This window comes from Ceratotherium simum, chromosome 7 (assembly GCF_057802395.1).
Source record: "Ceratotherium simum simum isolate JZ-2026a chromosome 7, ASM5780239v1, whole genome shotgun sequence".
Classification (NCBI taxonomy): domain Eukaryota; kingdom Metazoa; phylum Chordata; class Mammalia; order Perissodactyla; family Rhinocerotidae; genus Ceratotherium; species Ceratotherium simum.
Window position 1 is genome coordinate 75,204,431 of NC_141906.1, and position 72,089 is coordinate 75,276,519.

General features: G+C 36.5%; 3 protein-coding genes and 1 pseudogene across 3 annotated transcripts; all 4 read right to left on the reverse strand.

Moving 5' to 3' along the window:
* LOC101392903 (olfactory receptor 8B3-like) overlaps positions 1-335 on the reverse strand; it is a 1,144-nt pseudogene extending 809 nt beyond the window's left edge.
* Positions 336-20,753: 20,418 nt separating this feature from the next.
* Positions 20,754-21,716, reverse strand: LOC101387579 (olfactory receptor 8B3-like). The gene has a single exon (XM_004438397.2). It carries the CDS (start codon positions 21,681-21,683, stop codon positions 20,754-20,756), a length of 930 nt encoding a protein of 309 aa, XP_004438454.2. The 5' UTR covers positions 21,684-21,716.
* Positions 21,717-51,294: 29,578 nt separating this feature from the next.
* LOC101387833 (olfactory receptor 8B3-like) lies at positions 51,295-52,335 on the reverse strand. The gene has a single exon (XM_004438398.2). It carries the CDS (start codon positions 52,318-52,320, stop codon positions 51,388-51,390), a length of 933 nt encoding a protein of 310 aa, XP_004438455.1. The 5' UTR covers positions 52,321-52,335; the 3' UTR covers positions 51,295-51,387.
* Positions 52,336-66,073: 13,738 nt separating this feature from the next.
* LOC101388100 (olfactory receptor 8B3-like) lies at positions 66,074-67,030 on the reverse strand. The gene has a single exon (XM_004438399.2). It carries the CDS (start codon positions 67,004-67,006, stop codon positions 66,074-66,076), a length of 933 nt encoding a protein of 310 aa, XP_004438456.1. The 5' UTR covers positions 67,007-67,030.
* Positions 67,031-72,089: the final 5,059 nt, after the last annotated feature.

A 72,089-nucleotide genomic window follows, 5' to 3' on the forward strand; every position in this document is an offset into this window, starting at 1 on the left:
CAAGCCAAGGTTGCCCACTATGGTGACAACGCAGATCGTTAGAAACAGGTAAAAGGGGGTTTCTGGAGCTCTGGACGGTCTGTTAATCCAGCAAGAATAAATTCAGCCACTTGGAGTCATTTCTAGCCAATATTCTCAAATTTGGAAATCTATGAGAACAGACGAAAATCCCATTAATGGAGAACCCAGCTGTGTTCTTACAACTTCTCATTTATGAGAAGGGAACTCAGACTGGCAGAAATCAAATAAGTTCTCCTTTGCTTCATAGGATCTGAACGTACAGCCCCACACCCCTCAAAATTACAGTCGCGCATCAGCTCACGATGGAGATACATTCCGAGAAATGCATCGTTATGTTACCAGCACCAGTCAGGTTGGTGCGGCAGGGGTCCTAGGTTCTTGGTCCAGAGAAACAAAACACTTTAAGAGCGAACACACAGCAGAAGTTTTAACAGAGGAGGATTTATTAGCAAAGCGAAAGGACACCCCCAAGGGGAGGGGCAGGCAGGCTGAGGGGGAGAAACTGCAGGAAAATTGTGGCTGTCAGAGGCTTTGGAAGGTGGGGTCCCAAGGGTGGGTGAGGGTCTTGGAACAGTGTGCCAATCGGGGCATTGTCTCCACCCCCATGTTGGGAGGGGGAGATTCTTTCCTTACATAGGCATCTCCGGAACAGTCATGGCGGCGATCCCCCACAAGGGAGGTCAAAATAGCAATGCAAATGAGGGTATAATGAGGCTTGGGGCTACTCTCAGGTTCCGGGGAGTGCTGCACATGGAAGAGTCGCTGTCCTGTAATTAGGACGCGGCGCCTGGTGGAGTGACCTTGCTGTAGGTTGGGGGGAGTGCCGCACATCCGAAGAGCAGCTGCTGGGCAATTAGGATGCTGCACCTGGTGGCCTAACCTTGCTCTCAGCTCATATCTAGCTTCCTGCCTATCTCAGTAAGGCGATGTCATCATTCTGTGAAAGTCATCAACTCTACCTAGACAAAACCAGATGGTATAGCCAACTACACACCTAGGCTATATAGTACTAAGCTTATGGGACCACCATCATACTCGCGGTCTGTCGTTGACTGAAACATTGATATGCAGCACATGACTATACATCACTCTGTCTTTTGTTTTATGAGCTGCAAGTGTCAAACAACTGCTCCTGTCTTTACTGGAAGACAGAGGGAGGGAGTGACTGAGGAACAAGTCTTTCTGCTGGTGAGCTTTGGTAGTGGGGATGTATCCCGCATCTCTCCCTCTCATTCATCTGATCCTTCACTTCTTGGTTCCTACTCATGTTTCCAAAATCCAAATAGATAACTCAGTTCCCCTCTGATGACCATCAAGAAAGAGAGGATTCCTCTAGGACAGAGACCATACAGATATTCTGCTTCCTAAAAGGAAGTCTCTCACAGTCTATAGGTTTTTCAGATAGTTTACTACAAGATTCCGTGACGTCAGTAATTGATTTCAGGTAATTGAGGAGACCCTTGGCAGCCTAAGATTTATAATTAACCATACACTCCAGTGTTCCTACACATTCTCCTGCTTTGTTCCATTCTAGCTGGACAGAAGGGTGAATGTGCTTTCCTTGGTTTTGTAGGAGGACCTAAAAGAGAAACATAATTATTTTGACTGCTGATTAAATTAGTTATTTTTGTGAAAATGTATCAAGCTATATACTTATTATGATGTAAACTTTTCTATATGTATAGTATATTTCAATAAAAAATTTTTAAGCAAAAACCAAATCTGTTTTTCTGATGTGGGCATGTTCTGGGTGTGTCACTTGGAACTGCTATAGTTCTCCTGCTACTGGACTGAGGATGAAGCCAATACAGGGTATGCTGAGAATAATGCAAGCAGTAGAATCAGAGCTTCTTGTTATTCAGTATAAATACTTTTCCTCATTTTTCAGCATCAGACAGAGTGAGAGAAAAATAGAAACTCGATTAACTCACTCTCCTTTCATTGAGACAACTCAATGCTGACACTTTTTGTGTGTTTCACCTGCACTGTCCTGGAAGAACTGGTGTTCGAGATATCAAAGATGAGCAGATATAGTCACAGAATCTTCTTCTTCTTTTATTGGCAGAAGAGTCACAGCATAGATCTCACAGTCTGAATGGTCCAGGAGTCATTCTGAAATGTAGATCAAACTAGTGGTTATAAATTTACTAAGAGAGTATGAAGGGAAACCACACACATTACACCCGAGCTACCATGTGTAGAGCACATGGCATTTGCTTAAGTCATAATTTTTTTGACCTGAGTGGAAATCTAAGTGTAGATCTCCCCTAGGACCTTCTTATCGTGATAAGCTCTGCAGGGAAGAAATTGGTGTCTGTGTTTACACTTTAATTGTGACAGTAAATCTTAATTTCCCATCAGGGATTGTACATTCCCCAGGGCATAGGAGAAAGGATCCTCTGCTGTCCCTTATAAAGATGCAAATAATTAATGTCATTGAAAATTTCACTAGTTATCATTCTAGGTAACATACTAGTTTTAGTAAGGATTTATAAACATTTCAGTAAAGTTTGCTTATTATGCCCTTTTCTTAGCATGTTAAGTACCTTTAAATTATTATTGTTGGTGTATATTTTATAAACAGATAACAAAAGGATACTTTTTAATTGGTTTCAGATTTTATCGTTTTAATAAAAAGGTTATTTGATATAATAGCAATATGTTATTACTTGAAAATTTACTTTGGGTTGTCCTGACTCAGTGTCTTTGCCTTTAACAGATTAAAATCAAATCTGTAAGAAAAATCACTGTAAATAGGCTTCCTTTTCAAGTAAATATGACTTTAGAATTCCTAGATATGTATTAACTTCTACTTGTGCTTGTGAGTAGGCATATAAGGTTTATTTTGAAATGAGTATAAATTCCCAAGAAATTGCAAAAATAATGCATTCAGTCCCTTGAACTCCACCCAGCTTCCTACCGTGGTGAAACCTTCAACAGCTGTAGTATAATAGCAGCACCAGGATACTGACATTGGTATAATAATGTTAACTAGACTTCATGACTAGAGATATTTTTTCAGCTTTCAGCAGTTTTACATGCATTGAGTGTTTGCATTGTGTGTGTTTGTGTGTGTGTGTGTGTGTGTGTGTGTTTAGATCTATTCAATTTGATCCCTTGTATAGATTCATGTAACCACCACCACAATTAGTATACAGGGCTGTTCCACCACCGTTTAGGAACTCATTTATATTACCTCTTTATAGTCACATCGTCGACTCCCACCTTCATCTCTAACTGCTGGCAACCACTAAGCTGTTCTACATCTCTATAGTTGAATCTTTTGGAGAACAATAAATGAAATCACACAATAAGTAATCTCTGATATTGGCCTTTTTCACTAAGCATGGTGCCCTTAAGGTGTATCCCATATGTTGCATATATCAATGGCCTGTTCCTTTGATCACTTAAGTGGGAGTTGAACTTTTATCCCGTGTGTCAGTAATGAGGTGGTACAAGTCAGCATTCCAACTTCACTGGGGTGATTTTCAGGGCTCAACATGGTAAATTTTGCATAACAATAATTTTTTTAAAAATCTAATAAGTTTAGAATCAAAACACCCAAGTTCTAGTCTTAGCTCTATGATTTAAAGTTTGTGATTTGGAACAAGCCATGAACATCTCTGAGCATTAGTTTCATCATCTATGAAATGGGAACTAGCACACACTCTCCCACGTACTTCACAGTTCTTCCCTGAGGAACACATAGAGGGACAGATGTGACACTACAGAGAAAACTGGAACACAACACACCTCCTAAGAGCAAATGTAAAATTCTGTGCATATCTCTATTTTTTAAGTGGAACTTTTCAACTTTATGTCAGACCTCTGTCCGACGTAAAGACACTTGAAACACCCCAGGTGATTTCACCAGCTCTCCCACTCACTGAGGAAGATGGGAGTCTCTGTCTCACAATTTAAATCTTCCCACACTGAGTGAGCTTCTACTCTCTATAGGTGCATATTTGTATGACAAACTCTGCATATAAACCAACTACTTTATCTGGTGCTCGGATGAATATACAGTGAAATGTCCCAATGCTCGAGGGCAAAACCAACGGTGTCAGACTTAGGGAAAAATACTGTGACTGTACCCAACACGGACATTTGCTGACATAGTCAATTTTCAGGAGTAATGTGACCATATGAGACCAATTTTAGAATCTATCTACATGTAAGATGTAACTTTATCATGTTGCATTTTAAAATCTACCATTATATCAGTCTCTTACATTGCCATATTTGTTCGTCGTATACATCACATTGCCACACATTGCCAGGGACTCAGCAGGTAAAAACAGTATTTTTTTTTAACACAAACAAATGTACGAATGAAGCAGTAACCATAATCTCTGGCCAGATTCAGCAAGTAGTTTTCTGCACAGCCCTGCCTCTCTGGAGCTGCAACCAGAAACCATCTACCTGAATTTGCTTGTAAAGATTAAAAGTGGGTTGAATACCAAGCAATCGATGTTAGGCAAGAATCCATAAAACATAAGACTTGAGGTCACTGTGTGTGTGTGTGTGTGTGTGTGCGCGCGCGCGTGTGTGTGTGTGTTTCTGTGTGTCTGTGTAGGGAAACAGTGTGAAAAGGAGAGGAGAATACAGTTCAATAAAGTCGGGGGTACAGAAATTAAAGGGATATAGAAGTCAAGACCCTTTCTACTTCTAGTTTTCATTAGCCCTTAACCACAGTGCACCCTGATCATGTTCATTCCAGATCGGATCCTGAGCAACAATGGCAGCTCGCTCAGAGAAAGTTTACATTAAACAAATTCAGGGTGTAAACAAGGAAATTTATTTCTGTGCTTTATCTAGGAGGACCATATTCTGTTAAGCCTAGAAACTTCAAGCTGTCACACTGACTTAGAAACAGCTCTGTCCTAGTACACAGACACAGATGATTCCAACACCCTACCTGATTCACTCTTAGCTGTGACACTGTTAATTGAATCGTAGTTTGCCTCATAAATTGTTGGTGTCATTCACATAACATAAAACCTACTAAGGATACGTATGCTGTGCTTGTGACATACCTTGACTTGATTCCCTATCTTTTGAAAAGAGTCCAAATAGATGATACAGAGTGCTTATTGCTAAAAAAAAAAGTCTTAATTTGTTTAACTATCAGCTAGGTTGCCGCTTTAAAATGTTATCATCCTTAATTATTACAAACTGTATTTAGACTACTTTTATTAGTTTGTTTCTAATTAGCTGAAGACAGAAATTATTTTTAAAGAAAGTTTATCTTTTCTGTAAATTAAAGAGATTTCATTTGAATTTTGAGGCTCATGAAATGAAAGACTAGTGACTAGGGTTAAGCCACTTTTTGGGCCACCTCAAATCATGATAAAATACATAACAGGGTGGACGCACCTCTGCAATGTATACAAAGATTTCCAAATAGCACAGATATTATTTACTTGTTAAGATACACTTTTCTTCCAATATGGAAAACAAGTTTCTCAAAGGAAGAGTAAGTAAAAGGAAAACATAAAAAAATACTCCAACACAGATCAACTATTTCCTATAAATTGGACTGGTAAAATTAAAATGAAGCATGTTGATATTGGGGTCAGGAGATGGAGTATGAGTGGTCAATTTGAACCATAAGACATGGATTTCTGATTGCCAATCAGCTAAAAACAAACAAACCAACAAACTAGTTACATCAAATTTTAACATACACAAATATTGAGTGGAGATTAGGAAAATGGTAAATAGTTAATACTATTAAAGGTATCTTGGAAAATATTTGTTACTTGATACATCAAATTGAGATTTTTTAGAGAAACGCTTTTTGCCTTCTTTTCCAAAAACAAAATTGATAATCCAACATCCTTTTCAGAAAAGATATTCTCACAATTTGGTTTATTCACCAAATATTTCTCTTAGTTGTCAATGCTCTATCAGCTGTAATATAAGGTTTTTGTACCTAAAAATCCATGTGGAAGCCAACAGAAACAGGAGTGATTTAGTTGTTCCCAGGGCCTCCAGCCCTGTTGTTTAACTTTGTAAATATCAAATAACTTATGCTTTCATTATCAAGAGAAATCCTATGATCTCCATAACTTTTCTAGGGCCTTCTAGAAAGGACATAGTCATATAGGTAAAGGCTTTCATTATCATTTACTTTCTAAATTCCTTCTTCCTAACTTGAGCTCCAATTACCCCTCACTGTTTTATCTCCTGTAGGTGCTACCTTCTCTCTACCTGGTTCTGCAACTGTGGCTGCAGGTTTTCCAACTTCATTCCCCAAAACCCTACTAATATATGCACATTGTGCGCAATAGTTTTTGCAAAGCTTTATGGATAGTAGGGTATATTTACAATACTCTACAGAACAGGATACAAACTCAGATTGAATGTGGTTTCTAACCCTAATGACCACTCCCTACACAGAGACCTCTTATTTATTGGCCATGTGTCTGTTGAATCCTGCTGAATAACATGTTTCTGGGCTCCTTTCTCTCCCATGCCCTATTCTCTGAATAATGAACATTTGCAAATGTTCCAAATTCATTTTTTTAATTTGCAGAAAAAGTAACCTCTCTATTTGCGTCAATCATCTCCTCAATATACTAGTCCCAAATGCTTCCTCTTATCCACTAAAGAACCATCAAACTATTTTCCTAAACAAAAAGGAAAATAAGTAATACCCAACCTGAAAGAAATTCAGTTTCATCCTGAAACAAAGCAGATTCAACTTTCAAATTAGCAATGTATTCTAATATTCCATGCTTACTGGAACAAAAAGAATAGAATAAAGTACACAAATTACGCAACCAAGAGTAGTTTACCTGAAAGAGAAGAAAACAGTTTAGACTTTTTCTCTAAGAAACTGTGTGACTTTCAGTAAATCATTAACTACTCTGAGTTTCACCTTCGCATGCACAAAATAAATATATTTTGACAATCAGTTATGTGCTGGTGTGACTGCACAAAGATAAAAAAGAAAACTCTTTGCCAAAAGAAGGTTGATACATAATGTTTACAGAGACAAAATAGATTATACTTGATGGTGTTTATGGAGTCTTCAATCTCTGACGTTTAAATAAGACATATTCCTGCCAATTACAGAATGGAAAGAAGGGAGTAGAAACAGAGTATCTGATTCATGCTTCTAATAGCTAGAGCACATAAGCACACTCTCTAATGATACAATGTCACTCTAGTGTGAATTAATTTGATTATCTGAAAACCATTCATATTTTTCTGCAGGAAAAATTAAGTTCAAAATGATAATGAGATCATCGAAGTCAAGATGGTAGCGTAGGCAGATTCTGAACTCACCTCCTCCCGCGGACACAGCCAATTTACAACTACTCGTGGAAAAATTACCCCTGAGACAGAACTGAAAGCTGGATAAGAGGAACTCTTGCAATAAAGGACAATCGTAACTGAGGTGGAAGAGACAGAAACTCCCTTCTGGAGAGAAAAAACGCCGCCTTCACAAGCCGCAGTGCCTCACGGCCGCCAAGGAGCAGCCCCAAGAGCCGAAGACCTCCTTGGAGGAGCAGGTCTCTGAGCCAGGGAGCGCACCCGGTGGGGGCATTTTGTGGACCCAGCACAATTGAGACGAGTGGCATAATATCTGACTTTCCCTGCTACTAAAATATTGGGGGGGTACCCCCAGAAAAGCTGGTTCACAAAGAAATTAAAACCGGCTCTTAAAAGGCCCACGCGCAAATTCACCCATTTCAGAAAGCAACCTAAAATCACCAGAAAGAAAGGTGCACAGTGCTTTGGTGAAAAGAGAATCACTTGATAGGCCCTGAGTGCATCTCTGTGAGAGGTGAGACCTCTCCAGGGACAGGGACATTGGCGGAGGCCATTGTTGTGGCCTGGTGTGGGCGTGCTGACACAGACTCCATTGGAGATCTCCCTGGGGCCTGCTAGCCCAGGTCTACCCCACCCACTAGAGCACAGATTTAATCCAGCTCAGCCAGGGCAGGCAGCCCACCCTAGAGACTGGCACCACCCAACAACAAGCCCTCAGGCAACTTGTGGGCCTGCATAGATTGGTGACTGGATTCTCTGCAGCCTGGCAACTGAACCCACTTCAGAGGGGCAGGGCATGCACAAGGAGCGGGTGGAGAGTGTGGGGTGGTGGTGGAGTGTGTGGGTCTCCTGCCGTGGAGAGACTGGGTCTACTTCAGGAGGTCGGGGCGCGCACACAGGGCAGGAATGTGTTGACTGTGTGTGTGGACCTGTGGGTGGCAGGGCTTGTCAGCTGCAGAAGACTTCTGCTTCTCAAAGACACACATATGGGGTTTTCCCCACCTTCCAAAGCCTGAAACAATTGAGTGCTCCTGTGCCTGAGGCCAGCCCCACCCAGCTGCAATCCTCAGAAAGCCTAACAACCTGCCACACTGGGGGCCTACTCACTTAAAGAAATACTGCAACACAAGTGTGGTATTAGAACTTGCAGCCAACTGTGCTGGGGCTCCCCACACCTGATAAAGAGACTGAAGGGCCCACAACAACTACAAGCAGCTGAGCATTACAATAGCTGGCCAGGAGCATAACTCAGCCTCCCTGGGCCCCTACAGGGAGAGCTACAGGCCACAACAGAAGGACACATGTAGCCCACATAGGGGTCACCACCGGAACATTGAGAACTGAGGGAAGCATTGGAAGCCTCCTAAGGCATCACTTACATAAGATCACCTATCCAAGAGCAGGAGACATAGCTGACCTACCTAATACGTAGACACAAGCACAGGGAAAGAGGCAAAACGAGGAGGCAAAGGAATACATTCCAAGTAAGGGAACAGGACAAAACCCCAGAAAAGGAACAAAATGAAAGAGAAATGAGCAAATTACCTGACAGAGAGTTCAAACAAAGAGTGTTAAGGATGCTCACTGATCTGGGGAGAAGAATAGATGAACTCAGTGAGAATGTCAACAAAGAAAAGGAAGATATAAAAAAGAACCAATCAGTAATGAAGAATACAATACTGGAAATGAAAAATTCACTAGAGGGACTCAAAAGCAGAGTACAGGATACAGAAAAACGGATCTGCAAGTTGTACGAAAGACTAGAAGAAATTACTCAAGCTGAACAGGTAAAAGAGAAAAGAATTAAAAAGAGTGAGGACAGTCTAAGGGACCTCTGGGACAACATCAAGCACACTAACATCCGTGTTATAGGTGTCCCAGAAGGAAAAGAGCGAGACAAAGGGGCAGAGAATCTATTTCAAGAAGTAATAGATGAAAACTTCCCTAACCTAAGGAAGGAAACAGACATCCAGGCACAGGAAGCACAGAGAGCACCAAACAAGATAAACCCAAAGAGGCCCACACCAAGACACATCATAATCAAAATGTCCAGAATTAAAGATAAAGAGAGAATCCTAAAAGCCACAAGAGAAAGACAAGTTACATACAAGGAAACCCCATAAGACTATCACCTGACTTCTCAGCAGAAACATTACAGGCTAGAAGAGAGTGGCATGGTATATTTAAAGTGCTAAAAGGAAAAAACTTGCCACAAAGAATACTCTACCCAGCAAGATTACCATTCAAAATGGAAGGAGAGATCAAAAATTTCCCAGACAAGCAAAAATTAAAGGAGTTCGTCACCATGAAACCAGGGCTACAAGAAATGTTAAAGGGACTGATTTAAGGGGGAAAAAAGAAGACCATAAATCGGAAAAATTATCTATTTCCCTGATAACAAGGTAATGGATACAAATGCACAAAAAAGAGGTTAGATATGATATCAAAAACATAGAATGAGGGAGGAAGGGAGTTAAAGAGTAGAGCTTTCCGACAGAGACCATCAATTCTGTATAGAAGGAGAAAGGAACAGAGAAAGACTACTAAAACATTGAGAAAAAACAAAAGTTAAAAAATGGCTGTAAGTACATACTTATCAATAGCTACTTTAAACGTCAATGGACTAAATGCTCCAATTAAAAGACATAGGGTGGCTAATTGGATAAAATAACAAGACCCATATATATGCTGCATACAAGAGACACACTTCAGATCTAAAGACACTCACAAACTGAAAGTGAAGGGATGGAAAAGATACTCCACGCAAATGGCAATGAAAAGAAAGCTGGGGTAGCAGTACTCATATCAGACAGAATAGACTTTAAAACAAAAACTGTAAAAAGAAGCAAAGAAGGGCATTACATAATGATCAAGGGAACAATCCAACAAGAGGATATAACACTTGTAAATATCTACGCACCCAATGTAGGTGCACCTAAATATATAAAGCAATTATTAACAGACATAAAAAGAGACATAGAGAGTAACACAATAATAGTAGGGAACTTTAACACTCCACTTACACCAACGGATAGATCATCCAAACAGAAGATCAATAAGGAAACATTGGCCTTAAACGACACACGAGAACAGATGGACCTAGTAGATATATACAGAGCATTCCATCCAAAAACCGAAGATGCACGTGGTTTTCAAATGCACGTGGAACATTATCCAGGATTGATCACATGTTAGGCCACAAAACAAGTCTCCATACATTTAGGAAGATTGAAAAAATACCAAGCATCTTTTCTGACCACAACGGTATGAAACTAGAAATCAACGATAGGAAGAAAATCAGAAAAGCCACAAATACATGGAGATTAAACAAAATGCTACTGAACAACGACTGGGTCCATGAAGAAATCAAAGAAGAAATCAAAAAATACCTGGAGACAAAGGAAAATGAAAATAGGACATGCCAGAATTTATGGGATACAGCAAAAGCGGTTCTAAGAGGGAAGTTTATAGCAATACAGGCCTATCTCAACAAACAAGAAAAATCTCAAATAAACAAACTAACAATGCACCTAAAGGAACTGGAAAAAGAAGAACAAATAAAGCCCAAAATCAGTAGAAGAAGGGAAATAATAAAAATCAGAGCAGAAATAAATGAAATAGAGACTAAAAAAACAATAGAAAAAATTAATAAAACCAAGAGCTGGTTCTTTGAAAAGATAAACAAAATTAACAAACCTTTGGCTAGACTCACCAAGAAAAAAAGAGAGAAGGCACAAATAAGTAAAATCAGAAATGAAAGAGGAGAAATTACAACAGACACCTCAGAAATACAAAAGATTATAAGAGAATACTATGAAAAGCTATATGCCAACCAATTCGACAATCTGGAAGAAATGGACAAATTCTTAGAATCATACAAACCTTCCAAAACTGGATCAAGAAGAAGTAGAGAATTTCAATAGACCAATCACCAGTAAGGAGATCGAAACAGTAAATCAAAAACCTCCCTAAAAATAAAAGTCCAGGACCAGACGGCATCTCTGGTGAATTCTACAAAACATTCAAAGAAGACTTAATACATATCCGTCTCAAACTCTTCCAAAACATTGAGGAAGTGGTAAGCTCCCTAACTCATTCTACGAAGCCGACATTACCCTGATACCAAAACCAGACAAGGACAACACAAAAAAAGAAAATTATAGACCAATATCACTGATGAACATCGATGCAAAAATCCTCAACAAGATACTAGCAAATCGCATACAACAATACATTAAAAAGATTATACACCATGATCAAGTGGGATTTATTCCAGGTATGCAGGGATGGTTTAACTTTCGCAAATCAATCAACGTGATACACCACATTAATAAAATGAAGAATAAAAATCACATGATCATCTCAATGGATGCAGAGAAAGCATTTGAGAAGATACAGCATCCATTTATGAGAAAAACTCTGAATAAAATGGGTATAGAAGGAAAGTACCTCAACATAATAAAGGCCGTATATGACAAACCCACAGCTAATACCATCCTCAATGGTGAAAAACTGAAAGCTATCCCTCTAAGAACAGGAACCAGACAAGGATGCCCACTGTCACCACTCCTATTTAACATAGTATTGGAAGTTCTAGCAGAACAATCAAGAAAACAAAAGAAATAAAAGGGCTCGAAACAGGCAAGGAAGAAGGGAAACTGTCACTATTTGCAGATGACATGATTTTATATATAGAAAACCCTAAAGAATCCACCAGAAAACTTTTAGAAGTAATAAAAAAATACAGTAAGGTTGCAGGATACAAAATCAACATACAAAAACCAGTTGCATTTCTATACACTAACAATGAAGTAGCAGAAAGAGAAATTAAGACTACGATCCCATTTACAGCTGCAACAAAAAGAATAAAATACCTAGGAATAAACTTAACTAAAGAGGTGAAAGATCTGTACACCAAAAACTATAAAACATTGCTGAAAGAAGTTGAAGAAGACACAAAGAAATGGAAAGATATTCCGTGCCCTTGGATTGGAAGAATTAACATAGTTAAGATGTCTACACTTCCTAAAGCAATCTATAGATTCAATGCAATCCCTATCAAAGTTCCAACAACATTTTTCACAGAAATCGAACAAATAATCCTAAAATTTATATGGAACAACAAAAGACCCAGAGTAGCTAAAGGAATCCTGAGAAAAAAGAAAAAGCTGGAGGTATCACACTCCCTGATTTCAAAATATACTACAAAGCTGTAGTAACCAAAACAGCATGGTACTGGCACAAAAACAGGCACACGGATCAATGGAATAGAATCAAAAGCCCAGAAATAAACCCACACATCTATGGGCAGGTAATCTTCGACAAAGGAGCCAGGAACATATAATGGAGAAAAGAAAGTCTCTTCAACAAATGGTGTTGGGACTACTGTACAGCCACATGCAAAAAAATGAAAGTAGACCCTTACCTTACAACATACACAAAAATTAACTCCAAATGGATTAAAGACTTGAATGTAAGACCTGAAACTATGAAACTTCTAGAAGAAAACATAGGCAGTATGCTCTTTAACATCAATCTCAGCAACATATTTTCAAGCACCATGTCTGACCAGGCAAGAGAAATGATAGAAAAAAATAAACAAATGGGACTACATCAAACTAAAAAGCTTCTGCACGGCAAAGGAAACCATCAACAAAACGAAAAGACAACCTAACAATTGGGAGAAGATATTTGCAAACCATACATCTGATAAGGGGTTAATCTCCAAAATATATAAAGAACTGACTCATCTCAACAATAAAAAAACTAACAACCCAATTAAAAAATGGGCAAAAGGCCTGAACATTTATTTCTCCAAAGACGATATACAGATGGACAACAGGCACACGAAAAGATGTTCAACATCATTAACTATCAAAGAGACATGCAGAGAAATGCAAATCAAAACTACAATAAGATATCACCTCATACCTGTCAGAATGGCTATAATTAACAAGACAGGAAACCACAAGTGTTGGAGAGGATGTGGAGAGAAGGGAACTCTCATTCACTGATGGTGGGAGTGCAAACTGGTGCAGCCGCTATGGAAAACAGTATGGAGATTCCTCAAAAAATTAAGGATAGGACTACCATATGATCCAGCTATTCCACTGCTGGGTATTTATCCAAAGAACTTGAAAACACCAATGCCTAAAGATACATGCACCTGTGTGTTCATTGCAGCATTATTCACAATAGCCAAGACTTGGAAGCGACCCAAGTGCCAATAAAGGGACGAATGGATAAGGAAGATGTGGTGTATATATACACAATGGAATACTACTCATCCATAAGAAAAGATGAAATACGGCCATTTGTAACAACAGGGATGGACCTTGAGAGTATCATGCAAAGTGAAATAAGTCAGAGGGAGAAGGTCAAATACAGGTTGATCTCACTCATTAAGTAGTAGATAATAACAATAAAAAACAGACACATAGAGACAGAGATTGGATTGGTGGTTACCAGAGGCGAAGGGGAGGAGGAAAGAGCGGGAAAGGGAGAATTCGGCATGTGTGTTGTGATAGATGGTAATTAGTATTTGGGTGGTGAACATGATGTAATCTATGCATAAATATAGGTATAATGATGTACACCTGAAATTTATACAATGTTATAAACCAATGTTACTGCAATAAACCAAAAATTTTTTTAAATGATGATAAAAAAACACAGGATATATTTCTTATTTAATGTTATTGGTAAACAGGAAAAAAGATGGAGAGGATATTGTGGAAATGGTGAGGAAAAAAAGAAGACCTATTCTACAAAGATTGGAAATAAATTATGAGAGAATACTCAAATTTCCTTTACCATGTTAAGCAAATTTTTAGTGGCAGTAAAATATTTTAATTAAACAATTAAAAAATATTTTGTAATTATTTTAGGGGCTGGGCCGGTGGCGCAGTGGTTAGGTGCGCATGCTCTGCTGTGGCAGACTGGGGTTCCCAGGTTCGGATCCCGGGCACACACTGATGCACCGCTTGGTAGGCCATGCTGTGGCGGCGTCCCATATAAAGTAGACGAGGATTGGCACGGATGTTAGCCCAGGGCCAGTCTTCTTCAAGAAAAAAGGGGAGCATTGGCATTGGATGTTAGCTCAGGGCTAGTCCTCCTCACAAAAAAATATACATATATATTTTAAATAATATTTACATTAATTTTTTTTTTAAAGGGGTGAGATCCCAGCTCTCTGCCAGGTCAGTCCCCTCCACCTTCCCCAAATCACCATCCCTTCTTGGTTTTTTGTTTGCTTTTGTTGTTGTTGTTTTTTTATTTTATTTTTTAATTTTTTTTGTGAGGAAGATCAGCCCTGAGCTAACATCCATGCTAATCCTCCTCTTCTTGCTGAGGAAGACCGGCTCTGAGCTAACATCTATTGCCAATCCTCCTCCTTTTTTTTTGCCCAAAGCCCCAGTAAGTAGTTGTATGTCATAGTTGCACATCCTTCTAGTTGCTGTATGTGGGACGCCGCCTCAGCATGGCCAGAGAAGCGGTGTGTCGGTGTGCGCCCGGATCCGGACCCGGGCCGCCAGTAGTGGAACGCCCGCACTTAACTGCTAAGCCACGGGGCCGGCCCTGCATTCAGTTATAAACAGGGCAGAAGCTTTCTCAGTCCATTCCCCAAGGATCAGTTTCTAGTTGTAATAGAGTACTAAGGAACTGTGATTACATGCAAGACTATAATCTTTCTTTAGTTCCTTAGGGACCCAAATTTATTCTCAAGTTTTCCCTTCACTGTAGGGATTGTACACCCCTCAAAAGAAAGCCAAAACTAAACTCTCATTTCCCATTCGGCAAAATGGCACAAGAGGAAGCCCTAGACCTTCATACCCTCATGAGCACACTCATTCACAAATGATTGATGTAAAGATTCCTTTTGTAAGAAATCCGGATACTTGTTAAGAGGGTCCTGTACCCAGATCTAGCATGAACCAGTCATATTGAAACTGTTAGAGAACCTCAAGATATCCTCTTCTCTTTATCCCTATCCTTGTACAGCACCTTGTCAGTGGGACAAAAATTCCCCCCTTCTTAGATTCTCTCTGGGGAGGGAAAGAGGTTTCCTATGCAGGCAATGACCCAACACTTTTGAGGGCTGTCTAGAAGACTGGCTTCTGCACAGCCTGTCTGAGAAAGCTGAGAGACACAGGACATAGCATACTTCAGCAGCCCAGGGTGAGAAAGAACCAAGACGGTGGTTTGGGCTGTTATCATAGTCATATCATCATATCGTCATGTTAGAGGGTTATCATAGTCCCTCTACCTGGCTCAGACAGAGTTAGCAATTGAAACTCCTATCTGCCAACTTCTCCCTAGTGAAGGAGAAACATGCAGCATGCATGAATGACCCAGTTTATATGGGAGTTGCCTGAGGAATTGGTTTCAGTCTTACTTGTTTTAGAGTACTGATGGGACCTGGCACACTCTCGACACCTAGGGGGCCACTAAGAGCAAAGAAAGTGGGTTGGATGAACACAAGGTTGAGAGTACTCCAGAGTCTCTAGCCAGACTTATTGGTGTGGGCCTGATCCAGCACAAGGACAGTCCATGAAGACAAGGACAGGTGGCTGCTTTGTCTTATGTGCAGACACCAATGCAGAGTCCATGAAAACGAAGACATGTCCAAATATTTTCCAAAAACGAACGAGATAAATCTCGACCCTAATGCAATGGAAATAAGTTATTTACCTGACAGAGACTTCAAAATAACTATCATATTGATGCTCACTGTAGTCAGAGAACAATACAAGATCCAGGGTGAAAATGTCAACAAAGAGACAGAAAACTTAAAAATACTAAACAGAGACCATGGCGCTAAAGAATACAACAACTGAACTAAAAAATGTACTGGAGGGGTTCAACAGCAAACCAGATCAAACAAAGTAAAGGATCATTGAATTTGAAAAAAGATTACTGAAAATTACTCAGTAGGAGAGGCAATACAAAAAAAGCAATGAAAAATCATGGAGAAAGCTTAAGGGACTTATTGGACACTCGCAAGTGGCTCAATACACACATTATGGAAACCATCGTAGTAAAAAGAGTAAGAAAAGACTAGAAAGCTTATCCAAAGAAAAAAGGCTGAAAAATTCCCAAATCATGGCAACTTTCCATTACTGTGACCTAGTTAGAGAAAGGTAAATCCCACAATAATTGCATTATGAATATATACACACAAAGACCAAGAATCAACTACTTATTCACTCTCCACTTTACTTAACTGAGCCAGCCTTCCATCTTAACACTAAAGTCTATCCTGATTTCCAGGAACAATGCTTATCCAGAAAGGTGAGATATATATGCTCTAACCCAATATTCTGGGACTCAACACAAAGTTGCTTATTGCAACTGGAATTACAATTGTGATACCTGGTTCTGATTCAATCATTATGTTTTATAATTCCTCTGATGATTGAAGCACAGTCTTTTCTATATGCCTAAATATTTCCATATTTCAAATTTCAAATTCTTTTCATCACAGATATCAAAAATAGTGCCTCAAAAAGTTCTTCAAAAATAGACTTGGTGAAGAAAGTAGAAAGGATGAAGAAAACCAAATTATATAATGTGGAATGAGAACTGTAGCCTCTTTACAATATTTAAACATAATAACATATAACCTACTACAAATCTATACAACAGGATCCGGCATTAACGTTACTCCTCCCAGAGACACTTGAGGAAATTCTTCACTGAGTGTGATAAAGGGATTGTTTCTGCCCTTGATGGGTTTGGTCTGAATTACTCCATAGATTACTCCACCTCTGCTGGTTTCTTCTGTGTGAACAATTTTGTACTAGAAAGACTGTACACTTGGGCTTTTATTCTCAAGTCTTTGCTTATGGATGAGTTTAATATTTAATTTAAGTGGAGGAATAAGCAATGGTTTGTATCTAAATTTATTGTGAAATTCAGCATAAATACATATAAAAGACTACAAAATATACTTCAGCCATTATATAAAATGAACAGCTTATAACAACCATGCAGATCTATAATAGAATATTACCAGCTCCCCAGAGCCTTCTATGTGTCCCTACTGGATTTATTCTTCCATTCTCCATCTTGACTCTGTTGCAATCACTGTCTGGCTTTTTTTTAGAGCTTCATCACTTAAGTAGGGCCTCATGGTCATCTGCATCCAGCCAGCAGAAGGATGAAGAGAATGTGGAAATGATTACTGTAGTCTACCCTTGTGTATTTCCATTTATTGTTTAGGCCAGTATAAAATAAGGACATATTAACTCATTCTAAATTAGATAATAGAGCTATCATATATGAAATGTGAAAGATACTTTCTTGACACTTTTCTTATTTTAGCGTTTACTTTTTTGTTCTGAGGAATTTTACTCACTAAAACAATTGCTCATGTATCACTGATATTTAAAAGTAGGGTAAATTTTGTTTAAAAATAATAACAATACCCTGATAGATTTAGAATCAAAACACCCAAGTACTAATCTTACCCTTATCACTTAAAATTTGTGATTTGGAACAAACCACGAACATGTCTGAGCATCCATTTCATCATCTATTAAATGAGAACTAAGATTCCCTCTCCTTGTTTCTCACATTACTTCCCTGGGGAATACATACAGTGACAGATGTGACATTGCAAAAAAAAGTAAACACGTAATAGCAATTATAACAGTCTTATAATACAATATAGATGTTATATTAATCTCTATATTAAAATAAAGTGGTTTAATTTAACTTTATGTCAGAGACAGACTTGAAACAGCCCAGGTGGTTCTCCCAGCCCTCCCACTCACTGAGGAGCATGAGAGTCTCTGTCTCAGAATGTAAAACTGCCCCACACTTGAGTGTGATTTTACTGTTTAAAGGGGCATATTGTGTACAACAAAGCCCTGCAGGTAAACCAACTACTTCATCCAATGCTCAGCTGATAATACAGTGAAATGTCCCAATGCTCGAGAGAAAAAATGAGTATGCTATACTTAGGGAAAAATCCTGCATCTGTCCCCAACATGGACATTAATTCAATAAAATAAATTTTAAGAAGTAATTTTAACTGCGTAAGACTTATTTTAGAATCTATCAATATGTAGTATGTAGCTCTATTCTGTTGCATTATGAAAATCTACATTTACATCTTTCTATTACCAAGACTTATTTATGTTTGTGAAATATGGCCCAATATGACAAAATGGCTAGGTACTATACATACAAAATGCTTGCGTGTGTGCAAGATGAGTGAACAGATTTAACACACACTTTTGTTCATCTCAAATTGTGATAAAACATATAACAGAATGAATGCACCTCTGCAATGTCTACCACGATTCTCAAATAGCACAGATATTATGTACTTACTGACATACACTTTTTTTCAATAAGGAAAACAATTTTATCAAAACAGACAGTAAGTAAAAGAAAAACAAAAGAAAAAACCAAGATCTCCAACCAAGATCAACTATTTTATATATATAACTTTTTAAGTGACAATGCATGTTGATATTGAGCTCAGGGGATATGATATGAGTGGTCTTTTAAAACCATAAGTCAAAAATTTAGCAATGCCAAACCTCTAAAAAATACAAAGTCCAGCAAACCAGTTATGTTAAATTTCACAATTACTAAATGATGAGGGGATTAGAAAACCAATAAAATAGTAGATATTATGAAAGTTATCTTAGAAATATTTAAATTATCACTTGATTAAGGATTAAGGAGTTTTAGAGTAGTTATCTTTTTATCTTTGTCAAAAGAAAAAATAATCCAACATCCAATTACAGAAAAGAAACAGTCACACTTAGGTCTGTTCATCAAATGTTCCTTTCAAGTCGTCGTTGTTCTCAGAGCTCCATTTTGAGGTGTTTCTATCTTAAAATCTAAAAGGCAGTTGCATACGGAAGACAACAAAAACAGGAGTGATTTAGTTGTTTCCAGGTCCTCCAACCCTATGGGTTTAACTTTTTTAATATCAAATAAGTTAAGCTTTTATCCTACCCAGAGAAACTCTGTGATTTCTGTAATATTTTAAAGGCCTTCTAGAATAGAGATGAGGGTCATAGTAAGGGCTTTCTTTTTCCCACCATTTTAATTTTTAAATTCCTTCACCCTAACTTGAGTTTTGATTATCATACATTATTTTGCCTCCTGAAATTGTTGTCCTCTCTCTTCCTGGTTCTCTCCAAATATGGCCACCAATTTTGGCCTTCATTCCCCAAAACACCATTAATGTATTGTCATTGTGCATTATAAGTTTTATCAAAGCATTACAGACACTGAAGGGTAACTACAGTATCTAAAGAACAGGATATAAATTCAGAATGAAATGCAGTTTTAAACCTCCCAGTCCTTTCTTTACAGGGGACTTCTTGTTTGCTGGTGATGAGTTTTTTGAGTCCTGGCCTAATGATCTGTTGCTGGGCTCCTTCCTCTCCCATGCCCTGTTCTCTGAATTACAAACACTTACAAACATTCTAAAGTCTTTTTTATTATTACTATTATATTTCAGAAAAATATCAGCTCCCTATTTGAGGTAAGAATCTCTTAACTATCTTAGCCCAACTGGACTTTTCTTTTACAAGAAAAAGAACAATCAAAATATTCTCCTAAATCAAAAAACTAAAACTACTACCTGAGAGACAATCATATAAAAATCCAACAAAGCATAGTCAACATTCAAAATAGGACAATTTTCTTATACTTTATGATTACTGAAATAAAAATAATATGATGAAGTAGATGAAAGTATACTTGAAAGAGTAGTAGACTGGAAATCAGGAGCCTAACAGTTTATTCAGGTTTTACACTAAGAAGCTATATGACTTTGATCATTAACTTCTCTGAGCTTTAGTACTGTGTCTATGCAATAAATATATATTGCCAATCTATTATGTGCCGGTTTCAAATTTACAAGAGTAAATATGAAATCTCTGACAAAAGAAGCTTAACGCATCATGTTTACAGCCAGAAAGTGGATGATATGTTATAGAATTTATGGAACCTTCCATATCTGTGAAACAATGGCATTTAAAGGAGACATATCCCTGGCCAGTGGAGGATGTAAAGACAGGAGCAGAAACAGAGCGTCTGACTCCTGATTCCAATAGCACATTATAAGTGGTGGATAGAAATCCCCCAATGGCACAATAGCACCCTAATGTTACTTTACTTGATCATTTGCAGAACCGTTTATCTTTTCCCAGGAGAGGAAAACAATCTCCGTAATGACATTGGAAAGCTAGAGGTAAATTTACTTTAATGTTATTCTAAAACAGGAAAAACAGTGAAGAGGAGAAGTTGTGAAATGGTGAGGAAGGAAGATCTATTATTAAAAATTTGGAAACAAATTAAGAGAAGACTCAAATAATTTCCTCCACCATGATAACAAAAATATATGATAAGAAGGCTCCCAACTAGAATATTGTAATAAACAGAATCTATGAATTTTATAACATGTACAGAGACACTGGTGCTGATCAAAGCTTTCTTCTATTCAGGGTTTTTCTCAGAGCAGTTTTGACATCTTTGTTCCTCAAACTGTAGATTAAAGGGTTCACTGTAGGAACCACATTGGTATAAATGACAGAGGAGATTTTTCCTTCATCCATAGACCCAGCTGAAGATGGTTTGAGATACATAAATGCACCTGATCCAAAGAAGAGAGAAACAGCAATTATGTGGGAACTGCATGTGCTGAAGGCTTTGGACCTGCCCCCCTTGGAGCTGATGTGGAGGATGCTGGAGAGGATGAAACCGTAAGAGACAAAGATGGTGAGACTGGGCACAACAGCATAGGTGCTCGACACAGCAAAATTTACCAGCTCATTGATGTAGGTGCTCGTGCAGGAGAGCTGAAGCAGAGGGAAGACGTCGCACAAATAATGGTTGATGGTGTTTGCACCACAAAAGGTCAGTCTCAGCATGCATCCCATGTGGGCCATGGCACCAGAAAATGCCATCAAGTATGAGCCAAGCATAAGGCTGGAACACACTTTAGGGGACATGGCAATGTTATACAAAAGTGGTTTACAGATGGCCACATAGCGATCATAGGCCATTGATGTCAGCACAAGGCATTCAGAAATAGCAAAAAAACAGAAAAAGTAAAGCTGAGTCATACACTCTATGTACGAGATGATATTCTTTGATATGAAGTTAATCAGCATTTTGGGTGTAATCACAGAAGAATAACAGAGGTCTATTAAAGACAAATTAAACAGAAAAAAGTACATGGGAGTGTGTAGGTGTGAACTGAGCCCAATTAGAGTTATCAAACCCATATTTCCTAACACAGTGACCATATACATTATTAGAAACAAGAAGAACAGGGGAAGTTGGAGACCTGGGTGGTCTGTTAATCCCAACAGAATGAATTCAGTCACAAAGGAGGCATTTCCAAGAGTCATTCTTCTCCAAGGGGATCTGTGAGCACAGGAAGAAAGGGTTACATAAGGAAAACCCATCTCTTCCCACAATATCTTGTCCTAGAAAAGGGGTTATAATGTTAGGAATATCTGATACTACCCTATTCAGGACCCATAAAGTCTGTCGTTACCATTATCACAATACTGAGTGACACTAATTTTGCCTTATTAGAGCCTTTATAGGCTAAATATAGCAAAGAGCATCATTAACCTAGGTAGGTCAGTGCTGCTATATGCAAATATGACTGCTGAAAAAATCGAGGAAGAAGGGAAAAAGATCTCAACATTTCTTCATTCACTTGAACCCTCTCCTCACCAGTAAAATTGGAGGCAGCAACCCCAAGAACCCAGTGCTGGCCTAATGCAGATTGGACTTGGTGGAGTGAGAACCAAGAAGATTGTGTTTAATCCAAAATGAAGGGACCAAAGTCTAGGAGAGATTAAGTTACTGCCCCATGTCACAGAGTAAAAGTCACCAATGTAGAGGAATGGGAATCACATCCAATGGGAGGGAATTTAGTGAATGAGAAACTGTACCCTCTGAGCCCCTTACTGTCTCTGAACATTCCCTGCCCTCTCCTGAAACAGATTCTCCCTCCAGTTTCACTTGAGTCACAGAGTTGCACAAAATGGGAAAGAAAGTGGCAGATCTTAGACTTCTGGAATTCCATCAAAATGAACATTCATATAAATGGAATTTAGAGACTCACCATCCTTAGGCCAGAAAAGCACAGTGCATCCTTGTCACTGTTATTTACCACTGTGGTCCAGGAAGGGCAATTTCAGGCTCTGAGGCTTTCCTTACTTTGATTCTAAGAGGATGTAGCAATAGACTTAATTTCATATATGCCCTGGAAGTCTTTCTGAACTGTAAATCATAATTTCTGAATATGACTTTGAGACCTCTCAAGCTCCAGAGAAAAATAAACAGTTTTTATTATTATCACATACGGCACTTGTAAAGATACAGATGAATGAATGTGAATGTAAAGATATAATGTAGTTGGTTATAAACAGGGTAGAAGCTTGCTCAGTCTCTTCACCAGGGAATAGAATCTGTGTAAAATGGAAATAAGTGGATTGTATTTGCACCTTAAACCATGATATGTCTTTAGTTCCTCAGGGACTCAATATTTTACTAAAGTTTTCCTGTCACTCTCGGGATTATACATCTCTCAAGACAGATCTAAAAATAAATTCCCGTCTCCCCGTCATCTTCATCTCTAAAGGAAAAGCTATTGAATTATTTCTTTTCCTCTTTCTTCTCGTACCCTAAATGGAAAATTTTCTGCAAGGGTTCTACCTCCAGGATTCTTTCTTTATCTGAAATTCTTCAAGAATTGCAATATATCACTTCACTTGTTCTCTCTCCTAGGCTATCTCAGAAATAATTTGAAATGTCTTATATCCCTTCTAAGGTTTAACTTTTTAATAGTTACTGGAAATTTCTACCTGACTATTCTTCTGGGACTTTATATTAACCTTTCAATAACTGAGGTCTTTATTTCTTCTCTTTGTAAAAAATAATGGGGGCTGTGGAGTTAGAGAATGTGTGTACGAATCTTACCTCCACTCTTACTAACTATAACACCTTGAGCAAATTACCTAATCTTTCTTCCTCTGGTTCATCTTTGTACAAGTAGGAATGGTAAAAATAACATCTATTTCATTGGGTTGTTATGAGATTGAATAAAAAAAATCCAAGTGAAATGGGTAGAACAGTGTCTAGCACATGGTAAACAGTCATTTAGTGTCAGCTGTCATTATTTATGTTCTCGTAAATTCTGACAGATCCTCCATCAGACATTTTTTACTTTAATTCCTGTGTCCCCCAATAAACTATAAGTTATATGAGAACAAAGATCAATTCTGTCTTCTTTACCTGCTAAGTACAGTACAGAGTGAATAGTAGGAACTCAATATTTCTGAAAATTGTATTGTTCTTTGGTTGAAAACCTTCAGAATATTTTCCACATTTCTCACATGCTAAGCAATAGAGTCTACAACCACAATAGCCGCCATCCCTTTGCCTCAGCCATCAAGTCTAGGCACTTTTTAGGTTTTAACTTAACTCTACTACTGAACTGTACTGACTCCCTTTTTTATAGCTTCTCCACATACTCCCTCTTATTTACCCATCTACACTGCTTTTAGGATAAGCTCAGAATGCATAGATTTGCAATTCACGATTTCAAATCTTTCAATGGTTCTCCGTTACCCATTGGACACTTGAAAGTTTGTAATAAAAGTCTAAGTATCAAAACTACAACTCAGCCTCAGTAAAAACTAAAGAAGAAATTGAGTCCAAGTTATTCTTCTTTTCTCACATCCTTACCAGGCAAAATTGACAAATGAAAATTATATATATTTAAGGTACATAACTTGATTTGTGGATATTCATAAACATTTTGAAATATTTGCCACAATCAAGCTAATAAAAATATCCATCACCTCACATAGTTACCACTTTCTTCTTTTTTTAATATAATAAGATCATTTAAGGTCTACCCTCCTAGCAAATTTCAAGTATGCAATACAGTATTGTTCATTATAGTCACATTGGCATACATTAGATCTCCAGAACTATTCATCTTGAATAAAGGAAGTTTTGTACCACCTGACCAATCTTTGCCCCCTCCCCCCAGTCTCTGGCAACCACCATTCTACTCTCTGCTCCTATGAGTTTGACTATTTTAGATTTCTCATATAACTTAGATCATACAGTGTTTGTCTTCCTGTGACTGGTTTATTTCACTTAGCATAATGTCCTCCATATTTACTCAAATAGCAGGATATACAGTTCATTTTTAAGTCTGACTAATATTCCATTTTGTATATATAACACATTTTCTTTTCCATTCATCATCAACAGACATTTCTTTGTTTTTGTATCTCGGTTGTTGGGAATAATGCCTCAGTGAACATGGGAGTGCAGAATCTCACTGAGAAATAGATTTTATTTCCTTTGGATATATACCTAGAAGTGAAATTGCTGGATCATAAGGTAGCTCTATTTTTAATTTTTTGAGGAATCTGTATACTTTTTTCCATAGTGGTTATACCAATTTTACATTCCCACTAACACTGTACAAGGGTTTCCTTTTCTCCACATACACACCAACACTTCTTACTTTTGTCTTTTTGATAATAGCCATTCTAACAGGTGTGAGGTGATATCTCATTGTGGTTTTCATTTGCGTTTCCCTGATGATTAGTGATGTCGAGTACCTTTTCATATACCTATTGGCCTCTTGTATGTTTTCTTTGGAGAAATGTCTATTCAGTTCCTTTGCTCATTTTATATATGAGTTATTAGTTTGGTGTTGTGGTTGCTGTTTATTTTGCTATTGAAGTTTAGAGGCTCCTTATATATTTTGGATATAACCTCTTATCAGATATACAGTTTGTAAATACTTTCTCCCATTCTGTAAGTGGACTTTTCATCTTGCTGATTGTTTCCTTTGCTACACAGAAGCTTTTTATGTTGATGCAATCCCATTTGTCTATTTTTGCTTTTCTTGCCTTTGATTTGATGTCACATCCAAGAAAATCATGGCCCAGAACAAAGTCAAGAAGCTTTCTTTAAGATTTTATTTTTAAAGTTTTAATTTCACAAAAAAATGGAGAGGAAGGTGCAGAGATTCCCATATACCCAATGCTCCCACAGGTGCATAGCCTCCCCAATGAACAACATGGAAACATTTTCCCTATGTTTTCTTCTCAGTATGTTACAGCTTCAGGTCTTATGTTTAAATTTTTAATCCATTTTGAGTTGATTTTTGTATGTGGTATGAGGTGAGAATCCAAATTCATTCTTCTGCATGTGGATATCCCACTTTTCCAACACCATTTATGGCAGAGACTATGCTTTCCCCATTGTCTGTTCTTGGCACCCATGTGGAATATCACTTGATCATAGATGAATGGGTCTATTTCTGGGCTCTCTGCTCTGTTCTGGTGGTTTATGTGTCTCTATTTATGCTAGTTCCATACTACTTTGACTGTTCTAGGTTTGTGATATGCTTTGAAAACAGAAAGTGTGAAGCCTCCAGCTTTCTTCTTATTGCTCAAGATTGCTTTGGCTATTCACAGCCTTATGTGGTTCCATGTGAATTTTAGCATAGTATTTTCTATTTATGTAAAAATGCCATTGTGATTTTGATAGCAATTGTGTTGAATCCACAGATCACTTTGGATAGAGTGGACGTTTTGACAATATTAATTTTCCAATCCATGAATATAAGATGCCTTTCATTTTACCTATGTCTTCTTTCATTTCCTTCACTTACGTTTCATAATTTTCAATGTTCAAGTCTTTCACCTCTTTGGTTGAGTTTACTCCTAAGTATTTTATTCTTTTTTTTACTATTGCAAATGAAATTTTTTTTAATTTCCTTTTTAGATATTTCATTGTCTGTGTATACACATGACATTTTTGTGCGTTGATTTTGTATCCTGCCATTCACTGAATTTGTTTATTCTAACAGTTTTTTGTTTTTTTGTCAGTTTCTTTTTGGCGAAGAAGTTTGACCCTGAGAGTTATAACATCCATTACATTCTTCTTTTTTTTGTTTGAGTAAGATCGGCCCCGAGCTAACATCTGTGCCCATCTTCCTCTGTTTTATATATGGGTCGCGGCCACAGCATGGCTTCACGAGTGATGTACATCTGTGCCCAGGATCCAAACCCGCGAACCCAGGCCACTGAGAAGAGGGGGCCAAACTTAACCACTACACCACTGGGCCGGCCCTGGTTCTAACAGTTTTTTGCGGAGTCTTTAGGGTTTTCAGATCATGTCAACTGCAAACACAGATAATTTTACTTCTTCCTATCCTATTTGGATAACCTATATATTTTTCTTTCCTAATTTCTCTGGCTAGGACTTCCAGTATTATGCTGAGTAGAACTGATGAAAATGAGCATCCTTGCCATGTTCCTGATCTTAGAAAAAAGCTTTCAGTTTTTCACCATTGGGTATGATGTTAGCTGTGAGCTTTTCCTACATGGACTTTATGATGTTGAGGTATATTCCTGCTATACTCAGTTTGTTGACTGTTTTTATCATGAAAATGTGTTGAAATTTATTAAATTGTTTTTCTGCATCTATTGCATGATCATATGATTTTATCTTTCTTTCTATTAATGTGATGTATCACATTTATTGATTGGCTTATGTTGAACCATCCTTGCATCCCAGGGATAAATCCCATTTGATCATGGTGTATGATACTTTTCATGTGCTGTTGGATTCAGTGTGCTAGCATTTTGTTGAGAATTTTTGCGTCTATATTCATCAGGATATTGGCCTGCAGTTTTCTATTTTTGTGGTGTCTGTGTCTGGTTTTTGTATCAGGATGATGCTGACCTCATAAAACGTGGTTAGACATGTTCCCTTCTTTTCTATTTTTTGGAAGAATTCAGGAAGAATTGCTATTAATTCTTCTTTGAATGTTTGGTAGTATTCACCCATAAAACCATCCAGTTCTGGGCTTTTCTTTGTTGGGAGATTTTGGATTATAGATTCAGTCTCTTTACTTGTTATTTGTCTTTTCAGGTTGCTATTTATTCTTGATTCAGTTTCAGTAGATTGTATGTTTATAGGAACTGATTTCATTTGTTCTAGTTTACCCGATTTGGTGTCATAGAATGTTTATAACAGTCTCATATGATCCTCTTTGTTTCTGAGTCATCTGTTGTTATACTCCCTCTTTCATTGCTTATTTTATTTATTAGAGTCTTCTCCCTTTTTTTTCTTAGTTAGTCTAGTTAAGCATTTGTCCATTTTTAAAAAAAACTGTTTTACTGCTTTTTCTATTCCCTATTTGCTTTTTTTTCTGCTCTAATCTTTATTATTTCCTTCCTTATGTTATCTTTCAGCATAGTTTGTTCTTTACTTCCTTAAGGTGTAAAGTTAGGTGTTTTATTTGAGATCTTTCTTTTTTATTAAGGTAGGCATTTATTACTATAAACTTCTGTCTTAGAACTGCTTTGCTGCATCTCTTAAGTTTTGGTATGTTGTATTTTCATTTTCATTTGTCTCAAGATACTTAAATTTCCTTTTGATTTCTTTTTTGACCCATTAATTCTTTAGGAGCATATTATTTACTTTCCACATATTTTTTAATTTTCCCATTTTCTTACTATTATTGATTTCTAGTGTCATTCTATTTAGGTCAGAAAATATAGTAGGAATGATTCTAATTTATTAAAATGGTTAGAACTTGTCTTATCCCCAAATTGTGATTATTCTGGAGAATGTTCCACATATACTTGAGAAGAATATATACTCATTTGCTGTTGAGTGGAAAGTTCTGCATATGTCTGTTATGTTCATTTTGTCTCTACTATTGATTAAGTCAGTAGTTCTTTGTTGGTTTTCTATCTGGATTTTCTCTCCATTGTTGAAAGTGGGGTATTTAAGTCTCCTGCTGTTATTGTATTGATGTCAATTTCTCCTTTCAGATTGGTCAATATGTGCTTTAAATATATAGGTGCTCTCATGTTGGGTGTGCATATGTTTATAATTGTTATATCTTCTGTTGAATTAACCCCTTTATCATTATACAATGACCCTTTTATCTCTTTTTCACAGTTTTTGTCTTAAATTTTTTTTTCTGATATAAGTATAGTGACCTCTGCTTTCTTCTTGTTATTCCATTTGCATGGAATATCTTTTTCCATCCCATGACGTTCAGCTCCTCTATGTCCTTAAATATAAAGTGAATCTCTATGGAGACGCGGTGGCATGGACTGTAAGCAGCTCCATCGGCCGGGGTCAGCATTGGTGAAGACTAGATGGTCGTCAGTGGTGAAGGCTGCTGGGGTCCTCCTACTTTTCCCGACTGGAGGAAGTCACAGCTGAGGGGATTCCTCTTGGTACCAGCTCTGGGGTAAGTGTATACGTGGTGGCAGCACCAGGACTTAGGGGATGGGGCACATGCAGTGATGGCATTCCAGGGCCTGGGGCACATGTGGTGTTGCCAGAGGGGGGGGGTCAGCATCTCACACCCTGGGGGGTCATAGGGGTGGGTCTAGATTCAGGGTTCCACAGTGGTGTGGACTCCCAGCAACCCATCACCTGCACTAGTGTCTGTGAATGCCAAGTGGGTTCTCAGTCGTAAAAGCTACAGTTGTTCACAGCAGCATGTGGGTTGCTGAGATCCTCAGTGGTGAAGGCTGCTGCGGTCCTGTTCTCATCTCCCATGTGGATCCCTCTTGACACCAATCTGTGCTGGCCTGAGGGATGGGTTGGGGCAGGTAAAATGCTTCCTATGGTTTCCTATGTAACTGTCTCAGTTTTTGTGCTCTGCAAGCTTAGGAAGCTTATAATTGCACACCAGAGTCTCTCAGAGCTATTTTCATACATGCATAGTTATTAAATCATTGTTTTAGTTGAGGGACAAGGGCTGAAACCTCCTAGTCCATCACCTTGTTGGTGTTACTCTGGACTCAGAGTTATAGTTGATGAGAAGGCATACAAAAAACTATTTCATCTGATTTGAGTATTTTGAACACATTAAGTATTATGCACTCTCTTAGCCTTCTCAGCAAAAATAAGAAAGAATGTTGGAAATGTTTACATTTCAGGGACCACAAGGGCATAATGAACAAAGAATACTAGCCAGGTGAACCAAAGATTATATATAAAGTTCAAATTTCAATCTGTACAAATTTACCCTATCATCATAATAAATTAGTTTCTTTCTTCAATTTTTACCTAAAAGGAGCAAGAATCTCCTTCAAAATATTCATGTGTTCAAATAATATACTTCTGTTCTTAATATCTGAGCAATGTAAACTTCAACCTGTATTATCAGGAAGTTTCTAGCTTCAAGTTGCAGAATGCTCAATTAAAAACACATTTAAAATAGACTATTTTCCTCACAAAACAAAAAGTCTGGAGATAGAGTGTCTTTAGCAACTAAACATTCTCAAGGACCCAGACTCTTCTATTCTACTCTCCTGAGATTGTTTACCTTAGTCCTCAGGCTTGTTACCTCATGGTCACAAAATCGCTGTTGTAGCTCCATGAATCACATCTAAACACAACTATATCCAAAGAAGAAAGCAAGACAACAAGGCAAAAGAACTCCTCTCACATATTTCTCTTCTTATATTGTTAAGTGACTCTTCTCCAGAAGCCAATAGATGACTTCCTTTTATGCATCTTCAATCATGTGTCTATGCCACATGGCTGACGAAGCTACAAGGGGAACTGGCAAAATGAGTATCTCCCATTTGCAGCCTCTCTTGGCAGCATTTTAAAAAAGTATCAGAAGTTAAGACAATATTATTAATTGTATAAATTGAGGTTAGAAATTCCCCTAGGAAACACCACAAGTGCTTGTGATATTAAAAAAAGACACTTGGCTCTCTTCAGGGGTGTCCTTGTACAAACCTACACGCCCTGTCTCAAAGAAAGATTGACTATAGACAATAATGCTTCAGATGCAAATTATGATGTGTAAGAGCTGACTTGTGTCAAAGCACAGAGGGAACACTGGGTCTTCAGGGGAAAGCCATCTTACAAATTTCAACCCCACTAAAAATAAGAATTTTCTTCTATATTGAAACTACTACAGTGTGAAAAATAAGTGTGTCTCAAATCGACCTATAAATTAAAGAATATAGTTATGTAGTCTAAGTAGGTCCCTATGAGACAATGGAAAGTTTCTCATTTGGAAATTAATGTTTTAGTAATAATTTACTGTAGTGTGGGCAAACGACAGTTGGTGTTTTTGATTGTAATCCAGGTGCCTGACATTAAGCTTCTGATTGCTGCGGAATCTACCACAAAGACAGCTGTCTACAATAAGCACACTGTCAGCTACATGACTAGATAAAGAGGCCACCCCACCCCTGGTGTTTCCTTCAGTTAGACATATCTGGTTGACTTAGATAACTGACTGTTTGACTACTTATTTTTCCCTTCCTGCACTTTAATTCCAACTCTTATGTTTTAAATTCATCAATAAAGAGTGAACCTGCAAAACCCTAGGCCCATGCTCTCTCTCTCTACCCAGAAGCTCACTGTGTGGCCCCAGGCATGCTGTGTACCCTCCAGACCTTGTAAGTAATAAACTTTGTCTTTTAAGTTTCCCGATGGTTATTGCTGAGTTGCATCTAGCAATCATAATAACAACCTTAAGTGCCAGTCCAGCCACAACATTGGTTCTGAAAGGAGAAATGTCCATGGGGACTCAGGTGAGTGCCCTCAGGCATTTTTAGCTGATACCATCACTATCAATAGGCTGAGACAGGCAAATAACATCTAGGTAAACAGCGCTCTCTGTTGGGGACTTTTGACTTAGACAAGATTCAAACTAGAGAATATCCCAATGTAGGCTCTCAAGAAAAATATTTAAAAATTAAAATTCTTAAAATATATTAGTCTAATTTTGGAAACTGCAAAACAAGTTATAAATTATCATGCAGTGGAAGAAAAATTTGTTAATTATTTTGCAGTCTTCTTTCACTTCTCCTTAACTTACCGTGAGAAGCATTTGAGTTCTTAGGAGGGGTGTGAAGAGCTAAGGGAAGCCGTGTTTCAAAGAACAGTTCAAGGAGAGAAAAAGCTTAAACGCTCTTTCTCTTTTCTGCCCCTTTTCACTTTTCTTTTTCTAGGTGATCACAAATAATGAAAATAGTAGCTTGAAATCATTCTAATACCACCCACCTTTGTTTTTAACTATTAACCAATGAAAATAAAACCTCTTAAAGAAGTAATGAAAGTGTAGTAAAGATCTCAGACAAATGACTTGCAAAAGAAAACAAAAGATTTAAAACGTAGAGACAAGTGGACTGCTTATAAATACACGGTATATGTATATATGTATATCTCACATAGATTTCAGTGAAATAAAATTGACTATATCACACATAATACTTTACAATCGTTTAGAACAAATCACTTCCTTTCCTTTTTTCCAATTTTTTATTATAGTAAAATACACAAACATAAAATTTACCATATTATCCATTTTTATATGTACAGTTCAGTGGTATTAAATACATTTATAATGTGCTACCATCTATCTCTAACTCATTTAATGTTGTAAAAGTGAAACTCTATACTCATTAAACAATAACTCTCCATCCTCTTACCCCCAAGAATAATAACCACCATTCTACTTTCTGTGTCTATGATTTTAACCACTCTAAGGACCTCATATAAATGGAAACACACAGCTTTTGTTTTTTTATAACTGGCTTATATCACTTAGCATAATGTCCTAAAGGTTCACCATGTTTTAGCATATGTCAGAATTTGCTTCCTTTTTAAACCTACTCAAAAGTCCATTGTACATATATACCACATTTTGCTTCTCCATTCATCCGTCAATGGACATTTGGGTTGTTTCCACGTTTCAACTATTGTGAATAATACTGCTGTAAACATGGTTGTACAACCATCTCTTGGATATCCGACTTTGAATTCTTTTGGATTTATACCCAGAAGTGGAATTGCAGGATCAAAATTCTATTTTTAGTATTTTGAGGAACTACCATACTGTTTTCCACAGCAGCTGTACCATTTTATATTTAGACCAAACAGTGCACAAGAGTTCCCATTTCTCCACATTCTTGCCAATAATTGTTATTTTTTGGGTTTTTTTGACAGTAGCCATCCTAATGGATGTGCAATGGTACCTTGTTGTAGTTTTAATTTCCATTTCTGTAATGATTGGTTGTGTTGAGCATCTTTTCATGTGCTTATTAGCCACTTGTATATCTACTTTGGAGAAATATCTATTCAAATCCATTGCCCATTTTTGAACTGGGTTGTTTGCTTATTGTTGTTGAGCTTAAGAAGTTTTTCACGTATTCTGGATATTAATCCTTTATTAGATGGCCGGCCCCGTGGTTTAGCAGTTAAGTGCCCCTGCTCCGCTACTGGCGGCCTGGTTTCGGATCCCGGGCGTGCACCGATGCACTGCTTCTCTGGCCATACTGAGGCCATGTCCCACATACAGCAACTAGAAGGATGTGCAACTATGACATACAACTATCTACTGGGGCTTTGGGGGAAAAAAAAAAAGGAGGATGATTGGCAATAGATGTTAGCTCAGAGCTGGTCTTCCTCAGCAAAAAGAGGAGGATTAGCATGGATGTTAGCTCCAGGCTGATCTTCCTCACAAAATAAATTAATTAATTAAATTAAATTAAACCCTTTATTAGATATATGATTTGCAAATATCTTCGCATATTCTTTGGTTTGCATTTTATTCTGATAATATTCTGATAGTGTCTTTTGATGCACAAAACATTTTCACTTCTCACAAATTCCAATTTATCTATTTATACTTTTGATGTCTGTGCATTTGGGGTCATATCAGAAAAAATTGCCAAATCCAATACTGTGAATCTTTGCCTGATGTTTTCTTCTAAGAGTTTTATAGTTTTAGGTCTTACATTTAGGTCTTTGATCCATTTTAAGGTAATTTTCTCTATATGGCATTAGGTAATAGTCGAACTTTATAGTCTTTTGCATGTGGATATCCAATTTTCCCAGCACCATTTTTGGAAAAGACTGTCTTTTTCCCATTGAATGATCTTGGCACCTCTGTCAAAAATCATTTGACCATATATTCAAGAGTTTCTATCTGGGATCTCTATTTTATTTTGTTAGTCTCTATGTCTGTCTTTATGCCAGTACCACATACTTTTTATTACAGTAGATTTGTAGCAAGTTTGAAATCAGAAAGAGTGAGACCTCCAAATTTGATCTTGCTTTTTAAGACTATTTTGGCTGTTCAAGATCCCTTAAGTTTCCGTATTAAGTTTAGGATGAGTTTTTCTATTTCTGAAAAAAAAAAAAAGTCATTGGAATTTGGATTCAGATTGTGTTGAACCTGTAGATGACTTTGGGTAGTATTGACATCTGAAAAATATTAAGTTTTCCAATCCATGAACATGAAATGCGTTTCCATTTATTTATGTCTTCTGTATTTTCTTTCAGCAATGCTTTTTAGTTTTTGTTTTATGAGTCTTTCACCTCCTTGTTTAAATTAATTCCTAAGGATTTGACTCTATTTACTGTTATTGTAAATGGAGTTGTCTTAATTTCCTTTTGGCACTGTTCATTGTTCGTGTATAGAAATGAAGCTTTTTTGTGTGTGTTGACTTTGTATTGTGCTACTTTACTGAGTTCGTTTGTTAGTTCTAATATTTTTTTGTGGAATCTTTAGAATTTTCTACATGTAAGATTATATGACTTGTGAATAGGAATAATTTTAGTTCTTTTCTGATTTAAATGCCTTTTATTTCTTTTTCTTGCCAGATGCTCTGGCTGGAAATTCCAGTGCTGTGTTGAATAAAAGTGTGAGTGAGCATGCTTGCCTTGTCCTTGATCTTAGAGGAAAAGCTTTCACTCTTTCACCATTGAGCATAACGTTTATGTGAGTTTTTCAAATGTCTTTTATTGTGTTAAAGTAGTTTCCTTCTATCCCTAGTTTGTTGAGAATTTTTATCATGAAAGGATGTTGAGTTTGATTCAATGGTTTTCCTGAATCAATTAACAAGATCATGTGTTTCTTTTTCCTTCATTTTATTAATGTAGTTTGTGGCATTAATTGATTTTCATATATTAAACCAACCCTGCATTCCAGGAATAAATCCCACTTAGTCACGGTGTATAAACCTTTAAATATACTGCGGAATTTGATTTTCTAGTATTTTGCAGAGGATATTTGCATCAATGTTCATCAGGGATATTGGTCTATACATTTATTTTTTGTAGCATCTCTGTCTGGCTTTGTAATGGGTAATGGTTGTCTTAAAGATTGAGTTAGGAAGTTTCTGTACCCTTCAATATTTTGGAAACTTTTGAGAAGGATTGGTGTTAGTTCTTCTTTAAATGTTTGATAGAATTCACCAGTGATGCCATCAGCTCTAGGGCTTTTCTTTGTTTGGAGACTTTTGACTACTGCTTCAATTGCCTTACTAGTTTTAGGGCTATTAAGATTTTCTATTTCTTCATGATTTAATCATGATTGGTTTTGCATTTCCAGGAATTTCTTCATTTTATCTAAGTTACTCAATGTAGCGGCATAAAATTGTTCATAGTACTCTCATATGATCCTCTTTATTCCTGCAGCATCCGTGGTAATGTCCTCACTTTTATTTATGACTTTATTAATTTGAATCTTCTATTTTTTTTCTTAGTCCATCTAGCTAAAGTTTGTCAATTTTGTTGATTCTTCCAAAGAACTAACTTTTAGAGTTATTGATGTTCTCCGTTGTTTTTCTAGTGTCTATTTCATTCACTCTTTTATCATTATATAGTGCCCATCTTTGCCTGTCATTATCTTTTTTATTTTGAAGTCTGCTTTGTCTGATAGAAGTATGGCTACACCTACTTTCTTCTGCTTGCCATTGCTTAGAGTATCATCTTCCATCCCTTCACTCTGAGCCTATATTTGTCTTTGGAGCTGAGATGTGTTTCCTGCAGGCGGTATATTGTTGGGTCTTGTTTTATAATCCATTCAGCTATTCTGTGTCTTTTTATTGGTGAGTTCAATCCATTTACATTTAGAGTGACTATCGATATATGAGGGCTTAGTGCTGCCATTTTATCTCTTGTTTTCTGGTTGTATTTCCGTTGTTTCTTCTTCCTTGTATTTCTGTCTGCCATTTCCAGTTATTGGTTTTCTGTGGTGGTTTTCTCAGTTTTCTCTTTATTTGTGATTTAAGACTCTGCTCTGATTTTTTGTTTAGTGTTTATCATGAGGTTTGTATAAAAAGTTCTTATAGATGAGATAGTCATTTTTATGATAGCCTCTTATCTCCATTAGCCTATGCAGGTTCCATCTCTTTCCTCTTCCTCTCTGTGTTTTTCTTGTCACAAATTGTTCTTATTTGTATTGCAAGTTGTGACCAAATTGAAGTGTTTATAGTTATTTTTGATGCTTTCTTTCCTTTTATCCTTTATGTCGTAATTAAGTGTTTGCTAAAATATTCTGATATACAGCTGTAATTTTCTGATTCTGTCTGTCTGTTTATCTCCTTACTCAAAGCTTTGTAAGCCTTTGCCTTTTTGTTTCAGGTAGGAGGGCTCCCTTCAACATTTCTTTTAGAGCAATTCTAGTGGTAATGAACTCCCTCAGCTTTTGTTTGTCTGGGAAAGCTTTCATTTCTCTGTCATACCTGAAGGATAAATTCACTAGATAGAGTATTCTTGGCTAATAGTTTTTGTCTTTCAATATTTTGAATATAGCCCTCCATTCTCTCCTAGCCTGTAAGGTTTCTGCCGAGAAATCCACTGAAAGCCTGATGGGGGTTCCTTTGTAGTTTATTTTCTTCTTCTTCCATAGTTTATCTTCTTTCAACTTTTGTTTTTCTGGGAATGTCTTGCTGCCCTTAGTATTTTTTTTTTTTTGTCATTGACTTTTGACAGTTTTAATATTATATGCCTTGGAGAAGGTCTTTTTGGACTGATATAATTAGGAGTTCTATTAGCTTCATGTACTTTCATGTCCAGTTCCTTCCGCAGGTGTGGGAAGTTCTCAGATATCATTAGTTTGAATAAGCTCTTTGATTCTTCCTCCCTCCTTTTTCCCTCTGGGATACCTATAATCCTTTTGTTACTTTTCCTAATTGAGTTGGATATTTTTTGAAGAAATTCTTCATTTTTTTAAAAGCTTGGTTCTCTCTCCTCCTTTACCTGAATCATTTCTATGTTTCTATCTTCGAGATCAGTAATTCTCTCCTCCATAAGATTTGCTCTATTTTTTATGCTTTCTACATTATTTTTTATCTCATTAATTATGTTCTTCGTATCCAGAATTTTTTTTGCCTTTTTTTAAGGGCTTCTATCTCTTTGGTGAAATATTCCTTCAGTTCACTAATTTTATTCGTGACCTCATGGAGCTGTCTTTCTGAGTTTTCTTGTAACTCGCTGAGTTTCCTTATGACCACTATTTTGAATTCTCTGTCAGTTAGATTATAAACTTCTGTGACTTCAGATTTGTTTTCCAGAGAGTTGTCATTTTCCTTCTGTTCTCCTGTGTTACTGTAGTTCTTCATGGTGTTTGATGAATTGATCTTTTGCTGGTGCATTTGTGATAGTAATCTCCTTCTCTCATTTGGGTATGGCTTTGGTTACTTTGTTTCTGGTTGCCTGGGACTTGTGTTCCTCAACTGTCTTTTCCCAGACTGGGATGCTGTTGTCTCATGCCCCATCTGTGTTTCCGTTCTCCAGGTGTCTGGGGATTCTGGTTGCACCACTGCCAAGGGTGCTGAATTCATGAGCGTCACTGTTGCTGGTGGGGGCCCAGGGAACTGGGGATTTGTAAGCAGCCCCCACTACTGGTGATGTTGGTGCTGGGGTTGCTGCCACTGGGAGCGGGGTGCTCCTGCCCTGTCTGCTTGCAGTTGCATGGGTTGGGCCACTGCCTCTGCCACCACTCCACTGACTGTCACAGGGCAGAGCCACCACCATGCTGCATTTCCTAGAATGTGTGTTTTAGCTATTAATAACACAGCATCATGTATTAACTGTACAATGTATATATCACATCTTAGAGTTCATTGTTTCCAAGTAATGTGTAATCCAATACTAGCCTTTTTTCTGAGTTTTTAATTGGGCATTCAATTGTTTTTTGAAACTAGAATGCTTCTGCCCCTCAGGCATTAGAGCACATGCACATGTGTGTGTCCACCACCAGCCATGGCCACAGGAGCATTTATGTGTGCATGGGTCCACTACCACGCACTGCTACCACTGCCTCTTGGGCATTCACATGTGCACAGGGCCACCTTCACCCCCCCCACCACCTACTGGGTGTTCATGTACACAAGGGCTGTTGCCATCCCACAGGCATGCAGGTAATTAGGGCTGGGCCCCCCTCATATTCACTCACAGTCCCACTGGCTGCTGTGTGGCGATCTGCATCCTGGATCATTGCCACTGGGGTGGAGGAGGAGGCTGCTCCCCTAGTTCCCCTGCTTCCTGGATGTCTAGTCCACGCACCTCCAGATGGACAGCTGCCTGGATCTCTTAGGCATCCTTTTGTGTTGTGTAGGGAATCATCTGTTGGTCAATGGATGTCTGTTTGGTTGTAATTTAGAGGGAAGAGGCAAACGGAACCTCAGACTCTGCCGTGATGCTGTTGTCACTCTCTTGTTAACATTTTTAATTTAAACTCTATTTTGTCTTATATTTGTATATCCATGCCTGCTCTATTTTGTTTATTTGTATGGGATATCTATTTCCAACTTTTCACTTTCAACAAATTTGTGTCCTTGGATCTACATTGTGTCCTTTGTAAACAGCATATACTTTGATCTTTTTTTTTTTTTATCCATTCTGCCAGTCTCCATTTTCATTTGGAGAGATTAATTCATTTACATTTAAAGTAATTACTGATAAGCAAGGATTTATTTCTATCATTTTTCTATTTGTTGTCCACATGTTTTATAACAATTTTGTCCTTCATTTTCAGCATTACTGTTGTCTTTTTGTTTAGTTGATTTTTTTGTAGTGAAAATTTTAAATTTATTTTTCATTTCCTTTTGGGTATTCTATAGATATTCTCTTTGTGGTTACCAATGGGATTATATTTAGCATCCTAATACTATAACATTCTAATTTGAATTTATATCAGTTTAACTTTAACAATATACAAAAAAGTGCTCTCCTACACTCCATCTACACACTTTTTAGTGGTTGATGTCACAAAATTACATCCTTATACATTACGTGCCTAAGACATAAACTAATAATTTATTTACATACATTAAATTATGTAGAAAACAAAATGTGGAGTTACAAACCAAAGTTACAATAATACTAGCTTTTAGATTTATAATTATTTTTTAATGTACTAGTCTCATAAATCATGTAGAAAACTAAAAGTGGAGTTACCAACCTTTGTTACAAAGACACTAGCTTTTAAAATTGCCTCTGCATTTATGTTTACTGAGAACTTTATTTTTCATACAGCTTAGAGTTACTGTCTAGTGTCGGTTAGACAAGTGAGGTTCCCTTTAGCATTTCTTGCAGGTTAGGTCTAATGGTAACAAACTCCTTTGACTTTTGTTTTCTTGGGAATGTCTTAATTTCTCCCTCACTTTTGAAGGATAGTTTTGTAAAATATAGATTCTTGGCTGACAGTTTGGGGGGTTCTATTTAGTGCTTTGAATATATCAGTCCACTGCTTTCTGACCTAGAAACTAACTGTTAAGAAATCTGCTGATAATTTTATTGATGATCCTTGTATGTGATGTGTCATTTCTCTCTTGCTATTTTCTAGGGTCTCTCTTTGTCTTTGCCTTCTAAAAGTTTAATTATAATGTGTTTAGGTGTGAATCTCTTTCAGCTCAACTTTCTTCAAATTCATTGGGCTTATTGGATATTTATATTCATGACTTTCATTAAATTTGAGACGTTTTCAGCCAGTATTTCTTTCTTTAGTCTTTCTGATCTTTTCTCTCTCTCATGTCCTTGGACTCTCAGAATATGTATGTCAGTCAGCTTGATGGTATGCCATGGATCTCTTAGACTTGCTTTACTTTTCTTTAATCTTTTTTGTTTCTATTTCTTGGACTTGATAATTTCCATTGTGCTATTTTCAAGTTCACTGTTTTTCTCTTTTGACTGCTAAAATCTACCTTTGAATTCTTCTAGTGAATTTTTTATTTCAATTCTGAACTTTTCATCTTCAGAATTTCCTTTTGGCTTCTTTTTAGGTTTTCTATTTCATTACTGATATTTACATTTTGTTCAAAATTTATTTTTTTCCTTTCTCCAACTATTCCTTATTTCTTTCAGCCTTTTTTTTTTAATTTTTTGTTTATTGCAGTAACATTGGTTTATAACATTGTATAAATTTCAGGTGTACATCATTATACTTATATTTCTGCATAGATTACATCATGTTCACCACCCAAATACTAATTACAACCTCTCACCACAGACATGTGCCAAATTATCCCTTTCACCTTCCTCCCCCGCCTTCCCCTCTGGTAGCCACCAATCCAATCTCTGTCTCTATGTGTTTGTTTGTTATTATCTACTACTTAATGAGGGAGATCATATGGTATTTGACCTTCTCCCTCTGACTTATTTCATTTTGCATAATACCCTCAATATCCACCCATGTTGTCACAAATGGTTGGATTTCATTGTTTCTTATGGCTGAGTAGTATTCTTTCAGCCTTTTTAAACAGTTGTTTTAAAGTCTTTGTCCAGTAGATCTGCCATCATGTCTTTTTCAGGGACAGTTTCTATTGATATTTCTTTATCCTTTGTATGGCCCCTGCTGTCCTGTATCATTGTACCTCTTTTGATTTTTTCTTGAAAACAGAACATATGAACCTAATAATATGGTAACTCTGGAAATCAGATTCTCCCCCTTCACCAGAGTTTACTAGGATTTTTGTTGCTGTTTGTTTGTTTTCTTTTCTTTTCTTTTATTGTTACAGGTTGTATCTGTACGAAGGACCATCCTGAGATGTAAACTTAAGGTCATCTCAGGTTTTTGTGAGCCTTCGCCATGCTCTGTACATGATAATGACATTCAAATTTCCTCTGTTTATACAATTGCTTTTGAAATTCCTAATTTTTAATATCTGGCTCCCAAAAGCAGAAAAATAAAAATTAAGGGGGAACAAAAGGGCATTGGCGTTTAAATGAACTGGAAGTTAACTCAGCAAGAGGAAGAGGGGCTTGCAATAATGGGCGGAGATGCAACAACAAATGCCACATGCTTTCTTATCTGCACCTCTAAGACCAAAAGCAGCATCATCAATCAGAGCACAGACTTTGGATATTTGGGGGACAGGGTCTTATTGCCCTTCCTGTCTCCCACAAGTGTATGCAGGCTTCTCCCAGAACACATGAATAACTGTCTGCCACAGAGCTGGAGAGTAGGAGATGGGTAGTTGCTACTTTGCTAAGAGCTGAAATTGATCAAAATTAGCTAGAATTTATTGGCCAACACTTCCCTGGCAATAGCAACCTTAAATAGACTCCAGAGTTTCAAAATAGTTACATGAGACAAATTCTGCAAGTGCAATTGTTGTCCAGGTGAGGAGAATGATTCCTGGTGCTTTGTCCTCTGCTGTTTTCCCAGATTCCTCATGTTTTTCTTTTTATCAGCACAGCCTTTTCTTTCACAGCCCTCCTCCAACTCATCACTGCTGGTAGATTCATGTCTAAACCTAGCACACACATTCCCATATTGTCCTATTTTTTTGGTCATACACGCAAAGGAATTTAAAGGGGCTATGTCCTTGATCTATAAATAAACATTTTTTGACCTCATGTCTTTGTCACTTAAAAACACTTCATTGAAGTCTCTCCAATGTTCTGTGTTATAGATATATCAAAAAATATCCATCCACTCCATACAGATGGAAATTTACTGTTTTTCCTGGTGTTTACCATCAAAAGCAATGCTAAAATAATACCCATTATGCATACATCTTTATATGATAATACTTTTAATTCAATGAGATTAATTCACAGAATGTTGTCATTCAGTTTAATGTATATGTTCAGATGAGTTTCCCAAAGGCTATTATAATTCATATTCCCATAATTATGTATGAAACAATGCTTCCTTCTCTAAGCAATTTTAAATTGCTTTCCCCTAAATATTTATCAGCTTGAGCATCTCTTCATAACTTTGCAAACTTTTGTAATTTGCTTTTCTGGTACTGGGCGTATTTATGTCTTTTCTTCATTTTCTGCAAGATTGTACCTCCCTTCTTGTCCAATTGTATAAACATAATGTATATTAATCCTGTATCTGTCACCTGCATTTAAATTATTTTTTTCTTAATCTTCTATCAGTCCAATGATTTGCTTAAGTGTCTATTACAAAAGAAAAGTTTAAAATTTTTATAAAGTCAACTACTTCTACATTTACATACATAATATATACATAATTACATCATATATCACAGCTATGATACTACAACCTTCATTTGAGAAAGAATTGTCTCATACTAGCATTACTAAAAGGTTCCTTCACTAGATTCTCTGCTTTATGCATTGGCTCATGTAGTCTATTTCCAACACAGAAGGCAAGATCATCTTTTTAAAACATAATTCATTGTGTTTTAATTTCCTGTACTTCATTTCACTCAGAGAAAAAGCCAAGTTTCACAATGGCCTACAAGAGCCAACATGATTTTGTCCCCTGTTATATCTCTGTCATCGTCTTCAACTTCCTCCCTCACTCCTTTCATTCAGTATATTAGCCCTTACTGTTTTTCACATATAGCAAAAATATCACCGTAAAGGTTTTGCCGTGGCCATTGCTCCTCCTTAAAAGCATATTTTCCCAGATATCTACTTAAAATGTCACCGTCTCAATGAATTAGGATCTGTGTCCAATTTATCTTTTCATCATCAATATTTAACGTATATCTTGACACACAATTTGTCCTCTCTTTTGGATAGTTTCTCCTTCTTAGATGTGATGGAGCATGGGTGGAGCTACTATGAGGCTGTTTCTTAAAATAAATTTAATGTGGTTAACTCTAAAATATTCTATTTGAACAGCTTGCTTCAGAGCTACTATTTAAATAAATATTGTGTTTTTATTTTAAAATGGCAGAAAATGTTTTTGTCATAAAGCTGATGGTTTAATGGAGGAACAAAACACATCTCCTGGTATCTGACACTCCAATATTATTTTATATGAGACTTTAATGCAGAAAAAGGAGAAAGAAAGATGACAAATATGGTTGAGTTTCATTAAATCTCCTGTTCAATTTCTTCTTTATTTTGATAAAGTTGCTTGTAATCTTGTGCAACTCAGGAAGTCAATTTTTAAAAATAAAGATTCTAGATGTGGATACATATCTGGCCTTATAGTTGTCTCTTAAAATATCACCAAGAGGACTATGTCAAATTTGCATGGAAGGGGACAGTGTGAAATTATGAAGTGGCCTAGATGTGGAAACTCAGCTGAATAGTAAAAATAGATATAGCTAAATTTAGTGATGTCTCAAAGCCTAATTTTTTGTCTTTTCACTTCATAGCTTCTAAGGATTTTACCAATGTTTGTATTTGAATAATTAATACATTCTGATTTTGGGGGGGCAACAACTGTTTTAAATCTGATAAATATCAACATTCAAGGCTTCCAAATAATTCTTATGTGCAAAGAAAATATAATCTGAAAGCACTAAATCATGAAGTCACCATATTTAAAATCTAATGAACTCACATCACACACCAAATTCTTGTGACTCATTATGACCACCTGACTTCTCCATGCTAGAAAACCCTAGTGACGCAGGGGAATATGATCTCCAGAGTTACCACATTATTAGATTCAAATGTCCAGTTTTCAACAAAAAATCAGAAGGCATACAAAGAAACAGGAAAGTATGGCCCATTTAAAGGAAAACAATTAATCAATAGAAACTGTCTCAGGAAAAGACATGATAGCATATCTACTAGATAAAGACTTTAAAACATCTGTCTTAGAGAGGCTGAAAGACTAAAGGAAGATTTGGAGAAAGTCTAGAAAACAGTATATGAACAAAATGGAAATGTCAATAAAGAGATGGAAAACTTTAAAAGAAACAAAAAGAAAAATCTAGAGCTGAAAATTGCAAAAAAAGTCACATGAGCATCTGGACAGATGCAGAAAAAGCATTTGACAAAATTCAACACCCATTTGTGATAAAAACTCTCAACAAATTGTGTACGGAAAGAACGTACCTCAACATAATAAAGCCCATACCTGACAAGTAGAAAGCTATCGTTATATTCTATGATGAAAAACTGAAAGCTTTGCCTCTAAGATCTTGTACAAAACATTCTTTCCACTTCTATTCAGCATAGTACTGGAAGCCCTAGCCAGACCAGTTAGGAAGGATAAAGATATAAATGGAATCCAAATGAGAAAGGAAGAATTAAAATTGCCTCTGTTTAGAGACAACATGATCTTATATATAGAAAATCCTAAAAAACCCACCCAGAACGTTAGAACTAATAAAAGAACTAAGTAAAGTAGCAGGATGAAAAATCAACACACAAAAATTAGTTCCATTTCTTTGCACTCACAGCAAACAATTAAAAAAAAAATAAGAAAACATTTGTAATAGCATCTTATTAGTAATAGCATCAAAAAATGTAAAATACATAGGAATAATTTTAACCAAAGAGGTGAAAGATCTGTACACTGAATACTATAAAACATTGATGAAAGAATAAAAGACAGAAATAAATGGATAGGAATAATTAAATTGTGAAAAATCTTCAAACTACTGAAAGTGATGTACAGATACTTTGCAATCACTTCAAAACTCCAATGACATTTTTCACAGAGATAGGAAATAAAATCCTAGAATTCATGCTGTACCACAAAAGATCTAAAATAGCCAAAGCTATTTGAGAAAGAAGAACAAAGCTGGAGGCATCACACTTCCTGATTTCAAACTATATCACAAAGCTAGAGTAATCAAAACAGTATGATACTGGTTTAACAACAGACACATAGCCCAATGGAACAGAATAAAGAGATTAAAAATAAACCCATGCATATACGGTTATCTAATCAACAAAGTCACTAATAATACAAAATAAGGAAAGAATAGACTCCTCAATAAATGATGTTAGGAAAACTGGATATTGACATACAAAAGAATGAAATTGGACTCATATATTATACCACTCAAAAAATCAACTCAAAATGTCTTGCTTTAGATAATATGGACATTTTAACTATGTTTATTCTTCCAATGCATGAGCATGGAATATCTTTCCATTTCTTTATGTTTTCTTCAATTTCTTTTGATAATATCTTATAACTCTCAGTGTACAGGTCTTTCACCTCCTTGATTAAACTTATGCCTAGGTGTTTTATTCTTTTTGTTGCAAATGTTAATGGGATTGTATTCTTGATTTCTCTTTCTGCTAGTTTTTTATTAGTGTGTAGAAATGCAACTGATTTTTGCATGTTGGTTTTGTACCCTGCAAATTGACTGTATTTATTAATTACTTCTGCTGGTTTTTTTGGTGGCTTCTGTATGGTTTTTTATATATAGAATCATGTCATCTGCAAATAGTGACAATATTACTTCCTTTCCAATTTGGATGCCTTTAGATTCAATGCAGTCCCAATGACATTATTCACAGAAATAGAACAAAGAATCCTAAAATTTATGTGGAAGAACAAAAGACCCTGAATAGCCAGAGCAATCCTGAGAAAATCAACAAAGCTGAAGGTATCGTATTCTCTTAATTCAAAATATACTACAAAGCTACAGTAATCCAAACAGCTTGGTACCGGCACAAAAACTGAAACACAGTTCAGTGGAACAGAATTGAGAGCCCATAAATAAAACTATAAATCTATGGGCCACTAATCTTTGACAAAGGAGCCAAGAATGTGCAACAGAGAAAGAAAAGACTCTTCAATAAATTGTGTTGGGGAAACTGGACAGCCATGTGTGAAATATGAAAGTAGACCATTATCTTACACCACACACAAAGATTAAGTCAACATGGATTAAAGATTTGAATGGAAGACCTGAAACCATGAAACTCCTAGAAGAAAACATAGGCAGTACGTTCTTTGACATTTGTCTTAGCAGCATCAGTTTGAACATATCTCCTCAGGCAAGAAAAACAAAAGAAAAAATAAACAAATGGGACTATATCAGACTAGAAAGCTTCTGCGTGGCAAAGGAGACCATCAACAAAATGGAAAGACAACTCACAAAATGGAAGAATATATTTGCAAATCATGTATCTGACAAAGAGTTAATTTCCAAAATATACAAAGAACTCATACAACTCAACAATGACAACTAAAAAAGCCAATCAAAAAATAGGCAGAGGATTTGAACAGACATTTTTACAAAGAAGAAATACAGATGGCCAATAAGCACCTGAAAAGATGTTCAACACCACTAATTATTAGGGAAATTCAAATCAAAACTACAATGAGAGATCATCTCACAATGACTGTTATTAAAAAGACAAGAAATAACAAGTGTTGGAGAGGATGTGGAGAAAAGGGAACCCTCATACACTGCTGGTGGAATGCAAACTGGTGCAGCCAATATCAAAAGCAGTATAAAGATTTCTCAAAAATTAAAAATAGAAATACCATATGATCCAGCTATTCCACTTGTAGGCATTTATCCAAATAACATGAAAACGTTAATTAGAAAAGATACAGGCATCCTTGTGTTCATCACAGGATTATTCACAATAGCCAGGACATGGAAGCTACCCAAGTGCCCATCAGTGGATGAATGGATAAAGAAGATGTGGTATATATACATATATGAAAGAATACTACTCAGCCATAAAAAGACAAAATTGTGCCATTTGTGACAACATGGATGGACCTTGAGGGTATTCTGCTAAGGAAAATAAGACAGATATAGGAAGACAAATACCATATGGTTTCACTCATATTGGAAGATAAACAAACAAACACATAGATAAGGAGAACAGATTGGTGTTTACCAGAGGGGAAGGGGGTGGGGGTAGGGCAAAAGTGGTAAAGGGGCACATATGTATGGTGGTGGATTGAAACCAGACTCTCAGTGGTGAACATGATGCAGTCTATACAGAAGGTGAAATATAATAATGTACACCTGAAATTTACACAATATTATAAACCAATGTGACCTCAATAAAATAATTAAGAAGTGATGGATTAAAGATTTCAGCATAAACCTGAAACTGCCAAGCATCTTGGCATTGATCTTGGCAATGATTTTTTGGAAACGGCACCAAAAGAATAAGTAACAAAAACAAAAATCAATAAGTGGGACTACATCAAACTAGTAAGTTTCTACACAATAAAGGAAACAATCAACAAAAGGAAAAGGCAACCTACAATATGAGAAAAAATATTTGCAAACCATATATCTGAAAATGGATTAATATTCATAACACATAAAGAACTCATACAACTCAATACTAAAAAAGCAACAACTCAATTAAAAAATGGACAGAGGAACAGAACAGACATTTTTCCAAAAAGATATACAGGTACATGAGAAAATGCTAAACATCACTAATCATCAGGAAAATGAGAATCAAAACCACAGAGAGATATCACCCCATACCTGTTAGAATGGCTATCATCACAATGACAAGAGATAGTAAGTGTTGGGGTGAGGATATAAAGAGAAGGGAACCCTTGTACAGAGTTGGTGAGAATGTAAAATTGATATAGCCATTATGGAAGATTGTATTGAGATTCCTCAAAAAATTAAAAATTAAACAGTAATCCCACTTCTAGGTATATATCCAAAGGAAATTAAATCTATATCTCAAAGAGATATCTGCACTCCTATGTTTATTGAAGCATTATTCACAATAGGTAAGGTATGGAAACAATATAAATGTTCGCTTACAAATAAATGGACAAAGAAAATGTAGTATACAAATACAATGGAATATTTTTCAGCCTTAAAAAGGAAAAATATTCTGTGATTGGCAACAACATGGATGGAACTGGAGGACATTAGGCCGAGTGAGATAAGCCACACACAGAAAGACAAATAATGTATGATCTCACTTACATGAAGATTCTAAAATAGTCACACTCGTTGATTTTTATTTGGGAGAGAAAGTGGAGTGGTGATGGTCAAAGGGTGCAATGTTTCAGTTATACAAAAATAAGTTCTGGTGGTCTACCGTACAACATAATGCCTACAGCTAACAGCACTGTGTTGCATACAAAAAATTTGCTAAGAGAGTAGAACTTAAGTGTTCTTATCACAAAGAAATAATAATTAAAGGGTGGGGAGAAATTTTGGGAAGTGATGTATGTGTCTATGACCTTGATAGTGATAATAGTTTCACAGGTAAATACTTATCCCCAAACTCATCAGGTTGATAACTTAAATACGTACAGCTTTTTACACATCAATCATACCTCAATAAAGTGGTTTAAAAAATAAAAGAAACTTAGGAAATAATTAAAAGCCTTTTTCCCTCTTGTTTTCAATCAGAGGGTATCAGAAGGTTCTTGCCTACAAAATGCAAGTCCGAATTAAAAATCTCCTTGAAGCTCTGCCTCAGCAGACTATACCAGTTTGATAACTCCAATCCAAAGATTCAAGTTAGAATTCTGTCTTTTCACATTTCCTGTTTCCATGGTCAGTGATAAGGAACTCTTTTCCTCAGGCCATATTTTATGTAATTGTACATTTCTAGTTTTAATCTTTGTTGTTTCTTTCATCTTCATAATTCCTAACAATAACTAACAAGATGTTTATTTTCACCACTTTATCACCATCATATTTTACCATCACTTTTATTATAGATTAAATCATTTATTCTGATTCCACGACAAGTTCCATATGACCAATTCATAGAAAATTAATAACCGTGATGATTGCATTATGAGAACAAACACGCAAAGACCAAGGTCCAACTACTTATTCACTCTGTACTTTACTGGACAGAGACCACCTGACTTCCATATTCAGATTCAAGCCCATCCTGGTATCCAGGAACAATGCTTATCCAGACAGGTGAAATGTAAAGTGCTCTAACCCAGAATATAATGTTAGGTATATAACCGATGTTCTGGGTTAGAGCAATAAGATACTGCTGAATCATTTCTAAACTTGAATTACAATTGTGATACCTCATTCTGATTCAATCATTATGTTTTATAACACTCTGGAGATTGAAGCACAGTGTTTTTTTTATGTCAAAATATCTTTATATTTACCTGTCTTCAAATTCTTTTAATCATAGAGCTGTTAAAAATAATCCCTGGAGAAGTTCTCTAAGGAAAGACTTTATGAAGAAAGTAGAAAGGTTTGAGAAAATTAAATTATATAGAATGGAATGAGAACTATACCCTCTTTACGATGCCATTCAACCAAATTTAATGTTATATACCTATTACAAATCTATAAAACGCGATTGTACATTGACTCTCTTCCTCCCACAGACACTGGTGGAAATTCTTCATTGACTGTGGTAAAGGGATTATCTCTGCCCTGGACTGGTCTGGAATACTTTTTACGTGTTGCTCAATCCCTGATGGCATCTTCTGTGTGAGCCAATGTGTACTAGGAAGGCTGTTCCCATATACTTGGATTGTTATTCTCAATTTTTGCTTATGAATTGGTTTAATGTTCAGTTAAGTAGAAGTATAATCAAAGTTTTGTGACAATTTACTGTGAAATTTATCATAAATACATATATAAAGGTCTATAAAATATATATTTCAAATGTTTATTATAAAATGAACAGCTTATAATCACCATTCGCATCTATAAAACAATTACTGCCAGCACTTCAGAGCCCTCTATGTGCCCCTACTTGATGGTAGCTCTTTCCATTCTTCCATTCTCCGTCTTAACTCTATTGCATTCCATCTCTGGCTTTTCTTTATAGCGTTACACCCAAGCAGGGCCTCATGGTCATCTGTATCCAGCACAAAGACAATGTGGAAAGGACACACTATGGCCTGGGAATGGTGGCCACAGATCTCAGTCACATCTTACTGCAAGAATGACTGGGAAATGTGGGCTCTGGAAGAGGAGGTGAACAGCTAGCAATCTCTGCCTGAATCGGCTAATCACATTGGTGCCTACCAAGATCATTGGTGTGAAGATTCAATAGGATCTTAAATATAAGAGCTTACTGCTGACTCTGACACTTAGCAAACACTACTAACAATAATGATTACTATAGACTGCACTTATATGTTTCCATTGACTGTTAGGGCAGTATGAAGTAAGAATATAACCACTAATATATCTAGCTATTCTAAATTAGGCAATGGCTGTCAATAAAATGTGAAAGGTACTTTATAGCCATTCTTCTTCTTTGAGTATTTTGCTTTATTTGTGTCAGAAGAATTTTTATTCACTGAAACAATTGCTCATGTTTCACTGATTTTTAAAATTATGGTAAATTTTGTTTAATTTTTAAAAACCTCATAGATTTAGAATCAAAACACCCTAGTCCTAGTCTCAGCTCTACCACTTATAAATTGTGATTTAGAACAAGCCATAAACATCTCTGTGCATTAGTTTCATCATCTATGAAATGGGAACTAGGATCCCCTTCCCCATTTACTTTGCAGTTCGTCCCTGAGGAGAGCATAGACGGACCGAGGTGACAGTGCAGAGAAAACTGCAACACGACTTCTAAGAGCCATCATAACACCCTGTACATTCTCTATATTAATATTTGAAGTGGGTCTATTCAACTTTATGCCAGAGAGAGACTTTACTCAGTCCAGATGCTTTCTCCAGCCCTCCTGCTCACTGAAGAATACGGGAATCTCTGTCTCAGAATTTAAATCTTCCGACACTTAGTGAGATTTTAGTGTTTAAAGGTGCATATTTTTAACAAAAAAAAAGCCCTGCTTATAAACCAAGTACTTCATCTGATGCTCAGCTGAAAATATAGTGAAATGTCCCAATGCTAGAAAGAAAAACCGACTGTGCCAGACTTATGGAAAAATACCATGTCTATCCCCAATATGGACATTAACTCACCATAATCAATTTTCAGTAATAGTTTTGAGGATATAAGACTGTTTTAGATTCTATACATGTGTAGCATGTAATTCTACTGTGTTGTAATGTTAAAATATACCTTTATATCTTTCTCTTAGTGTGCCTTATTTATGTTTGTGACATGCAGCACATTGTACACATTGCCAGACACTTAGCAGCTATCAAATGTGTGTTTTTTTTGTTGTTTTTACGTAATTAAATAGATAAATGAATCAATAACCATTTCTTCTTACTGGACTCAACAAGTACTTCCTGCTCAGCCCTGCCTCTCTGGAGCTGGAACTTGGAACCATGTACCTGAATGTGCTTGCAAAGATTAAAAGTCAGTCCCGTGCCATGCAGTCAGTGTTAGGCAGTGATCTCATAAAATACAAGACTTGAAGTCACAGTGTGTGTATACGTTTGTGTGTGTGTGTGTGTGTGTGCGTGTGCACGCGCAGGGATGGAGTGCAAAGAGGACTGGAGGATGGGGTTCAATAAAGGTGAGGTGTTCGGGAATTAAAAGGATATAGAACTCAAAATTTCTTTTACTTCTAGTCTTCTTCAGCTCTTAACCACAGTGCACCCTGATCATGCTCATTCCAAACCTGATCCTGAGCAAAACAGCAGCTTGCTCAGAGAAAGTTTGCATTAAAGAAATTCAGCATGTAGTCAAGACATTTTCTTTATGCTTTAACTAAGGGGACCGTTTTCTGTTACTGTCCAGAATATCTAAGTTTTCACACTGAACTAGAAAAATGCCCTTCCTAGTACACAGGCACAGACATATTCAATGGCTTACCTGTTTGACTCTCAGCTATGACAACTTCAACAGAATTACACTTTCCCTCGTAACTCCTTTTATCGCATTTCATATAAGAAATAGAACAAAAAACTACAAACAACAACTCTATGCTGTGCATGTAAAACACCAGACTTATTTCCTCTGACATATCCCTCTTGTTTGAAAGAAGTCTAAATAACTACATAGACCTTAAATGCACTAAAAAAAAAACTAAATAGCCTCTATTAAAACTTCACCACCCTTAACTTTTACAATCTGCCTAGACATCTGTTTTTCTGATTAACATTTTCCAAAATATGCTAAAAGAACGTAACAATTTTAAAGAAGGAACATTTTTTTCTGAAGTTGAAACATTTCATTTGTATTTTGAGTCACATCAAGGAATCTCCTTGTCCTCTGACTACCTGCACAGAGAGACACTGATTCTAATCAAAATTTTCTACTCCTCAGGGTTTTTCTCAGAGTAATTTTAACATCTTTGTTTCTCAAACTGTAGACTAAGGGGTTCATCATAGGAACCACATTAGTATAAAAGACAGAAGAGATTTTTCCCTCATCCATAGACACAGCAGAAGATGGTTTGAGATACATAATTGCCCCTGATCCAAAGAACAGAGAAACAGCAATTATGTGGGAACCACAGGTGCTGAAGGCTTTGGACCTGCCCCCCATGGAGCTGATGTGGATGATGCTCGAGAGGATGAAACTGTAAGAGACAAATATGGTGAGACTGGGCACAATGATGTTGATGCCCACCACAACGAATATTACCAGCTCATTGATGTAGGTGCTCGTGCAGGAGAGCTGGAGCACAGGGAGGATGTCACACAAGTAATGGTTGATGGTGTTTGCATCACAGAAGGTCAGTCTCAGCATGCATCCGGCGTGGGCCGTGGCACCAGAAAATGCCATCAAGTATGAACCAAGCATAAGGCCAGAGCATACTTTAGGGGACATGGCAACATTATACAAAAGTGGGTTACAGATGGCCACATAGCGATCATAGGCCATTGATGTCAGCACATAGCATTCAGAAATGACAAAAAAACAGAAAAAGTAGAGGTGAGTCATGCATCCCACGTAAGAGATAATATTCTTTTTTGATAAGAAATTTGTCAGCATTTTTGGTGTAAATACTGAAGAATAGCAGAGGTCTATGAAAGACAAATTAAAGAGGAAAATGTACATGGGGGTGTGTAGGTGTGAATTCAGCCCAATTAGAGTAATCAAGCCCAAATTTCCCAACACAGTGACCATATACATTACTGAAAACAGGAAGAATAGGGGGAGTTGGAGATCTGGTCGGTCTGTTAACCCCACCAGAATGAATTCGGTCACCAAGGAACCATTTCCAGGAGTCATTCTTCTCTAAGGGAAGCTGTGAACACAGGAGAAAAGGGCTACGTTAGAGAACAATTCAGCTCTTCCTGCAATATCTCCTCCTATAAAAAAGTGTATACACTGGGAATGCCTGAGACTAGCCCAACCTGGACCCATGGAACCTGCCTTTACCATTATCATGATACTGATATATGTGAACTTTCCCTTACTAGAGTATTAATAAGCTAAACATAACAAAGAGCATCCCAAACAACCTACAAAAAGAAGGCCACTGCTGCCATGTGCAATCATAACTGCTGGGAAAACAAAGAGAGAAGAAGGATGTTCCAGGGCAGAACCATCCTTCTCTCATCTCACTCACTTAAGCACTCCCCTCACCAGTAAAATTGGAAGCAGCCACTCTAGCAACGTGGTGATGGCCTTTAATGCAGGTTCAACTTGGTGGACTGGGAATCAAGAAGATGGTTTCTAATCAAAAACTAAGGGGCCAAATTCTAGGAGAGGGTGACTGCCCATGTCACAGAGTAAAAGTTATAAATCTAGAAGAGTGAGAGCTCCATCCACGGAGAGGGAAGGTACTGACTGAGATACTGCACTTTCTGAGCCTCCTAATCTATAAATATTCTCTGATCTCCATTGACCACATTCTCTTGGCAGCTTCACTTGAATCTCAGGACTACACAAAATGGGAAAGAAAGTGGCAGATCTTATATCCCTGAACTTCCATCTCAAAACAAGAAGGACATTAATATAATCGGAATTCAGAAACTCACCCTCCTTAGGGCAGAAAACTTTAAGGCTCTGGTATCCTTGGTATTTTCCCCTGTTGTCCTGGAAAGGCAAATTCAGGTTCTGAGGCTTTGTGTCCTTTAATTCTAAAAGGAGGCAGCCCAGACTTACTTTCAGATATACCTTGGAAATCTTTCTGAACTACAAATCAAAATTTCTGATTATGACTTTAAGCCATCTCGAGCCACAGAGAAAGATAAACAGTCTTTATTATTATCACATTTTCCACTTGATAAGACACTGAACATTGAATTTGAGTTTATTAATATAGTGCACTTGATCATAAATAGGGTAGAAGCTTGCTCATTCTCTTCGCCAGGGAATAGATTCTATGTGTAAAAGAGAAATAAGGGAATTATATTTTCACTCTGGACCATGATCTCTCTTTAGTTCTTTAGGGACTCCATATATTAAGCAAGTTTACACTTCACTCTAGGGATTTACATCCCCTAAGGCAGAGGCAAAAATAAATTCTCATCTTCCTATCATCTTCATCTCTTAAAGAAGATGTATGTATAGGTTCTTTTACTGTTTCTTCCCATGTCCTAAATGGAAATTTTCCACAGAGTCTGCCTACAGCCTTCTTCATTTCTTTACATGAAATTTTTCAAAAGTTGTAGTAACTCAATTCAATTGTTATCTCTCCTGTGTTATCTCAAAAAATATATTACTACCTTTTTCTCTTCTCAAGTTTTCACTTCTTACCATCTACTGGTAATTTCTACCTAAGGAGCCTGCTGGGTCTTTAAATGTAATATTTCATTAACTAAGGTCATTAATTCCTTCTCATCCTAGAAAAAAGTTGAGGCTATGGAGTTACAGGGCACGTATTGACTCCTACTCCCATGTTTACTAATTTGGACATGTTAAACTCTCTAAACCTCAGGATCATAATTTTTGAAATAGTGATGATAATAATAGCATCTCTTTCACTGAGTTATTTTGAAGATTAAATGAAAAAGATGTATGTAAAATGGTTGGAACAGTTCCTGGCACCTGGTAAATAGTCAATCAATGCCAGCTGAGATTATTTCTGTTCTCAAAACTTTCAGTAGATCCTTTGTCATAACACTCATCAGACATTTTTTTCCCTTTAATTCCTGTTTCCCCATAAACTATAAGTTCTATAAGGACAAACATCCCTTCCGTCTTGTTTACTACTTTTCTCGTGGTGCCATGTATGGTGCAGAGTACATAGTAGGCACTCCATAAATAATTCTCTACATTACTTTGTTCTCTGGTGAAAACCTTCAGACTGTTTTCCACATTTCTCACATGCTAAGCATTAGAATCTACAACCACACTGACTCCCATTCATTTCCCTCAGCCACCACTCACGTTCAGATACTTTTTAGATTTTAATTGAACTGTACTGCTGAATTTAGTAGCTCCAACTATTATTCTGGCTTTTCCCCACATATTCCCTTTTATTTGGTCATATACACTGCTTGCTAGAATAAGTTCTGAAAGCACAGATCTGTTCCTTCCTCTTTCAAGCACTTTCAGTGGTTCTCAATAACCCACGAGACAATTGAAACATTGTAACAAAAGTATAAGTATCAAAATAATGATTAAGTTTTGGAAAAATTTAAAGAAGAAATCAAGCGAGAGTTAAGTTTGTTAAAAAACTGTGAGAGTGCAAATATGATTGATTTAAGCTTTTTGAGTGTATTAAGTATTGTGCAAACTCTTACCCTGCTCAACAAATATAAAAAAGAGAATGTAGGAGAATGTTTACATTTCAGAGACCATGAGAGTATCACGAACAAAAGGCACTAGCCAAGTGAATCAAAGAATATATTTAGAATTTAAGTTTAAATTTGGACATACTCTCCCTTCTATCATCACGTTACCTGTTTTCTTTTCAATGTTTGCTGAAAGGTTGCAAGACTATCTCTCAAAATCTGTTAAAATAACATATTTTGTATTTAATGTTTCAGGAATGTAACTTTTAACCCAAGTTATCAATTAGAAAGTTTCTTACTTTAAGTTACAGAATTCTCAGTTAAAAACTCATACAAAATAGGCACTTATTTTTCTCATGTAATAATAAATCTGGAGGTACAGTGTCCTAAGGTTGGGTCAGCAACTAAACACTCCAAAGACCCAGATACTTTCATTTCATTGTCCTCAGATAGTTGTCCTTACTCCTCAAGCTGTTCACATCATGGTCACAAACAGACTGCCACAGCTCCAGGAATTACATCTAAGGACAGCTATATCCAAAGAAGAAAGCAAGAGAACAAGGCAAAAAAACTCCCCTCAAATCTCTCTCTCTTTATATCATGAAGTAAATCTTGTCTGAAAGCCAATAGATGACTTCCCTTTAGTCTGGACTTTGCCTCCTGGCCAGTCTAGCTGCCAGGAGTACTGACTGACAGCCATCTTCCATTTTCAGGCACCATTATGGAAGGAAGTTCTTGGAATTAGAAGGAAGGAGAGGAACATTTGCTGTGTAAGACATCAACACTGCTTGCTACAATCAAAAAGCTTGTGAAAAATGTTTTTAGTAAGAAATTGTTCAATTTAGGCATAGATATATTTCTTATTTTCAAGTGAATTTACTCTCTTAAGCTTTAAAGCAACTCAATTGCCTTACCACATTTGAAACATATAAAATATATGTATATGAAAAAATACATATATAAGTAAATATTTACATGCACACTGCTTATATGAAGTGGAGAGAAAAGGACATCATGCTATACCTAATAGAGAGGGTTCCTTCACTAGTCAAAAAGTATCAGACTCTCCAAATGTTAAAACTGTTCAAAATAACGAGTGCCAGGGATGCCCTGGTGGTGTGGTGGTGAAGTTCACACACTCCGCTTTGGCATCCTTGGGTTCGTGGGTTCAGATCCCAGATGCAGACCTATGCCACTCATCAAGCCATGCTGTGGCAGCAACCCTTATACAAAAAATCGAAGAAGATTGGCACAGATTTAGCTCAGGGACAATCTTCCTCGAGCAAAAAGGAAGATTGGCAACAGATGTTAGCTCAGGGCCAATCTTTCTCACAAAAAAATAAAAATAAAAAAATAACAAGTGCCTTCAAAGGATATCACTGAGAAAGTAATAAAACAACCCAAAGAATGAAAGAGATATGTACAAATCATATATTTGATAAGGATCAAGTATCTATAATGCATAAACCACTCTTCAGTTCAATAATGAAAAGATAAATAATCCAATTTTAAATGGGCAAGTTGTTCAAATAGACATTTCTGCAAATAATACATACAAATGGCCGATAATCACATTAAAAAATGTTAAATATCATTAGTAAGCAGGGAAATGCATTTAAAAACCACAGCAAAATATTACCTCACACACACTAGGATGACTACAATAAAAAAGACACATAGTACTAGGTGTTGATGAGGATGTGAAGAAATCAGAATCTTGTACACTGCTGGCTAGAATGTCAAGTGGTGGAGCATTTGGGAAATCAACCTGGCAGCTCCCCCAGAAAGTAAAAACAGAATCGTCATATGACCTAGCAATATTTCATAGATATATGCATAAGAAAACATACATCCACACAAGAACTTGTATATGACTGTTCATAGCACCATTATTCCTAAAGCAAAAAAGTAGAAAAATCTAAATGTTCATCAACTGATGAATGGGTAAACAAATGTATATAGCCATAGAATGGAATATTATTCAACAAGGAAAAAAGAATGAACTACCTTTACAAGTTACAACATGGATGCACTTGAAAACATTATGTAAAGTGAGAAAAGCCACTTTAGGTGAATCACAAGAGACCACATATTATCTTATTACATTATATGAAATATCCAGAACATTCAAATCTATAGAGACATGAAGTATATTGGTGGTTGCATAGGGCTGAGGCTGAGGCAGTTGAGGGGTGATGGACAAAAGGTATGAGATTCTTTGGGGAATGATAAAAATGTTCTAAAATTGATTGTGATTATGGTTGTATAGCTCTGTGAATAAAGTAAAATCATTGAATTTTACGCTTTAAATGTGTGAATTGTATAGTATATAGATAATAATGAGAAAGTTACCAGAAAAATAATGGTAAAACTCTAAAAAAAGAAGATGAAATAAAAGAGAAATCAGAAAACATTTTGAAGTGAATGAAAATATAAACATAACATATCAAAATACATGTGATATAAATATAGTGCTTACAAGGCAATTTATAAGACTTTAAGAAAATGTTTTTAGGTAATTTAAACCTAAAGAAAACTGAAGACCAATAGCCTTCATAAGCATAGATGACTTTTTTTTAAGTTTTAGCAAATTAAATCAAACTATGTAAAAACAAAAATGCGTCATGAAAAATAAAGTTTAATCTTAGAAATGCAAGGTTGGTTTAATAACTGAATATCAATCAATGTAATTCACTGTATTAAAAGAGTAAAGAAGTAAAACCAAATGATCATCTAAACAGATGAAGAAAAAGCATAAAAACTGTAAATAGAAGGGAAGGGAAGTTCCTCAACCTGATGAAGGTCATCTACAAAAAAAACCTACAGCTAACTTCATGCTTAAAGGTGAAGAGTGAATCCTTTACCACAAAGTGTGGGAACAATACAATATCCACTCTTGCTGCTGCTATTTGACTTTGTACTGGAGGTCATAGATAATTCAATAATGCAAGAAAAATAAATAAATGGAAGATACATTGCAAAGGAAAACATAAGGTTACTTCTAATAGCAAAGGACATGATGCTATAAAGAAAAATCCAAACAAATATAAAATATTCCTAACCAGGATTCATAAAGGATTTTAGTAAAGTCACAGGCTATAAGACCAGTGTTATTTCTATTTATTAGCATTGAACAATTGGAAATTGACATTTTTAAAAAGCAGTACCATTTACAATAGCACCAAAAATAATGAAAACTTAAGTATAAATTTAATAAAATATATGCAAGATCTGTACACTCTGAACTATAAAACACTGAGGAAAGAAATGAAAGTAGACCTATAAAAATGGAAGGTAAACTGTATCTAGGAATTGGAAAATTCACTATTAAGATGTCCATCCTGTCTATACTGATGTATATATTTTATGTAATTACATTAAATTCCAAGTAAGATGATTTATAGAAAGCTGATTCTCAAATATATATAGAAAGCCAAAGAAACAAGAAAGGCCAAAACAATATTTTAAAGGAACAAAGTTGGAGGACTCATACTACCTGATTTCAAGTGTTACTATAATGCTACAATAAGCAAGATGATGTGGTATTGGCAAAAGGATACACAAATAGCTCAGAACAGAATATATAGTCCAGAAATAGATCCATGCACAGGAATAGCTCATTTTATTGTGCTTCACTTTATTATGCTTCCTCCATATTGCATTTTTTACAAATTAAAGGTTTCCGGCAACCTTGCATCAAGCAATTCTATTGGTGTAATTTTTCCAACATTTGCTCATTTTCTGTCTCTATGTCACATTTTGGTAATTCTCAAAATATTTCAAACCTTTTCACTGTTTTATATTTGCTATGGTGATCAGTGATCAGTGATCTTTGATGTTACTAATCTAATTGTTTTGGTGCCCCATGAACCACACCCATATAAGACACTTCACTTTTTTAACACTAAATATGTCTGTTTATACAAATATTTCTCCAACTATGAAGACATTAACCAAAAATACAACTATGTAATGAATTCACACACTCCATTTATCCTAATTTGACTAACTAAGCTATTTAAGAACTTACCTATGTCTTTACTGTTGGGCTAAGTTTTGGGGACCTAAACACTCATTTAGAGAAAAATACTTCTACAAATACTGTATAAACTATTCTGGCAACATTGTATGATCTGGATAGAGATTACATTGATTTTTTTAATTATTTATTAAACTATAAATGAATGTTCTGTGAACTTCTCATTATGTGTGATATGTTTGATGGTAAAATAAGAAAAATTTGTACTTTCAATATATACCATATTAATGTAAATTACTTAAAACTCAAAATACAATTACAATTAAAATAGAATTATAACTATTTTATTCATCACATAATATTTCCAATAAAATATTTTCATAATCCTTAATGAAAATGTGTGCTTGCTTCTAGAACATATGTTTTTCAATCAGGTTGTGTGAATTTACAAGCAATTGCCAACCAAGAATTTTTAAAAATTATAAGCATAATTTTTTTTACAATCACCACAACAAAAAATACTGAGTGTAAAAGTAACACAGAGATTTAAATTATTTTTAAAACCATCCCAAAATTTACAACTGAAATCATTCAAATACTGTTAGAGCATTTTTCTTTCATTGACAAATTTAATGTTAAACATATTTAGAACCAAGTGCATTTTTATCATTTCAAATACTTCAGAACAATAAAGAAGCCCTAATTTATAGAAGCTTGTGAATTCTTAGAGCACTCATACTAACTTAGATGGTGCTAAGAGGATACACAGCTGGAAATGGACAGAGTATCTGAAATGAGGAGACAGAGATCAGGCTTCTTCCTGGAATAGATTCAGGATTCCTCTCTGGCCCCCATCACCACAGGCTGCAGCACCTATGGGTGACCACTGTGCCCCTTGGGCACCTGAATCACAAACTCCTCCAGTGGCCCATGTGCCTCTTGTCCATGATGGGCACTGTCCCTCTGCGCGTGGCTGCTGTAGCAGGTGACCAGGTGGTGGAGCGCCTCTTTGGTTGGGCTTCTTAAATGGAGCAGCGAGTGACATTTTGTCTCATTGTTCTTGCTGCTTGACAAAGACACGGGAGTGTGATCACATCAAACCTCCTCTACTCTTGACCTCCCAGGAGCCCCTTTCTAGCTACAATCTGCCAGAGCAATCAGACTGAACCCCCAGCTGGACAGGGCCAGATTTCGCTGGCCTAGCTTCAATACCTTAACCTGTAAGCCATTTGCCATGCTGTCTGCTATGTGGTGTTTAGAAAGCTCTGTCGCAATTTTCATTCATGGAGGAGAAAGAATGAGAACTTTGAATAAAATTATTAAAAATTTTTCCATTAACGAGTCAGCCTTGGTGCTATGGCAAATCGAGGATCTAATAGCATTGGTGATGGAATGAATTTAGTTGATAAACAGGCACTATTCCATGAGCACCAAAATAACACATTTCCAAAATTTCTAATGTCATGTTTTCTCTCAGAGTTAAACCATGGGACATTGTCATTTTAAGTTAATGTTATTTAACCCTTTTAAAGCAAATTATAATTAATGTAATTAAGCTTTTATGTAAAACAGATTTCACATACCTTTAACATATGTTAATATGGGTTGAATATAAGTAAAACAAAATTTTTCCAATTTAAAGTGCTTATGGAGTGACTATGATATAACAGGAAGACAAGAAAAACACATAGACTTGCGCTGCATAATGACAGTTCGGTCAGTGATGGACCCCATATACAATGTAGTACCTTGGGTTAGTACCACATAGTCTAGGTGTGTGGTAGGCTATAACATATACGTGTGTGTAAGTACATTCTATTGTGGTTGCACAATGATGAAATTGCCTAACGATGCATTTCTCAGAACATATCCCCATTGTTAAACGAAGTAAACTGTACGTCAATATCAATGTCTTTAAGAAATTCCCCAAATTACACGTACAAAATTTCCAACACTCAATAGTTTTAAAGTAAGCTTACATATTCTGAAGTTATTAATATACCGAATTTTCCTATTATATTAATTAAATTATATTAATTTAAAAAACATTAGGGTTGAATTTAAACAATTTTACTTATAATTATTGTATAATGTGTTTTAATTAAAGAGTTAAATAAATTAGATTTGCCAGGACAGCACAAGAAATTCAACCTGTAAAATAGGACTATAGACTTCACAGTACTGAGCCAGGCTATTTGCTGATTCATGCTCCACCAGGGAGTGCTGGTGCCCACATACAGTACTCAGACCACAAGTTATGTGCTCGGCTTGTGATTCACATTTTACTTTTTTGTTAAGTACCAAGGATTTATAGACATAGATATTGTACATCTTATTCTATGTCTTTATTAAAGCATGTGAACTTCTAAAAACATGTCCTTCAGAGTAAAATTCGAACCAAAGAGTTTTAAGCTATCTGTTTAACCAGGGACTTTAATGGGTGTAGACAAATGAAGGATAGAAGCAGATACTAGGCATTCAGATTCTACTTGAGGAATAAAAGTTTTAAACAAAATTATGACAATGAGATGATTATTATAATAAATAAAATTACCTGATTATCGGCTCTCTAAGCAATAATTTTAGTCAGATTTAAGTAAAGTTCTTAACTGGAATGGTTATCTCATAAAGTTATTCTTATAAACTGATGTTTTAGAACTTTACAACTCGTGATATCTTTGTAGACACAGAAAAATTACAGAGGTAATTGACTACATCCCCCAAGATACATCCTTTGAGGAACACCTTGCCCTAAACTCACTGAAAATAGTAATGGACAGTGGACAGTTTATCTTCTGTGCAACACACCAAATAAAATAAATTTGGAGATTCCTCTTTTCTATTTTTTATAAAGAACTTGTTTGTTTGTTTCCAACTGCTAGCATAATATCTAATAGGCTTCTAAGGTACACTACCACCATGAAAATTGTGACATACCTCACCAGGGAGGCTTGTCCCCAAACTCCTCACCCTCACTATCCCAGGAAATGTTCACTATTTAAAAAGATCGTGATAAAACATTTCTTTGTAACTCACACTGTTTACCTCACTTTAAAACCAATCTTCTCAGGGGCAGGTGCATTTTTCTAGTTGGGCATCAAACCTTGTAGACCATCTCTCTGCAAGAGGCATCTTGCCTGAGGACATCATTCCCACAAAATCTCCCACTTCCAAGCTCATTCTGAAACAAATCTTCAGAATTTTTCTGTTCCTACACAATTCTTTCTTTCCCCCCATTTCTTGTGGGATGAACAGGGGGTTCAAAATCTGGGCTCTGCATCATTAGCTGTGCGACCTTGAGCAAGTTACATAACTGCCTCCTCTTCTAAAGAACAGTATAAGGAGACTTATCTTTTAATAGGATTGGTAAATTGTGGCACACAGTATGGACTACAGATTTAATTTTTCTTTTATAGTCAAAAAGGAGGAGTCCAATTTACATATTGAAACAACAAATCCTAATATGACAAGGTTTCTGCCATATATTTTTGTGTATTTTTTTAATGCAATAAACACATAATCAGTTGGAAGGGGAGCCCTTGTTACATGATTAGGAAAACAAAGAATCTTGACATTACCCATGGCACTCTATTCCCCAGCCAGGAATATCATAAAATATTAAATCATAGCTTTTAGCATTGTCTATACTTGTGGGTTTCACCTCCATAAAGCCATGCTGTGGTGGTATTCCGCGTACAAAAAATAGAGGAAGATTGGCACAGATGTTAGCTCAGGGCCAATCTCCCTCCCTGAAGAAAAAAAAAAAGAAAAGAAAAGAAAAAAGTGGGTTGAATATCATGCAATCGATTTACACAAGGATGTCATAAAATATAAAACTTGAAGATACTGTGTGTATGTGTGTGTGTGTGAGTGTGTGTCCTGCGTCTGTGTAGGGAGGCAGTGTAAAGAGGAGTGGAGAATGGGGTTCAATAAAGTTGGGAGTCCAGGAAGTAAAGCGATATAGACATCAAGACCCCTTTTACTTCTGGTTTTCATTAGCCCTTAACTTTAGTGCACCTTGATCGTGCTCATTCCAAACCTGATCCTGAGGAAGAATAGCTGCTCTCTGAGGAAGATCCTTTTCTGTTAAGCCTAGCAATTCGAAGCTCTCACACTGACTTAGAAATAGCTCTGTCCTGGTACACAGGCACAGGCAATACCAACACCTTACTGCTTCACTCTCAGCTGTCAACAATTTTAATGGAGTCATAGCTTTCCTCATAACTTGCGAGTACGATTCACATAACACAGAAGAACAAAAACTACTAAAGATAACTATGCTGTGCATGTAAAATACATTGACTCAATCCCCGACCTTTTGAAAAAAGTCCAATTAGATGGACACACAGTGTTTTGCTAGCCAAAAAGTGCTTAAGTTGCTGAACTATCAGCTAGGTGGCCTCTTTCAAACTGTTAGCATCCTTAATCCTTACAAACTGTATTTAAACTATTTTTATGAATTTTTTCTAATTAGTAGAAAACAGAAATTATTTTTTAAGAAAGTTTATCTTTTCTGTAAATGAAAGAGATTTCATTGGAATTTTGAGGCTCATGAAATGAAAGATTAGTGACCAGATTTAAGCCACTTTTTGGGCCACCTCAAATTATGATAAAATACATAACAGAGTGCACGCAGCTCTGTAATGTGTACAAAGGTTTACAAATAGCATCGATATTATTTATTCATTTAGGTACACTTTTCTTTCAATAAGGAAAACAAGTTCTTCAAGGGAAGAGTAAGTAAAAGAAAAAAATATAAATATATTCCAACCAAGATCAGCTATTTTCTATAAATAGAACTGGTAAAGTTAAAATGAAGCATGTTGACATTGGGGTCAGGATATGGAGTATGGGTGCTCAATTTGAATCATAAGACATGGATTTAGGATTGCCAACCATGTAAGAAACAAACAAACAAATCAACGAACTAGTTGTACTAAATTTTAACATAAACAAGTATTGAGTGAAGTTTAGGAAAATCGTAAATAGTTAATACTATTCAAGGCATCTTAGAAAACATTTGTCATTTGATATATCAAAACGAGATTTTATACAGTAACTTTTTTTGTCTTTTTTATCAAAAAGTATAATAATCGACATCCTTTCCAGAAAAGATATTGTCACAAGTTGGTTTATTCACCAAATGTTTGTTTTAGTTGTCATTACTCTACCAGCTGTAATTTGAGATTTTTTTTATTTTTTTATTTTTTTTGGTGAGGAAGATTATCCCTGAACTAACATCTGTTTCCAATCTTCCTCGTTTTGTTGAGGAACATTGGCCCTGGGCTAACATCTGTGCCCATCATCTTCTACTTTATCTGTGGGACACCTGCCACAGCATGGCTTGATAAGTGGTGCATAGGTCCAAGCCTGAGATCTGAGCCTGTGAGCCCTGGGCAACCAAAGCAGAGCACACGAACTTAACCACTACACCACTGGGCCAGCCCTTGTAATTTCAGATTTTTGTATCTAAAATCCATATGGGAGTAGTATATGGAAGCCAACAAAAACAGGAGTGATTTTTTTATTCTTAGGTCCTCCAGCCCTGTTGTTTAAATTTTTTAATATCAAATAACTTACGATTTCATTATCTAGAAAAATGCTTTGATCTCCAGAAGATTTCTAGGTCCTTCCAGAAAGGAGAGAGTCGGAGGTAAAGGCTTTCATTATCAATCATTTTCCTTTCTAAATTCCTCTTCCTAACTTGAGTTTCAATTACTCCTCACTATTTCCTCTCCTGTAGCTGCTGCCCCTCTCTGCCTGGCTCCCCAAATATGGCTGCACGTGCCCCACCTTCATTCCCCAAAACATTACTAACGTACAGACACTGTGCATTGTAGTGTTTTCAAAGTTTTATGGACAGTGGGATGTATTTACAATACTCTACAGAACAGGATACAAATTCAGATTGAAATGTGATTTCTAACCCTGATGACCACTCCCCACACAGAGACCTTTCATTTACTAGCCATGTGTCTGTTGAGTTCTAATGAATGACATATTTTGGGGCTCCCTTCTCTCCTATGCCCTATTCTCTGGATAACGAATATTTGCAGATCTTCCAAATACAGTTTTTCAATTTTCAGAAAAAGAAACCTCTCTGAGCAAATCATCTCCCCAAAATAGTAGCCCAAAAATTCTCCTCTTTGCCATCAAAAAGAACCATCAAACTGTTTTCCTAAACAAAAAACAAAAACAATAATACTCAGCCCGTGAGAAACTCATGTATCATCCTGGAAAAAAGCACAGTCAACTTTCAAATTAACAATGTTTTCTAATATTTCATGCTTACTGAAACAAAAATAATAGAATTGACACAAACTACAAAGAATAGTTTACTTTCTAAATGAAGTCTTCTAAAATGAAGACTAAGAGTGTAGACTTTTTCTTTATGAAGCTGTGTGACTTTCAGTAAATCATTAACCACTCTGAGTTTCACATTCCCATCCACACAATAAATATATTTTGACAATTGGTTACGTACTGGTTTGATTGTACAATGATATGAAAGAAAACTCTTCACCAAAAGAAGGTAATACATAATGTTTACATATACAAAATGGATTAGGCTTTATAGTCTTTATGGAAGCTATCATCCCTGGCATTTAAAGAAGACATATTCTGGGCCGGCCCCATGGCTTAGCAGTTAAGTGCTCGCACTCCACTACTGGCGGCCTGGGTTTGGATCCCAGGCGCGCACCGACGCACCGCTTCTCCGGCCATGCTGAGGCTGCGTCCCACATACAGCAACTAGAAGGATGTGCAGCTATGACATACACTATCTACTGGGGCTTTGGGGAAAAAAGGAGGAGGATTGGCAATAGATGTTAGCTCAGGGTTGGTCTTCCTCAGCAAAAAGAGGAGGATTAACATGGCTGTTAGCTCAGGGCTGACTTTCCTCACAAAAAAAAAAAAAAGAAGAAGACATATAGACATATTCTTTCCAATAGGACAACGGAAAGAAGGGAGTAGAAACAGAGTATCTGATTCATGCTTCCAATACCAAGTAGCAGTAAGCACAAACCCAATGATACAGTGTCACTCTAGTGTTACCTAATTAGATTATTTGCAGATCACTCACGTTTTTCTACAGGAAAAAAGAAATTCAAAATGACTGAAAAAAAAGAGAGATTTCTTATTTAATGTTATTACTAAACAGGAAGAAAAGAGGACCTATTCTACAAAGACTGGAAATAAATTATGAGAGAAGACTCAAATTTCCTTTCCCAAGTTATGGGTAAAAAAGCTGCTATGAAAAATGTTTTAATTAGACACACAGAGTCTCTCTATCTGTAACTACATGCAGAGACAGAGCTTCTGATCAACACTTTCTCCTACTCAGGGTTTTTCTCAGAGCAAGTTTAACATCTTTATTCCTCAAGCTATAAATTAAGGGGTTCATCAAGGGAACCGTATTGGTGTAAAAGACAGAAGAGATTTTTCCCTCATCCATAGACGTAGAAGAAGATGGTTTGAGATATGTAAATGCACTTGATCCAAAGAACAGACAAACAGCAATTATGTGGGAACCGCAGGTGCCAAAGGCTTTGGACCTGCCCTCTGTGCAGCTGATGTGGAGGATGCTGGAGACGATGAAACCATAAGAGACAAAGATGGTGATACTGGGCACAATGACATGGATGCCCACCACAATGAAAACAACCAGCTCGTTGATGTAGGTGCTTGTGCAGGAGAGCTGGAGCAGAGGGAGAATGTCACATAAATAATGGTTGATGGTGTTTGCATCACAGAAGGTCAGTCTCAGCATGCATCCAGTGTGTGCCATGGCACCAGAAAATGCCATCAAGTATGAACCAAGCATGAGGCTCAAACACATTTTAGGGGACATGGCAACATTATACAAAAGTGGTTTACAGATGGCCACATAGCGATCATAGGCCATCGATGACAGTACGTAGCATTCAGAAATACCAAAAAAGCTCAAAAAGTAAAACTGAGTCAGGCACCCCATGTAGGAAATAATATTCTTCTCAGATATGAAGTTAATCAACATTTTGGGTGTGAAAACAGAAGAATAAAAGAAATCTATGAAGGACAAATGACAGAGGAAAAAGTACATGGAGGTGTGTAAATGTGAATTCAGCCCAATTAAAATTATGAAACCCAAATTCCCTAACACAGTGACTATATACATTACTAGAAACAGGAAGAACAGGGGGAGTTGAAGAACTGGCTTGTCTGTTAATCCCATCAAAATGAAATCTGTCACAAAAGAACCATTTCCAGAAGCCATTCTTCTCTAAGGGACTCTGTGGACACAGGAGGAAAAAGTTACACAGAGAACAAATCAACTCTTCTCACAATATCTTGTATCACAAGGGTGGCTTATGTGCTGGGAAAGCCTGAGACTAGTTTAACTTCAACCCATAGAAATTGCTTTACCATTATCATGAGACTCAGTGACAAGAACTTTCCCTTAGTATAGTCTTCATAAGCTGAATAAAGCAAAAAGCACAAAAATTTTGCCTGCAGCATGAAGGCTACTGCTCCCATACAATAATACTGTTGACAAAACCAAAGGAAGAGGGAAAAGAAATTTGTACTTGGTCAGAATCATCCTTCTCTGGTCTCAACATTTCTTTATTCACTTGAACATTCCTCTCACCAGTAAAATTGGAGGCAGTGACCCTAGCTACCTGGTGCTGGTCTCTAACGCAGATTAGACTTGGTGGGGTGGAAATGAAAGCAATGTTTCTAATCCAAAAATAAGGGACCAGACTCTAGGAGAGGTTAAGTTACTACCCCATGCCACAGAGTAAAAGCCATAAATCTAAAAGAGTAAGAGTTCCATCCATGGAGAGGGAACTTACTGACTGATATAATGCATCCTTTGAGACCCCTAATCCCTCCGGATAATTCCTGTGGCCCCTTTTAAAAGATACATTTACCAATTTCACTTGAGGCTCAGGACTGCAAAAACCGGCAGGAAAGTACCGTATCTTAGATGCTTGGACTTCCATCTCAAAGGCAAGAACATTAATAAACTTGGAATTCAAAAATTTACCCTTCTTAGGCCAGCAAACTTGGGTGCTTCCTTATCATTGTTATTACCCCCATGGTCCTGGAAGGACAACTTCAGGCTCTGAAGTTTGGTTCCTTTGGTTCTAAGAGGATGCAGTCCCTGCTTAATTTCTGATTTGCCATGGAAATCTTTCAGAACTATAGATCACAATTTCTGATTGTGACATTCAGTCCTCTCAAGCAGCAGACAAATATAAATAATCTTTCTTATTACCATTTTTACTACTTGAAAAGACACTAAAAATTAATGTGAGTGTAACGATATAATGCATTCAGTTATAAACAGGGCAAAGGTTTGCTCAGTCTCTTCCCCAGGGATCAGTTTCTAAGTGTACTAAGGGACTGTGATTACACGCAGGACCATAACCTATCTTTAGTTCCTTAAGGACCTAAAGTTTTACTTAAGTTTTCCCTTCACCGCAGGGACTGTATATGCCCCAAGGAGGAGCCAAAGCTGAATTCCTTTTCCCCATTCAGCAGGATGGGACAAGAGGAAGCCCTAGACCTTCCTACCCTTATGAACACACTGACTCAAGAATGATTCATGTACAGATTCCCTTTGTAAGAAACCCAGATACTAGTTAAAGGGTCCTGCACCCAGTTCAAGCATGAACCAGTCATATTGAAACTGTTAGAGAAACTCAAGATATCCTCTTGTCTTAATACCTATCCTTGCTCAGCATCTTGTGATTGGGAGAAAATCCTTCATCTCTCAGCTTCTCCCTGGGGAGGGGAAGAGGTGCACTAGGCATCCAATGCACCAACATTGTGGGAGGCTGTCCAGAATACTAGCTTCTGCACAGCCTGTCTCAGAAAGCTGAGAGACACAGGACACAGCATACTTCAGCTGCCCCCGGTGAAAAAGAACCAAGATGGTGGTTTGGGCTAGAAGTTGTCATAGCCCCTCCCTGTGACTCAGCACAGAGCTAGCAATTGAAAACCGCTTTCTTCCAGCTTTTCTCTAGTGAGGGAGAAAGTTGTACCATGCATGAATGACCAGTTTCTATAAGTGTGGCTGGAGGAATTAGTTTCAGTCTTACTTGTTTTAGAGTACTGATGGGACCTGGCACACTCTGGAGGCCTGAGGGGCCATTAAGAGCAAAGAAAGTTGGTTGGACTGACACAAAGGTTGAGAGGCCTCCAGAGGCTCTAGCCAGGCTTGTTGGTGTGGGCCTGATCCAGCACAAGGACAGTCCATGAAGATAAAGACAGGTGGCATTTTGTCTTATGTGCAGACACCAGTGCAGAGAGTCCATGAAAATGAAGACATGTCAAAATATCTTCCAAAAAGGAACAAGGCAAATCTCCACAAAGTGACCATAATTCAGTGGAAATAAGTGATTTACCTGACAAAGAATTCAAAATAAGTATCATATTGATGCTCACTGTAGTCAGAGAACAATACAAGATCCAGGTAAAAATGTCAACAAAGAGACAGAAAACTTAAAAATACTAAACAGAGACCACGGCACTGAAGAATACAATAATTGAACTTAAAAATTTACTAGGAGAGTTCAACAACAAACTGGATCTAACAGAAGAAGTGATCACTGAATTTGATAAAAGCTCATTGAAAATTATTCAGTTGGAGGGGCAAAACAAAAAAAAGAAAGAAAAATAGTGAAGAAATTTTAAGGGAATTATTTGATACTATATCAATATACGCATTACAGAAACCTCAGCAGTAAAAGAGAGTGAGAAAAAAATCAGAAAGCTTATTAAAAGAAAAAAAAGCTGAAAAATTCCCAAATAATGGCAACTTCCCATTATTGTGACCTATTTATAGAAAGATAAATCTCACAATAATTGCACTATGAATATGTACATATGAAGACCAAGGTTTAAGGGCTCCTTCACTCTCTACTGTATTTCATTGAGCCAGCCTAACTTCCATTTTCAAACTCAGGATCATTCAATCAATGATCCTGATTTGCAGGACCAATGCTTATCTGGGAAGGTGAGATATAAATACTCTAACTGAATATTCTAGGACTCAGCAGAAATTTACTTATTGCTGAGTCATCTCTAAACTTGAATTACAATTGTGATACCTGGTTCTTATTCAATCATTATTTCTCTGATGACTGACACACAGTCCTTTCTCTCTGCCTAAATATTTTCATATTCCTATATTTCAAATTCTTTTCATCACAGATACCAAAAATGATGTCTCGAGAAGTTCTTCAAAGAAAGACATTGTGAAGAAAATAGAAAAGGTGAAGAAAATGTAATTATATAATGTGGAATGAGAACTACACCATCTTTACATTCACCTAAGTAATAATAATGACGTATAACCAACTAAAAACCTATACATTGGGATTGCATATTGACCTTCCTCCTCCCACAGACGCTGGTGGAAATTCTTCATTGAATGTAGTAAAAGAATGATTTCTGCCCTCAACGTGTCTGTCTGTATTACTACATACATTACTTCACCTCTTCTGGTTTCTTCTGTGAGCCATTTTGTACTGGGAAGACTGTATACTTGGGCTTTTTTTCTCAGTCTTTGCTTATAGATAGTTTAATATTTAATTTAAGTAGAGGTATAAGCAAAGTTTTGTAATCTTAATTTATCTTGAAATTTAGCATAAATACATATAAAAGTCTATAAAATATACTTCAACCATTATATAAAAGGAACTGCTTGTAACAACCCCGCAGATCTAAAATAGAACATTGCCAGCACGCCAGAGCCCTCTATGTTCCCCTACTTGATAGTAGATCCATCTATCCTTCCATTCTCCATATTGACTCTGCTGCAATCACTGTCTGGCTTTTCTTTATAGCTTCATCACTGAAGTAGGGCATCCTGGTCATCTGCATCCAGCCAGCAGAAGGATGAAGAGAATGTGCAAATGACCATTATACTCTACACTTATGTGTTTCCATTTACTGTATAGGCCAGTATAAAGTAAGAACATATTCACACACTCTAAATTAGAGAATAGAGCTGTCAAATATAAAATGTGGAAAATACTTTCTTGACATTTTTCTTATTTTAACATTTGCTTTTGTCTTCACTTTCTTTTTTATTCACTGAAACCATTGTTCATACTTCACTGATATTTAGAATTATGGTAAATTTTGTATAATAATAACAATATCCTGAGAGATTTAGAATCAAAACAGCCAAGGCCTAGTCTCCGCTTTACCACTTAAATGTTGTGATTTGGAACAACCATGAACACATCTGAGCCTCCCTTTCATCGTCTATTAAATGAGAACTAAGATTCCGTCTCCTGAGTTTTTCACACTACTTTCCTGGAGAATATATACACTGACAGATGTGACATTGCAGAAGAAACTGAAATACATAAGAGCAATTATAATAGTCTTATAATATAATATAGATGCTATATTAATATTTATATTAATCTCTATATTAATATTTAAAATGGTTTAATTGAACTTTATGTTAGAGACAGACTTGAAACAGCCCAGGTGGTTCTCCCAGCCCTCCCACTCACTGAGGAGGATGAGAGTCTCTTTCTCGGAATGTAAAACTGCCCCACACTTGAGTGTGATTTTACTGTTTAAAGGGGCATATTTTGTACAATAAAGCCCTGCAGGTAAACCAACTACTTCATCCAGTGCTCAGCTGATAATACAGTGAAATGTCCCAAGAGAAAAAATGAGTGTGCTGCCATACTTAGGGAAAAATCCCACATCTTCCCTACGTGGACATTAATTCAATAAAATAAACTTGAAGAAGTAATTTTAACTATAGAGACTGACTTTAGAATCTATCTATATGTAGCATGTACCTCTACTCTCTTGTGTAATGAAAAACTACATTTGCATCTTTCTTTTACCATGGCTTATGTTTGTGAAATATAACCCAATGCTACACATTGCTAGGCACTTATAGGTACAAAATACTAGTGTGTGTGAAAGATTATTGAGCAAATTTAACACATGCTTTTGTTCACCTCAAATAGTGATAAAATATATAACAGAATGGATACAACTCTACAGTGTCTACAAAAGTTGCCAAATAGCACAGATATTATGTACTCATTAACATACACTTTTTATCAATAAGGAAAATAATTTTATCAAAATCATTATTTATCAGGCAGGAAGTAAAAGACAAGCTAAAGGAAAACTCCAACCAAGATCAACTATCCTATATGAATAGAATTTGTTAAGTGAAAATCAAGCATGTTGATATTGAGGTCAGGGGATGTGGTATGAGTGGTCATTTAAAACCATAAGTCAAAAATTTAGCAATGCTGAACATGTGAAAAACAAACAAGCCAACAAACCGGTTATGTTAAATTTCACAATACCTG

Coding starts and splice junctions, on each gene's coding strand:
- LOC101387579 (XM_004438397.2), bottom strand. CDS start 21,683: ATGACTCTTGGAAATGCCTCCTTTGTGACTGAATTCATTCTGTTGGGA.
- LOC101387833 (XM_004438398.2), bottom strand. CDS start 52,320: ATGACTCCTGGAAATGGTTCCTTGGTGACCGAATTCATTCTGGTGGGG.
- LOC101388100 (XM_004438399.2), bottom strand. CDS start 67,006: ATGGCTTCTGGAAATGGTTCTTTTGTGACAGATTTCATTTTGATGGGA.